Source organism: Sphaerodactylus townsendi, linkage group LG09, assembly GCF_021028975.2.
Source record: "Sphaerodactylus townsendi isolate TG3544 linkage group LG09, MPM_Stown_v2.3, whole genome shotgun sequence".
Lineage (NCBI taxonomy): Eukaryota > Metazoa > Chordata > Lepidosauria > Squamata > Sphaerodactylidae > Sphaerodactylus > Sphaerodactylus townsendi.
The window spans coordinates 94,145,772-94,205,883 of NC_059433.1; the positions used below are offsets into that span (position 1 = coordinate 94,145,772).

Consider the following 60,112-nt stretch of genomic DNA (forward strand, 5'->3'; position numbering starts at 1 on the left):
TTTGATACACCTTCAAAGCTTATGTCTGGGATTCCCAACATGGTGCCCATGGATGCTAGGGTGCCCACTGACAACTTTCCTGGTGCCCATTAAATGTTTTTAAAAAGTGGCTGGGGCCATGTCAAGTTTCTGCCCAGTTGGATTTTGATTGGCCTTTGGAGATCTATTTGGTTGTGCAAATTAAAATAACATTTCTAAGCAGCAATTGTCACCAGTGTTGGTTTTATTCTATTTGTCTTCTTTCCTAGGGGTGTTTTTTAGAAGTTACACCTCTTGCCTCCTGCACTTGGACTGCAGATGTGTGTAATTGCCTCCGACAGTGGCCATTTTGTGCTTGCACCCACCATTCTGTGTCTGAATTCCAAACATGCTCACGACAGGATACAAAAGTTTGGGGACCACTGACTTCTATGATTGGTGCAGAAAGAAGCAATAGAGAACGCATTTGGATCTCTTGTGATTTCTAAAAGGTGGGTTCCTAACATTTAGCAAACAAGTTGCCATGTTGCTGATATCAAATTATCCTGTCCACAAGCAGCCATGGGACAATGGATAGAGGATACATCTGTATGGGTATTTCCCCCACTTTTGTTCGAGCACTCTGTTGCTTGAGTTGAAAGCAAGGAGCCCTCCAAAAGCAAAGAACAAGACAGTGTGTGCTGTCCATGCTAATGCTGCTTCTGCTGAATACTGAGACCGTGCCACCTTCCCTCTCAAGCAGTTTCCTTCACCTACAAAGTAAATAGACCAAGAGCCAGAATCTCATTGCTGAAAACTGGCTTGTGTAGATGTGCTTAGGTTGAGCTCTGTTCATCAAATGTCTAAGGCAAATCTGTAGAATTCAGGAGTGCAAACACTGGCTATTTCACACAGTACTCATAGGAGTAACACTCAACAGGAGACACCGGTGGAAGAGTGCCACATTGACACTTAGTACTATTACACTTGAAAACAGGTTACTAGTCCGTCTGGCCTCCAATAACTTTTCCCTTCCTTTGTTTATTTGACTTGATTTATTGCATGAGTTTAAATTAGTTTTAGGTAATAAGTGTTTCTCAACTAACTCTGCAAGATTAAAAAAAGAAGTCTAAGAAGCTACCAGTGAGACAATCGGAGCCCACAACAAAAGAAGTGGAGAACCATGGTTAAGCATGGACCACTGTTAAGCATGGTCAACAAAAGCCAGCTTGTATTAATAATAGTGCAATTCTAAAGAGAGTTTCTCCAGTCTAAGCCCATTGAAATGAATGGGCTTAGATTGCACTGTTATTCATACAAGCTGGGTTTTGTTGATTTTTCCATACTATGCCACTGTTAGCTGTATATTTTTGTACCCTAAATCAATTTTTCTTTAATCCATAACATTATTCTGTAGATAAAGCTTAGGGGCCGGTAATAGGATATTTCACTATTATGTAAACACAACAATTATTTTAGCAACAAGGTTGATGGGTTTTACATAGAGTTTTGGTTGTATTTTTGCACCGACTTGTTATTATAAACTGCTTTGAGGGCTGTGTGATCAGAAATCAGAAACAGAAATTCCATGTGTTATTTTTCACTTTTATTTACTTAGCATAATATGAACAGGGCAATACTTCAGAGTAGGACAGCAAACAGATGGGTATGGGGTGTGTGTGTAAGGATTCCCTCTTCCTGCAACTCAGAAATGAGTCTGACTGAACCCATTGATCTGGGCACTCCTTTTCTGTCAAGGCTGTAAACCCACGCACATACTCTTGAGAAGAAGCCTCACTAAAGATTAGGAGTCTTACTTTTGAGTAAACACGTTTCCCTGTTCCAGTTGCTGCTTGCACGCAGTTGCTCCTCTGAAGCTTCTGAGGTGGGGATGATGGAGGCAACTTTACCTGTTGAACTTCGCTGCCCTCGCGGGCTGACCTTTTCTAACCATGGACACCCCCACCCCGCTCCCCTTCCTTGGAGTATCGCCAGCCCTTGCCAGGCTCGGAGAGGCTTGGCAAACACGCCCCAGCCAGCCAAGCGTCGATTCCTTAGCTCACGAGCTTTGGCGGCCAGGCGACTCCAGTCCGGGTTTTGAGGCTGGGGACTACCAAGGCTCGCCGAAAGGCTAGCAAAAGCCACTCGCTTGCCCCCGCCGCGCCTTCCGTCCTTCCCCAGCGGCTAGAGACAGCCCGCCGAGTCGGTCACACGCCGAGCGAGCCGCCTCGATGGCTGCAGCGCGGCCGGCCTTCCTGCCCGGCGCGGCAACTCCAAGCACCGCCGCCTCCCCGTGAGCGCCTCCGCCGTAGCAGCCGCCGCCGCCGCCCCCTGGCCCTGCCCAAGCGAGCCGAGCCCGCTCCCAGCTGCTTGCGGTGCGGCAGGCTCGGCTGAGCTGGGCGCGGCCATGCAAGCGCGCCGCCTGGCCAAGCGCTCCAGCCTGGGCAGCCGGCGTTTGAGCGCGGCGGGGCCCGCTCAGCCTTTGCCGGATCCGGGCGCCCGCGGCTTGCAGAAGCCCGAGGGCTCTTGGAGGCCGCCCCGGCGGGAGGGCTCGGCGGCCGCCCTCGAGGAAGAGGAGGAGGAGGAGGACGTGGTGGTCGACGTGGAGGAAGAGGACGACGCCGACGAGGCAGAGCCGGGCGTGGGGACCCCTCCGTTGGAACTGACCGGCCTGGGCAAGGGCCACGCGGCCGCCCGGGGAAGCCTCAAGGTGGGTCGCGGGGAAATGAAAAAGCTCCCCCCCCCCCCGATCGCCCACCATTGGGAGTCCAGCCTCTTGGCCCGGGGGCTTCTCCGCATGCCCAGGATGGTGCCACTCCCTCCTCTGGGGTCATTCGCTGGGCATGAGATCGACTCAGGCAGCTCTGCCGCATGGCGAGCCCCGTCCTTAGCTGGAAACATGCGAAGGGTATCTGAGCATGTCCAGAGTGCATTTCCACCGCGAGGCAGGAGGAACTAACTTCAGCCTCATTTATATCCGCTCATCCTGAGTCTGGCCAGCAGAGCTGGACATAGAAGTCACCCTGCTCAAATCTTTCGGTCCGGAGGGAAATTTATCTATGGGTGATGTGTTGCAGATTTTCTCTCTCATGGTATAACAAAGACATTCTGTTCCCCTTTCTGGATGGTAAGGGGAAAGAGGCAGATTGCATCTAATTTTAATTTAAAATTGAGGAATGTATATGTAGAAGGATTTAAGTGAGGGAATGCTGTAAAATAATCCACCGGTCTAAGGGCTGTCCTGGGTTCTTCCCCATCTCACGGAGTTATCTCATAGTGTAAATAAAGATGGCTGTTGTTTACAATTTAACAAAAAAAATCAGTGATTCTTTATGTGGTCTTTTTGTGCTTGCTCTGTGAACTTTTTTTGTTGGATTGTTGCTTGTGAGCCATACACTGCGAGTAGCGTAAAACAAAATGCCCTCTAAGTGGAATGATCACTGAAAATACCAAACTAGATGATAACAAAAGCGTGTCCTGGAGTTGAGATAAATCTAGAATGCAAAGAATAGGAAGGCAGGTTATAGCTGCATTTGTGTCACAGGGATGATAATAAAGCTTGATGAGACCAGGGGAAATGCCAAAAGGGAAGAAACATGACATCATGTCCCAGAAATGCTCCAGCAAGTGGAGCTGTGGGAATGAGTATCTAGATTACAATAAAAAATAGAGTAAATCAAGTTACAGTTAAACTGCCCTTTATTTTTAAATATCCTGCCATTCCTCTAAGGAGTCTAGGGTTCCTTCATTTTATCCACAAGACACCTGTATGAGGTAGGTCAACTTGAGCAAGTGTGATTGGCCTATGGTCACCCAGTGAGGTTTGGGACTTTGAATCTTGGTCTTCCTTGCCTTTGTTTGATAGTAGCTATAGGCCAGTAGCTCCTGCTTATCGGTGGAGGGGCAAATGAACATCCAGGCTATAATTAAAATTCAGACACCCCCCCCCCCTTTGCAGTTTGACACCACCTACATCCAAACCAGAATATTTACTTACTTCATATATACCATGCCTTTCTCGTGACCCAGAATGACTTTCATTGTCCTCTTCTCCTCCATTTATGCACACAATTACTCTGTGAAGTAGGTTAGGCTGAGGCCAAGGTCACCCAGGAACCTTCCATGGCAGAATAGGATTTGAACCTGGATCTCAGAGATCCTAGACTTATGCTTTAAAACATACTGGAGTGTGTAGTGCACATGGCCATTATCTGTTCTTTTTTTCATGGTTACAGCACAAAAATTACTAGATTTTAAGCCTTAAAGTTAAGGCTCTCAAAGTATAGTATAGGCATATTTATATCACAGTGAGCTTCACTACCGTGTGGAGTAACAGGCAGCAAGACCATGAGTCCTTTTCAGACATCTGCTGTTTAAGAGGGTATTTTTGGATTGAACTTGTTATATACTTTGTCACTTTTCATGTTTGTGTATAGCTGGTGGGCAAATGGGGGAATAGAGGAATAAAAGAAAGAATGCCCACTGATGGAAGAGATCCTGTTTCTTTGCCAGAAAAAAAATATATTCGGGGAGTTAAACTGATTCCTTGCCTCTGCCCAAACTCCTACAGCATGTTGGAACAAAGGTTATGCCTGCAGGTTTCAGCCTATATGCGAAAATCCCTGGCTATAAAGGGAAGCACACAGGTGCCAGCCATGGGCATGCCACTGCCTTTATGTTGGCTGACTGCAAAATGTCCAGGGACTGGTCAGGGTTCACAGTTGGCTGATCATTCTCAACCAGCATTGGCTCCCAGTTAACTACTTGGGAGGCCTCTTGGGCGTCACAGGAAGTGCACATAATGACACACTTCCTCTTAGCCAAAGCCCTTCCTTAAGAACTAGGTCTTGGGCAAGATGAGTTTAGCCAGCCTCAGAACTACTGGGGGAAATGGATTTGTCTAGGCCTCAGAGTTCTATTGCATTCTTCCCTGGCGACCCAATCAGATGAAGCTGCAGTTGAATCAGACTATCAGTCCTGTGACCAGCTGAGGCTGTTTAGGGTCTCAGGTAGAGCCCATTCACATCACCTACTGCCTGGTCTTTTTCACTGGAGATGAGATTGAATGTGGGACCTTCTGAATGCCAAACAAACTGAGCCACAGCCCCTCCATACTCCAAAAGAAAATGCCAGAAATTTGATCCTGGGAAATATAAGATGCCATGCCACTTATTTGCTCTTTTGTTAGTAATTGGACTTCACAAAAGATAACAAATAATGCCCTTGATAGGTAATTGCAGAGTCTCTGCATCATACCCCACCCCACATGTCAACAGAGTGGCAAATGGGACAAAAGAGAATAGTGAAGAAATAACAGAGTTGGCCCTATGTAGATGCATTGCTTTCTTCAGATGGCAGCCTTCCTGTAAGATGTGACTTCCATGCCAAGCTAGATAGGTTATTGCTGTAGATCTTTAAAGTAGCTCTCAGTTTGCTAAGAATTTTCACAGGAGGATATGGGCATCTTGTGAGTTTTGTTCAAAGACAGAGAATATAGCCCGCTAAAGATGGAAAGTGAGTTCCATTAGGGGGAGTAAACAAAAACAAATCATGATGCTAACATCTTTCCTTTTGTACTACTGTGAGTTTCAGTAAGAAAGGCTGGGTGTAAGTAAATAGATAAGTACTGCCTATGCACAGTATAAGTAGAGGAAAGCTTAGCACACTGTTAAAAGGCTATGTAATGCTTTCTTGGCAGTGCTATTGAAGGTGTGAAAGGACAGGCTGAAGCCCTGTAAATTATTGACTTCTCCATGAAACCTGTTCCCAGCAATCCAGCCATGTTTGACGGTTACTATGATATGTTTTTATAACGGGGATAGAGACTGTCAGATGCTTGGCACACAATAGCTGCTTTGTAATGTGAAGGGTTCTAACCTGTTGCTGTTGTCACCAATAAACCTGACTTGGCTGAGACAAGAAACACCAAAGAAGTATGCTGTGCATGACAAGGACATTGTTGTTTGAAAGTATGCAGCATAAGGGAAGGTAGCCGTGGGGATGCTGAAGAGTGATATTGTGTTATAAACTGCTTTCTACAAAGTTCCCTAAATGTATGATTTCTTGATGTTAAGAACATGTCTTTCATAAAAGGTATGTTCTGAATGACTCACTAAGAAAGACAAGACTCACTAGAAAAGACAAAAATACTGGGAAAAGTTGAAAGCAGCAGGAAAAGAGGAAGACCTAGTAGAAGATGGATTGACTCCATCAAAGAAGCCACAACCCTCAGTTTGCAAGACCTGAACGATGCTGTTAACAGTAGGAATTTTTGGAGGTTATTAAATCATAGGTTCACTAGAAGTTGGAAGCAACGTGGCGGGACTTAACACACACACAGACATAGTACTTAGACCAGGTTGCAGTAAGTAGAAAGCTGTACCCAAACTTGACGTGCATGGTATCATACTGAAACTAGCAATAAGCCCGTTGTTTAACAAAGACAGTGGGCTTGCAATTGAAAACCCTATTTTCCTTACTACGAACAAGGGTTTATAGTTTCAAACAGGTCTCAAATCAGGGGATGTAATTGTTTTTCAAATGCACTGATGAAATTTAGTCCACATGAATAATATTTCTTTTTTACAACATATAATTTTGAAGCCATACAGGGTAATTTTAATTAGATAGCTTATCTTTCCAGCTTTTTAAAAAGGTCTGAGTTCTGTTTTATGGATAGTTTTATGCTTTTTATGTCCTTGGGCTTGTTTGTTGTTTTCAATATTGGAAACATAATTGTAAGCCACCTCAAACAGGAGTCTGGTGAGCTGGCATGGAAATCTATAAATAAATAAGGTAGATATCCTTTTGGATTTGTTGCTTTTGGGGGGTGCTGAAGAAGGTTCCTGCTGCTGTACAACCTATGACAGGCCTCATTTCTCAGAGTGGGAGTATCATGCTGAGCTAATACTGCTGTTTAAAGAAGGTGGTCCAAATAGTAGAAGCTATATTGGTCTGAGAAAATAAGAAGTACAGTATAAACATGCAAGGTTATTTGGTTTAAGAATATGTAGTGGAACTAAGACCTTGAAATGCTTATTTGTTACTTTTTCTGTTTGAACTGGCTTATAGTTTTCATTGTAACTTGAATGTATGCCCACTCTTTTGGCACTGGAAAGTGATACCTTGCTACATTATACCACATTTCACTTTGGGAAAATGGAATGATGAAAAACTAGGGAAAGAAACTCATAGAATAAGTTACCTATTTCTGTTATTTAGGAATTCACTTCCAAACTAATTTGGCCCATCTTAAGAATGCTCATATTAAGGCTTTAGTCGCAACCAAGGCCATAATACACATGGTTGGATGGGAGTGGGGGGTTACTGCAAAGATGGCTAGTTTGTTCCTGCCTCTGTTTTATGTTTTAATGAAAAAAATAGGCAGGCAGTTTGTGACTAGATTCCCTTTTATAATTACTTTTCTGGATGATCTTGAGAATGCCAAATTATGTAGCTAACGACTCTTTAGAGAGCCAGCGTGGTGTAGTGGTTAAAAGCAGGTGCACTCTAATCCAGAGAACTGGGTTTGATTCCCAATTCTGCCATTTGAGCTGTTGAGGCTTATCTGGGGAACCAGATTAGCTTGTGCACTCCAACACATGCCAGCTGGGTGACCTTGGGCTAGCCACAGTTCTTTGGAGCTCTCTCAGCCCCACCCACCTCACAAGGTGTTTGTTGTGAGGGGGGAAGGGAAAGGAGATTGTAAACCCTTTTGAGTCTCCTTACAGGAGAGAAGGAACTGGGTTTGTAGTCTCCGGAAGCATGGGCAAGGGGCTTTGGCAGAGGCGGAGCAAGGGGGAACTGCGCCTGGGGCATGCGTGCGCCCTGTCGCCCCTGGAACACCCCACTGGGCACGCCTTTGCCACGCCCCCACAGGGACGCACACCCAGTGTGTCGCACCCCACCCCTTTGGCGCTACGCTACTGGGCTTCGGGCTTTGGCTGAAAATTTTATTTGCCACAGAAGCTAATGGGTTCCTCTGACTGTTATGTACCCTGTGGAGGAAATTAATGGAGATTAGACTCCAACTGCTGGGTTTAAGTAGTGATTTGCAAATTTGGGGATGTGTACTCTACAGTGAATATACATCCTGTATAGCTTGGACTTCATCAGCACCACGAAGGAAGCCTGTAAGGTATGCTTCCCTTTATACTTAAGGTTGTCTTGCTCAAAGATGCCCTTGCCATATTTAGATTTTTTTAAACTGTTCCTTGGTACAGGGGTTTGAGGGGAGCAATTACGCTTGCAAGATTAAACTCTGTCCCTTCTCAAGTAATGCAAGATTGAATGCAGAGGACTTCATACTCAAACAGACATTGTGTGTGATTGTGTTTCTGAACAGATAGAAATTTTGTAGCATTACTTACTGAAATATGGTACCAGCGATTTGTGAGTTACTGCTCTATTTGCAATAAAGAGGAGGTGTCAATACCAGAAATTCTTGGCAGGTATGCATTTAGGCATTACATTGACTGTAGCCAGGTTTTTTGCTCATGTGGTTAACGCCAAAGGAATTCAAGCACAGTAAATGGTTGATTATTTAAATTATTTATTTTTAGTTGTGTCTAATGTGACATTGCTCAAGGCCTGTAGGCTAAATGATCAGTATCATTGAAGAGAAAAAACACTAGGAAAAATAGACAGATATGGTTTAATATGTCTAACTGAAAGTATCATATACTGAGAGCCAGTATGGTGTAGTGGTTAAGAACAGGTAGCTCTAATCTGGAGAACCAGGTTTGATGACCACTCCTCCACATGAGCATTGGACTCTTGTCTGGTGAACAGCATTTGTTTCTCCTGCACATGAAGCCTGCTGGGTGACCTTGAGCTCATCATGGTTCTTTGGAACTCTCTCAGCTCCACCTACCTCACAAGGTGTTATGGGGAAAAGAAGGGAAAGGAGTTTGTAAGTTCCCTTGAGTCTCCTTGCTGGAGAGAAAGGCAAGGTAGACACCCAAACTCCTCTTCCTCTGTTAACCTGTCATAGTTACTATTGTCTAGTCCAGGGGTCGGCAACCTTTACCACCCAAAGAGCCATTTGGACCCGTTTTCCACACCCCCGAAGATCTGCCGAGCTGGAGAGGTGGCTCCGCACAGAGCCGCCTCCGGTTCGGCCCCTCCACTCACCTTTCCTTCCAGCACTGCTCTGGAGGGACACACCCACGTTACCCTTCGACCTCCAGGCCACGCGGAGCCGCAGTATAAGGCTGAAAGAGCCTCATGTGGCTCCGGAGCCGCAGGTTGCAGACCCCTGGTCTAGTCTGATTGGCAGTGGCTCTCCAGGGTTTCAGGCTGAGATATTTCAGATCATCCATAATGATGATGATGTTGTGTATTTATTTATCCCACTTCCCCCCCCCCCCCATTGGGGATTGGTGATAGTAGAGATTGAAGCTGGAACCTGCAAGCAAAGCAGATGGTTTGCCATGGATCCATGGTCCCTGCCCTTGACTTGTTATTGTAGTCAGCAGTCTGGTATGTCTCTCACATTAAACAACTCCGCCCACAGAAATTTAAAATTTGTTACTCAGATAAGTTTATACCATAATAGATGTGTTGTGTCTTTTATGGTACCACAGAAACAACAGATGAACATAGCTATTGCTTTACTAATCATTAGTTGTACAGAAAAATGAGCTCTCTGTGAGCCAAGTGGTGCCACTTCCTTGATGAAAATGTAAATAATGGTTGTATAATTGCTTGATGACAATGTAGTGAAGATTCTCCACTTTTCTACGGATGTAAGAACATTTCAATTGCTTATCTTTCAAATCGTAAAGATTTGGATACACTAAAACTTTGAAACTAGTTCTGAAGGGGCAGCCAAGGGTGGCCCTTCCAATGCATTGTGTCAAGTGGTGCTCTGAGAAAAGGCCTTGCGTGAGTGATTGGGCTTAGGTGGTATGACTGGCATACAACGAGCAGCTATTGGCTAGTCAAGTAAGGAGATTAAAACAGTAGTCCAAAATGTAAGTAATACATTAATATTCAGGGCAGCCCTTTTGCAAGCATCATCATCATTAACTATATACTAATAACAAGGTTGGCAGAATTTGAGGATACTTAAGTCCAGTGATTGGAACTGTAATTGGGCCAGACAGGACTTTTTACAAACCTGAAAAAGAGCCCCAGTCCCAAAACCCTGTTGTGTTAAAAGTCTTTGAAAACCTGTTGTGTTAAAAATCCCAAAATGATAAAAGGAACACCTGTGGCTTTAAGATGCAAAGTCCCTCAGTGGCCATTGCTGGGCAAACAACTTCCCAGGCTGAGCTTCTGTGAGTAAAAAGGCCAAGAAGGGGCTCTTTTCAGGGCTGTTTCAGCCTTTGAGGGCTGACTCATTGTGGCCAGGACTGAATAGAGTGTGGCCAGCTCCTAGTTAGGAAATTCCTGGAGATTTGGGGGAAAGGAGAAGCCTCAGCCAGATATAATGCCATAGAGTCCACCCTCCAAAGCAGCCGTTTCTCTGAGGAGGGACAGGTCTCTGAAGTCTGGAGGGCAGTCGTAATTCCAGAAGATCTCCAAGCTTCATGTGGAAGTTGGTACTTTAGGCCTGACAGAAGCCACTGAGTGGCTTGATACCATTTGAGTTGCATGACTCAGTTAGATCTAGCTGCTTGCTACTTTTCAACAGCAGCCACCTCCTGAAAGTCAATGTGGTGGTGCAGCAGTTAGAGATTCAAAGAACATCTGGGTGACATAGGTTCAAATTCTCATCTTGCTGTTGAAGTTCACTGGGTGATTTTGATCCAGTCTCATACTACCAGCCTAACTTACTTCAAAGGGTTGTTGTGAGGATAAAAAGGAGATGAAAATAATGTAAATTACTTTGGTCCCTATTGTGGAGAAAGACTGAGTATAATAGAAGCAAATAAATAATATAGCTGATTATGAGAGTCAGTAAGAGGTAGTTTGGTGAATGGTAGAGGAGACTAGAAAGAGAAGAGAGGAGAGGGATGATGGCTCCTGAAAGTCCTTGTTGGTTCCCCATGGTCAACATTTGATCTCATTGTGCTCCTCCATGAATCAAGGCTTCTGAGTGAATAGACTGTAATGTATAATTCTTTCCTAATTAAATTTTGCGGCTGGTACAAAAGTGAAATAATGTTCAAGGCTGAGAAGTACTCAAACTATAAGTGTTCTGCAGAGTTGTTGCATAGTCCAGTCTCACCTATGAGTGATCTTCTTGTCTCTCAGTGGTGTAGCTAATGGGGAAGCAAGGAGATCCACTCCTGCCTTTGGACACATTTGTGAAAAGTGGCACCTTTTTAAAAAAATCCCCCCCCCCTTCCATCCCTAGCCCTGTTCCCCACTTGACCCTTCTCGCCTCCCACACTACCTGCAGCGGCCTCACAGGGCACTTTGGAGCGCTCATCTGCAAGAGGCTCACCACAGTGGCTGGCCTGCTACTAAAAGCTCTACAGCACCAACCAGAAATTAAAAAGGCAGGAGTCATGTGCCTTGGCAATGCACCTCTTCTTTAGCAAAAGACAGCATAGGTGTGCGGAGGACAGGAAGGTGTCTGTTTCAGGCAATGGGCCAGAAATGCCTGTTGCCTGTTCGAAGAGGGTGGTAGGGAACCTGTCTGCACGCATCATTCACCAACCCCTCCTGTCCCGGGGAATGTGGTCTGGCCCATCTGAATAAGTGTGAGGCACAGGCCACTTTACTTCCCCACCTGCCTCCATTGTGCTGCCCCCTGATTGCTGGCATCTCCATCTGCAAAAGACCTACTGCAACTGTCACCCAGACATTGGGCTATTCCTGCTGGATTGCTGCACGTTTTTCATGTTGGGGTTCTCTTCGGCTTAAAAGGTAGACAGTCTTTTTTTTAGAAAAAGGAAGTGGAATCCTCTTAATTGAACTTCTTTTGTGAAAGAAGGGAGGATTCGTTTTCTCTAAGAACAGCAGAAGACAGACCGGGGACATCTTCTGCTTCTGAGCTAGGAGGACATCTTTCTGGGTAATTCCCACCATTCACCTGGGAGGCAGGAACTAGAACTTTTCTGCTTCCTGTATCCTGTGGGAGTTACCCAGCAATCCCCAGTTCAGATACACCTCATAACTGTGAATGAAACATCCAAACTCATTGAGATTAACATATTAAACACATACTAACATATTAAACACATACTAACAGGAATAAAGCAGAGTAACAGGAATAGGAACACTGAAAGAATGTATCAGAAAGAGGCGATCCAGTGTTCAGAGGAGAAGGCCTTTTCACAGGTAAGAGCTAATGGTCATTTTGTTATCCCCATGGCATGGGACATGTTTCTCTGACTGTTGCAGGCACATAAAGGTTGCAATCATATGGTAAGATCTTACTTACCCTAGAGCAGTGATTCCCAAAGTGGGCGCCCCCTGGTGGGTGCTGCAGCGATCCAGGGGGGCGGTGATGGCCACTGGTAGAAACATTAATACATATATCTTTCTGTTTAATTGCTATTACAATTTTTAAAAATTTAATTTCCAGGGGGTGCTAAGTAATATTTTTTCTGGAAAGGGGGCGGTAGGCCAAATAAGTTTGGGAACCATTGCCCTAGAGGATAGAGAGCTGTTGATAACTTCCCTTAAAGGGACACAGCCAGTGGTAGGATTCAAATAATTTAACAACTGGTTCTGGTGGTGGGATTCAAATAATTTAACAGTTGTTTACAAGCATCATTTTAACATCCGGTTCTGCCGAAGTGGTGCGAACCTGCTGAATCCCACCACTGGACACAGCCTACAATTTGTATCTGTTAGAGAGAAATCATTTATCCATATGGAACGGGGCGGGGGTTGCCTGTACTTTTATGAAGGAGAAGGACAATTGTGTGAGATTTGCTACTGAAGAAGAGAATTTCACCTGAAAACGTCTTGCCACAACAGCCTACAAACCTTCCTTTGTTGACTGGAGCAAGATACCAGGAAGCAGGCAGGGTCTTGTGGTTCAAGAGACTAAGAACTGATATCTTGCATCTTTAAGAATGGCATGGAAAGGAGCACTCGGCTGAGTAGAGATTCTCCTGCTGTGGCAGTGCTGGAAGGGGTGGGAAAGCTGTCCCGGGAACTCCCAAAGCTGTTTGCAATCTAGCATCCCTTTGGTTTGAACATGTGGAGTGGTTATATTAAAGCAGGGCTGTGTGTGAAGGTGCTTCTAATACAGGACTGTTGATTTCATTAGAAAGCAACTGTGAACCCTAGGCGCTGTTTTAGCTGGAAACGCCCCTGGGCGCCTTTATGTGCTCACTACCCCTAACTTTAGAACCTGCCTATGTCCCTGTTGCTCCTAAGCATATTGCAGTGTACACAGGAAGGGTTAATACTAAGGACCAGCTGTCTGGTGAAGACCTTACAGCCTGAACATTCCTGTATGATCCTTCCTTTTAATAATCATTTTTAAAATATTTATTAAAAGATTCACAACCTTTCTACCCCAGACCTTTTCCCCTCTATTGAGATATCCAACTGGCTTTATGCTGTTTATTCTTAGATGTCTCATCACAATGGCCATATCTCAGCAGTTTAAAGCCTTATCCTAGCCTAAGAAGTCTTGTTCCAGCTGGTGGAAGAGGTGCTTCAGCTGGAGGACAAATCCTTAGGGCAGAGGAAGATTTCAGATTGTTTTTTGTCAAGTGATTGTATCTAAGATGGTGCTGTTCATTTTTCCTTCCTTAGCCCTCCTTTCTTTGATCATATCCATTAACTATCTGCAAATTAGGTTATAAAGACTCTTGATTCCTCTGTATTTTTTTCTGTCCAATATAACACCAAGCCAAGCTGCTTGCTTTTTCCTGAACCCTGTAGCAAAAACCCATACCTTTTTTGTTACCTTCATTCGCAAAAGGAAAAGGACTGTCATACATTCTTTTACAGTTCAAACCATGTCACCTTACTCTCATTAAATACTTACACTGGCCTGTTATACCTTTCCATGCTCTTTGTCCTTACTTTTAAAGCATTCCATGGACTTGTGTCACTTTACGCTCCTTACAACATTTGCCAGCAAACTGCTGCCCTCAGCTGATCTAAAGTTGGATCAACTCTTCAACCATGACATCCATTTCCTATTCCTCCTTCCAAAGCATCTATATGATGCTTCTGATTTCTTGGTTCACATATTTTCTCAAATCCTACCTAATCTATGAGGACCTTTCCTCATCTGCAGGCTAAGCTCTGGTTCCTAACACTTATCTATTTAAATCATTTATTAGCTTATACCATGTGGAACTCAAGGTCAATTACAATGTACATAAAACAAGTTATAAACATACACAAAAGACCACAACGTAAAATCACAAGTTAGGACAGCCAATAAATAAAATACTAAATTAGTCAAATACAGCCCTAAATAAAACTTTCTTCAGCTGCTTTCTAAAGTTCAGGAGTGTGGGGGTCAGACATAACTCCCTGGTGAGTTTGCTTCATAATTATGGAACTGCCCTGTAAAAGGCTCTCTCTTGTTTACCTGCCAGATTAACTTTTTTGATTGGTGGACAATCAGAAGAGCCTAACCTTGTGATATTACTTAAAGCTTCCCCATGTGGATCTGTCACTATCAAGGGGAATAGCTGCTTGAGTTTTCTGTATGGTTTAAAAATATGAGCCAGGGCCAATATACCATGCATCTGTATTGTGTTTGCTATGCAATTGTACCTTAATAAGAAGGCCACACTCAAATAATGTAATTAGAATAGTAACAGATTTGTTGGTTCATTTGGATACCAGGAGAGTTCTTGGTGTCTATTGTTACTTTATTCATATATCATAGCCTTTTAAAATAAATTATATAGTCTGTGAGTGTATAAGTATGTAACAAATGGTCAGGAGATCTCTTAATAAAGTTGGTATTGGAGTTGCTTGTATCTTTGAACTTTGCAGTATGTAGTGTACCCATAAAGATAACTGGTATCGTGTTGACTCCTGCCCTGCCCCACAAGTTACTAAAGGTGTGTGCTATAAGAAGGGGATGGACCTGATATAAGCACCAACTGTGAAGTCTGCTTAACTAACTCCCCCCAGATTTCCTGTGTTATTAGGCTTTGTGCTGGAAAACTGAATTGACTGTACTGAAAAGTGCTTTGTAGGAACGTTGTTAAACCTGCAGTCCTCCCAAAGGGCGTTCCTGCGGCGTGGAAGGCCCAAAAAAGAAAAAAAAACCCACTGTAGATAGGTCATTGAATATATTTTAGTCGTCTAATAGCGTTCAGGGACCTTTTCCTCGCTGCAGTGTATGAAAAGCTTTAATAGTTACAGAGACATTCTGTACAAGTTCATATGACTGGTTCCTTGGCTCTGAACTTGGGGCCAGTCCAATGCTGGATCAAGCTTTCCAATATTCTGTGTGTATCATGTATTTATGTATTCGCTGCTGACTATGCCAATAAAGGCTTATGTATGTATATTCTGTGTGCAAGTTTGTAGATTCATGTGAACATTTAATTCTGTGTTTGCTGGAAGCTTCATAAAATTGGTAGAGCTGTGGCGTAGGAGGTTAAGAGCTCGTGTATCTAATCTGGAGGAACCGGGTTTGATTCCCAGCTCTGCCATCAGAACTGTGGAGGCTGGGGAATTCAGATTAGCCTGTACACTCCCACACATGCCAGCTGGGAGACCTTGGGCTAGTCACAGCTTCTCGGAGCTCTCTCAGCCCCACCTACCTCACAGGGTGTTTGTTGTGAGGGGGGAGGGGCAAGGAGATTGTAAGCCCCTTTGAGTCTCCTGCAGGAGAGAAAGGGGGGGGGGATATAAATCCAAACTCTTCTTCTTCTAGAAGCTGACACCCCAGACATGTCAAGTAGCTACCCACCACACATTCATGAGGTGTATAAGTTGACCCAGACCTGATGCTGATTCTTCAATGGATGAAAATGGATTGACCATAAGACGTGACCCTTAGAAAGAGATCTTTTTGTTTGTCTTTCATCTTTAGAATCTACAAATAGGTAGAACTCATGTTTTCCTAGATTAGGAACTACACTTATCAGTTTCTTACCAGCATGGCCAATTGGCCATGCTGACAGAGGCTGATGGGAATTGTAGTTCCTGAACATCTGGAGAGCCGCAGGTTCCCTACCCCTGTCTAGGGTGACCATTAAAAACTGTGAAATGTATACATTATTGTTTATATTGTAAGCTTTTTTTTTGACAGCTCAGTGAGCAACTAGTTTTCTTAATAGTATGTGATCTGGCTGTGCATCAAAAAGTATAAAATGACTACGGTAATGCTTTCAACTCAGAGACCATTTGCCAGAAGACTTTCCAAGGAAACTTTGTAATGCAAAACACATTTAAATATTTTGCCTCTAATATTTTTGTGCATGTAATAACATGCTTGTATTGTAACCCTTGAATGTAGTTTATAATTGCATAATTAATATTTTTTTGTGAATTGATAATTGCAGTGTGCAATTTGTTCTTCAGTAATGAGTGCGTTGGGTTTTTTGCCGCTTTAACTTCTCTGTACCTGTAAAATCTAGAAGTATATTTGTGTGTCAGACACCTGTGAATTTCAGGGGTTTGTAGATGTCGCACAACAGAATTTCAAGGGCTAACAGGTTGCATGAGTTTGTCTGGGCTTGCAGGTAACAGATAGGAGCAAACTATCTTTCCAGCTAGTAGGAAATCTTGTATAGGTCTTTTTCATTTGAACATGTGATTGGAGGAAGTCAAAGATAAACAGCCAACAAAATGGACAATTAGATTCAATGCTAATAAATATGAAGTGATACTCATTGTGACAAGGAAGTTTCACCTCCTTTTATAGACTGACAGGATTGGAATTAACTTCAACTAAAGAGAAAGGGGTATGGACAGAATACTGAAAATGTCACTTCACTGGGCATCAGCATCAAAAAGATTGTGTAGTGATGCAGTTGATTAGGAAACAGACTGAAAATGAAATCCCCAGTGCCATGATGGGGTGTTTGTGAATCTGTGGGAATATTTGGAATACAGTTCTCTTTCCCACTTTTTAAAAAGACCATGACACTTGAAAAAGTTGCAAAAAGAGGAATTGAAAATCATCAATTTCTCTTGCAAGCAAAAGTTTAAACTTCTAGAGCTTTTTTGTTTACCAGAAGATGACTGTCAGAGAACTACAGGCTTGTAAAATTATGAACAGTGATGAAAAAAATAATAATTAATAGAATTATTTTTTGACTGGCCATTGTTGGAAATAAGATGCTGTGTGAGACACTCTGATACAAAGGGGCCTTTTTACTTAATGAAAACATTAAATCTATTGCTTTCAACATTTAACTACATGATAGAATAATAAATCTTACCTTTAGGAATATAATGTGAATGAATCAAATATTGATATATTTGATTAATTATATGTTGCCTTTGCTGGGTAAGTAATGCCAGCTTCTACAGGATAGCTGTGTTTACATGCTTGCAACCAAATATCAAAGAAACCATGTTCATACATTATGACACTTCTCCGTGGAGAAATAGCCCTAGCTTGTGATGCCTTCAATCAAATTCCAGTTTGCCGCGACTTCTAAAAGTGGGCAATGGGTCAAGCTTCTTTCTCTACAGAGTAGAATTTTGTATTATGGTTTGATCCTGGTTTGTGGGAAGGAAAACAACTCAACTTGGCCAAGTGCATTCACTCTGAAGTTTGACTGGAGTCACCACAGACCAAAAATATTATCATTTTGCTTCATGCAGAAAGGAAGTAGGAGAAAGATATGAGCATAAGAACAAATCTAATTTGTGCCCGTTAGAGACAAATGGAGGCATGTTCTTACACTTGAATGCTATCGGAGTCTTGTGGCTGAAACCCAATGGCATATAATTTCATGGGCCTGTATCTATTTTTTCAGATGCATGAAGTGCATACATTACTACAAGTAGAAGAAAGGAGGGGGGTGGAATATTTTTATCAACTGAGATCAGAAAGACTGCTTAGCAGTTCAGGAGATGGATTTCTTATGTTACTGTGCTGGGCTCAATTGAAGGCAAGTCCCAGTCAAAAGAGTATCCATTTGGAGTACCGGTAGGTTGTTTTTCCTAGTTTTGCTGTGATCTTTCCCAAACTCCTTCTGTTATGACCTTTTTGGAAAGGCTGCAGTCAAATGACTTTTGATGCTGCAGGTGGGAAGCTGTGCAGTTTTACATGTCCTGCCCACATCGCTACTGTTTCCCCCACCTACCCACCCCACACACAATGGATGGCTTTCTCAGGCTTTTTAAAATTTTGGGAATTGTGAGATCACTATAGTGTCCTAATAATGGCCATCTACCAGTCTCCAGCTTTCATTTTTAAAAGCAAGTCTTTTTTGATGTGGAGTTGTAAGGGACGGGTGCAGACAGCAATGAGAGGTACACAGAGAATCATCTGCATATGGCATCAAGCCATAGCCTCCACAAACCAGCATCACACCCGTATGTACTACAACAAACTGCAGTACAAAAAGAAGCACTGGGTGGACTCTTTGGTATCTCATGTTTCATTGATAAAAAAGTTCAAGCCTCAGGGTTGCACAGCAGAGATTTATTGGAACCACACACACACACACAAAGATATCTGATGAAGAGAGGCAGTTCCTGGGGCGAGGCAGGGTGCTCTCTGCAGAGCACTCTCTTGCTGTAGGGAGGATACTCCCAAGAGGGCAACCTTGACAATTAGCAAATATTTCTAGGGCAAAGAAAACCTGAAGAGCTTTCTCATGCCCGTGAAGCAAAAGGGTGACTCACTGCTACTAAATAGAATGGTTTGCCTGCAGGACACGTCTGCCCCTCTTTTAACATGACTTGTACAAAATCTAATAATCGCTTTTAATTTTGCAGGCAGGCAGCATCAAGCGTGAAATGACTTTCACAGCATTCCAGCAGGAGGACGTAAAAAGTGGCCTGAATCAAAAACTGTCAGACCAACATTTTTTTCTGCTGGGTATGAAGGAGGAGGATTCCAAAACAGCAGAGACCAAAAAGCCTGGCAGAATCCATGAGCATGAGAAAGAAAGCACGCGTTCAGTCTGCCTTCTTGAACAAAAACGCAAAGTTGTATCTTCAAACATCGATGTGCCTCCTGCAAGGTAGGAAGTTCTGGACGTTATAGGTGGCTGACCACAAAGTCTCCATCTTCAAAAGTGTGTTTGACGGTATTGTCGGCGTTACTCATCGGTGTTGAATTGGAACTGTTACCATGCATTTTCGCCCATTGTCAGATGGTTTTCTCGCTCGATGCTGCTTATTCGCTGCATCTTCAGAGAGAAGACGCTGCAGCCGGGCGATACAGATGCAGGCGAAACGTCAGGAGAGAATGCTGCTAAAACACGGCCATACAGCCCGGAAACCACACAGCACCCAAATGTGTTTGATTTTTTTTTCCCCAGCATGAGCCCAAAGTCTGGTGTTTCCTCCAAACTGGAGTCCTAAGCCACCCTGAGCCATGAGGTGGGACATAAATAGGTAAATAACAACATGAGAAGGGAGAATGAGAGGAACGGTGCAGTGGTTAGTGCTGATGGAGATATGGAGGCCTACCTGAACCATGAGGTCTTTAGATGGTCATCAGTGGTGGTTCTTGGCTTCAGACTTTCTGGTCACTTACACATGGGTTCCCTAGATATTCTCATGAATTGTTTTCTTTTCATGGTTCTTCACAACGTCTTGGCACTTTTGCGCACCTCGTCAAGTTTCTTCATCTTTCTTGCAGTCTTTACCAAACCTACTCCATTGCGATGTTTTGGGAAAGGTCACAGCAAGGTCAGGGTGGGACCCACGTCTACGGAAAAGTGCAGTCGCCCAGTTCTCGCTCAGTCTCCCAGTCTCCCTCCATGGCAGCCATTGCTCCCCCACCACTGGGAAGTTCTAAAAAGAATTAGCAATTAAATATTATTATAATGATGAGATTATTTCTGTCAGGTTCTCTGAATTCCCAGCTTTAATTTTAACATAAAGTCTCTAGTCTCTTTCTGTGCAGAGATATGATGCCTTCACTGTTATATCCCCACTTCTTTAAAATAAAAGCTGGGAATTTAGAAGCCTGGACATATTGTTATAATAATATCTCAGTTGCCAATTTTTAAAAGACAACAACACCTGAAATCACCCTGTGTGTGGGTTGGGGGGGGGGTGATGACTGCTATGAGGGATTGTTGTAGGGAAAAGGCAGGGAAACCTGCCACAGGGAAGCCCATTTCCACAGTACTGTATTGCTAAGCTTAGCAGCAATCGGAAAAGCCCTCGGACCTCCTTCCCATGTGGAAAATACTGCTATAAAACAAACATTTGTCAAATGGAAATAAATACTAAGAAATTATTAGAAAAAATAGGAACCTTGAATAGGATCTCCTGACAAGGAATATATAGCTAACTAGTCTTTTTGTCTAAGTCAGGGGTCTGCAACCTGCGGCTCTCAAATGTTCATGGACTACAAATCCCATCTGCCTCTGCCAATTAGCCATGCTGGCAGGGGCTGATGGGATTTGTAGTCCATGAATATCTGGAGATCCGCAGGTTGCAGACCCCTTGTCTAAGTGGTGGGTAGAGCAACCCCGTAGAACAGGGGTGGGCAATTATTTTTTCCATGTGGCCACATAAGAAACAGAAAATATTGTGGAGGGCCGGGCCAAAAGGCAGGGGGGCGAGGCGCTTTTGAAAGCCCCACAGAAGCCGGCAGCCAAGGCAACCGGCTTCTGCGGGGCTTTCAAAGGCGCCTCACTCCCCAGCAAGGCAGGGGGGCCAGTCAGGGTCATCCGGCGGGCCGGATGTGGCCCGTGGGCCGTATAATGCCCAGGTCTGCCGTAGAATGTACTGTGTCCCTTGCTAAGTTGTAGTAAAGATTATATTTCTGGAGATAGACAGACTACATTGTTGATTGTACTCTGCTCAACCCACACTGCTCAATACAATGTGGCACCCATCTGGGGAGTCTTTAATCCACAGATGGGGGCCACACAGAAAGAAAACATATTTCTGCAAACTTGGGGAACTCCCATGATTTGCAAAAAAATGTGAAATCCTTAAAATTAAATTTGGATGGTGTAAATTCCCACTCCATCAAAAAACAAAAGTGTTGTCTAAGTGTATGAAGATAATGTAAAAACTTACCTCCTCACCAGCTCAGAAGTAGCAGTAGTGGCAATGGGGTGGGGAGACACAGCAGATCCTGCTACCAGAGGCGTAGCGCCAACGAGGCGGAGTGAGGGCGCGATGCACCGGGTGTGCAACCCTGCAGGAGCGTGGCAAGGATGTGAGGGCGTGGCAGGGGCACAGAGTGCATGTGTGCCCCAGGCACAGTTCCCCCCTTGCTCTGCCCCTACCCACTACAGAGACTGGATCGGGGAGATTCACTGGACCCTGGAGTAGTAGCAGTGGGGAGAGGGAATGGTAAGAGATGAAAAATACATTGGGGAAGTTTAAACCCCCCATACAAGAGGCTTGTCTGTGCCTGCCCTGAGGCTGCAAAGCTGCAGGCAGGCAGGAAGGCTGTTGACACTGCTGGGCAAAAGTGAGTCTCACCACCGCTATTGGGAGAATGGGCGGGGGAAGCTGCTGGGTGGGTGATCAGAAGAATCACTGGTGTTGTTGGTTTATGTGGGGAGCTGGGGGATGCTGCTGGGTGAGCAGGTGGCTGATAAAATTATTGCTGCTGCCATTGATGTCCAAGGGGAAGGTGCTGGGCAGGAAGGAGAGCCACCACCATCTTTATGGTGGGGGAGGAAGCTGCTGGGTGGCTGGGAAATATTGTTAAGGCAGAAAGAGAATGATGGGGTGGGGAGCAGAATGAGAGAAAAGGAATGACAGTGGTATTAGGTGAGAGAGAGAGAGAAAGGCAGAAAGACAAGGAAGGGAGAAAGAGAAATAGAAAGGAGGGAAATAGTCAGAAGCAAGTGTGAGGGTACAGGATGGCCATTACCACAAGTTTCTAGTGATTCCCCGCTTGTTTTAGTAGATTCTGCATAGACAAAGGGAAGTACAAAATATAACATCTGTATTTCAGTGCAGCCGTGATGACTACAAACTTAGATGGCTTTAAAAGGCATGGACAAATTCTAGTTTTCCAGCATGACTGGGTGAAAACTGCTGTGTTCACAAGCAATGTGTCCCTGAGCTCTAGTTGCTGAACTGTGGTAACAGCATTTGTGTGTGTGTATGAAAAAAAATCTGTTGTCTTCATAACTTCCTTGTGGACTTCCTAGAGGTATCTTGTTGACCGCTTTTCTGATCAACAGTGGTTTTTATGACTCTGACTAATGAGAACCATGGTGACCTACTGTGCTGGGCATATCATTTTCTCCTAATTCTGCAAACATATTCTCAACGGTAGGGAATTTGCTTAACTCTTGGTGATCATTCTCTTGCTCTCAACTGGATCCAGGGAGTGCAGCCAAGATAACACTGATAATGAATTGGTTTGGCACAATAACGTTGAAGTATTGTGTTGCTTCATAACAGGCTGTATAGCCCATCATCTGAAAATCTAGGAAGTGTTTGTATTTATTCTGTATTGCAATCTTTAAGGTTTTGTTTTGGCGTTTACTGTTTTGCTTCCATTTCCATTCTGTCCCTTTCTGCAGCATGGATTTCAAACACTCTGTTTCTGGGTTACTCTGGGTTACTTTCCCAGCTAAAAGGCTATTTAAGAGGGCCAGCCCATAATTCATCCGCAGAGCTCATATTTTGTATGAGTGATGCTTTAACACAATTCTTGGTATCTCTGTTCCGACAAATAGTTCTGCTTGGAGTCATTACCAGTGAATACCAGTCAAGAGTGGGTTTAAATAACCAGTAATTTCAAGGCAAAACTAGTGATTGGAGTGATCCATAATCTCCAACAGTTTCTTTGAAGATCATTAGCAGATTCCTGTGGCTGCTTTGAAGAATGGAGAAGGGGCCTAGGACTGCTGGGAAATCCTTTCCTGCCATGCTTTTAGCGTGATTTAAATGGTTCGGGAGGTGGGGAGGGGAGGTACCCGTTCTGTTACCCCCATGCTACCTCCTCATGGTTCATGTGAGATTATTTAAATCTTGAAAGGAAGAGGTTGAACATCCTCTTTTCAGGAACATGTCCTTGATACTCAAAGCTGCAAAGTAGGGTTAGTTAATTAGCATTAGAATTCTACATGAGATTCTAATCACGGATTTCACCTATCAAGTCTACTTTGACCCCTAATCTAGAATAAAATGTCTTCATGTTTTCTTATGAATTAAAACAATCATGATCTTTGGAGCAATTCTACAGACAATGTTTTTTAATTTAACCTGATAAAATTGGAGATAATTCTGTGTTGTAGGAAAAGTAAACACTAATTACATTAATGCTTTCCCCACATATCACAGCATGGTTGATCCCCAACCTGCTTATTTTTTTGTTAAAAAAAAGGATTTAAAAAAATTTAAGTTGTAGGTTTTTCCTTGATTTCGATTTGCCGGTTTTCAAATTTCTCGCAATCCTAAACCATTCTGGATAGAATTCTAAGGACTGGTGCGAAACCAAGCGAATAGAAAATTGGTGCTGACAGTTTTCGAGAACTGGGTTGCTGCATGAATATTTGAAGTCAGTGTTGTAGAGAGAATATTACGGAAACCTTTTCAGACTTTATGAAGCGTCACAGTTTGCATAATTTGTTGTGTTTTGTTTTCTATATTTTCATACTTCTACCCTTCCCTTCCTTTTCTTATCCCAGTGTTTGCCTTGGAGTATGGGCAGAAGACTGAAAATATATTTACTGTAAATGTGTCTGCAATTTTTTGTAAGAACCTTAGAACATAATAAGATCCCTTCCGGATCAGATCAGTGGTCCATCTAGTCCAGCATACTATCTTACACAGTGGCCAACCAGTTCCTCTGTAGAAATTTTTCTGCTTAGTGTTGTTTGGTGGTAGCTGCTTTTCAAAGTGTAGACAGGAATTGGGAATAGCAACTTTCCATAGGATTTATTTATTTATTTGATTGATTTCCATTATGCCATGCCTTTTCTGCCCCTGGGGACCCAAAGCAGCTTACATCCCCTTCTCCATTTTATCCCCACAACCTGTAAGGTAGGTTTGACTGAGAGAATGTGTCTGGCTCAAGGTCAAGGCAGTATGGATTCAAACCTGGGTTTCTCAGGTCCTTGGTTGACACATGATGAGTTATACAATACTGCCTGACAAAATAGATACGTTTATTAAAGAATCAGTGGTACATTCATGTTTTGTCTAGTTTTTTTTTTTTACAGTAGTCCTTCACAAAACTTATTTTCTCTTTTCGGAATTTGCATTTTATAATGCAGCAATTGCTTTGTGAGTGAATAAAAATAAAGCTATTTTATAAATCACAGTTCTAACAGAGAATGAGACAGCAAATGCTGTGACATACAAAACAATACTCCACAGATACAGATTAAAGGATTGTATCCTTTAGCATTACTGGCAGTTTTTCGAAATGTTGCATCTGTCTCTTTATTAAGGAGTAACCCTGTGAAAATGGTCTGTACGGATATAGATATATTACACCTGCATAGTCTTTTTTGCTTTGAACTGCTTTGTTTGATTTGCCAATTAAAAGACCAAAGTGTTTATGTGCCTGTTCTTCTTTGTTTCAGTGGATTTGAAGTATTCGTACATTATCTGAGTTGTACCCGTAGCATACTTACATTTCTCCTCAACCAGCATAGCAGTACCACCATGCAATGCATTATTATTGATTTGCTAAATTTGTATGCGATCTTTTCAATATGAATTTCGAAAGGCTACAGGTATACTAGAGTTCTACTAAATGCTAAGAGCCAGTTTGGTGAAGTGGTTAAGGGGTTAGATTAGGATATGGGAAACCCAGGTTCCAATCCATGGAAGTTTGTTGGATGACCTTGGGCCAATCACAGGCTCAGTCCTGACCCTGGCTAGTATTTGGATGGAAAATCTCCAAGGAATACTAGGGATGCAACCCAGAGGCAGGAAATGGTAAACCAGCTCTGGATTTCTCTTGCTTTGCAAGCCCTACAAGGTTGCCTTGTGACTTGACAGCAAAAAAAAGAGAGAGAGACAGTAAACACCAATTTGACTTTGTAGCCACTAGATGGCACTATGAAGTGTTTACAACCTTATGGGGTTAGGGTAATTGGCCTTGTTTATATCATTAACTGAATAGAATTTTCAATCTCTCAAGTATCAGAACTCTTATTAAAAAGCACAGGTGGTTACAGATGAATATTTCGTTGAGTTAGAAGGAGATCCTGCTAACAGATGTTGACAAATAAGGAATTGGTCACAGGAAAATTACATGAAATTTAGCACTTTCAGAACATTAGTTGACTCAAAAGTGCATAAGAACAGTCTTAAAATCGTTTGGACACCTGAGGTACAGGAAATTTGAGAAACCAAAGTGTCTGTTGTCGAAATGTGCATCTGTCTTTGTTCATGACATAATTCTGAGCAATAAGAATTCCCACGTAAGAGAGAGTCAGTTCTGTTTCCCCAATGTGTTGTAGATAGCAATTGTCCCGAGGGTGAAATCTTGCTTCTTACATCTTGGCAATAGGTATTATTACGGTGGCTTGCAACACTCCTATTGGTGTTTTAAGACATCTGTAATCCAGAAGAGGCAATGGCATATAGTGTACATCACAGAAGAAGTGTGTTTGCATTCTTGCCCTTATTTCTGCTACCATGAGTAACGCTTGGGGTAGTTTCCTGTCCTGGCCAAAGGTAGTTTCATGCCCAGACCAAGATTTCAGACCTATCCTGTAGGTGTGGAGCAGAATATGGGCATTCCCTGCAGAAAAAAGCAGGAAACAGAGGCTGAGGACAGAACCGTAGATGCCAACCTAGTCAGCTTTGGGAAGGAAACTTTATTTTAACCTTTTAAAAAAACTATCCCACTTGATCTGTTCCCCAGCCCACTTCTTTGTTGTAAGACTATGCAAACAATTTGTTTTAGGTAGCGAAGTCAAGGTTCTAACTAAATTGTTGCATTGTATACTTACAATTCCTTGTTGTTAAAACCTGTGATGATTATGTTAGGACTAGCTATTATCCAGTAGATCATCCCATAGTTATTATATGGCATAGATACTTCTGTTAATTTTATTTATATAATATTGTTTATCTCATTTTGTAAACTGCTTTAGACGTACTTAACAGAAAGGCAACATTAAAGTGTTTTAAATAAATTACTTTGCTCAGCCTTTGGTCTTCTTCACAGCACTAAAATAAATAAATGCTTCAAAATACAGGCATTGAGAAAATGTCTGGAGGAAGTAATTTACCTTGCCTGATTACAAACCACAGTCTGAGCACATTTTAGTGGCCTTGTAGTATTGTTGCATAGCAACATCAATGGATTGTTTGAGAAGCTTTCAGTGGCTAATGTTTGTAAAAGCAAGGAGTTCATATCAGGGACACTGTCCAGCTTGAACTTGCCTTTGTGGGGTTTTGTTTCTTTCAGGAAAAGCTTATCCAGTGGAGACAGTGGTACAGTTTGATCAAAAGCTGGACTGGGCCTTGAGAGGCCTGTGATTGGCCAGCGTTGTTGTGAGAATAACATGGGGAAGAGGAAAGTCTGTGAGATAAGCCATGAATAACTTGAAACAGGGCAAAATGAAAACCAGCAAGCCTTTATTGGCCTAGACAACAGTACAACAATGATTAAAAAAAACGATTAAAAAGCATATACAATACAGGAAATAAATGTTAAGTCGAAGGAAATCTACTGGCATTTAGTAATTTCCAGGAGAAAGTCTGCCACTATCATTCAGAGAGAAGGATCAGGATTGTCCAACAAATTTAAATTTATGTGTAGTTTCTTAATTAAAATAGTATAGAAGGTAATTTTTTTTCTGAAGCTAATCCTATTACTGAATGAGATATGTTTTTGTGGTATTTACTGAACTGTGTAGATTTGTTTGTTTGTTTTTAAAACTGTATTTGAAATTCTTAATAAAACTATCTTAAAAAAAAAGGATTGTCCAACAAGTAGTGTAATCTAATTAAATCGGGGAGATCGGGTAAATGTAAGGGAGTAAGATTCATGTACTGCAAAATAAAAATTAAATTGAAAACTCAGATGCCATAGTCCCTGTGTCTGTATTTCCTGCTGTGAGCTCTGATGGTCATGGATTTTCCCTCAGACCCTGGAGAAGTTTTCCTGATGCATCTTAAGTCCTTAGTTACTTGATTAACTGAAATTTATGTGCATTGCATTTAAATCAGAAAGACCTCAATTTGTCATGAGACTTCCTTTAGAAATCATCGAATAAACAGTGATATACTGGGGTGTTGTGTGGTTTTTGGGCTGTAATATACTGCCTGGTAGAAAGATACCATCAGTAAATGTGATCAACTTCATCTACCACATCAAAATGCACATGCCTATAGTTGCTCTGATGCATGCATAAGGGCTGCCTCGTTAATTTCTAAGGATGACATAGCAGATGTACGCAAGCCAAGAGTTCTGATTCCTCCTTGAAAGGAGTTGCTTGAAGGGAAATATGTATATCATCATCTTGTGGTCATGAAATTCAACACATACTAATAACTGGTGGTGGACGTGTCATTAAGCCAACTTATGAAGCTTCCCATAGGGTTTTCAGGCCGAGAAACAGACAGAGATGGTTTACCATTACCATTGCCTGCGTCTGTGTAGCAACCTTGGACTTCCTTGGTGGTCTCCCATCCATGTACTAATCAGGGCTGATCCTGCTTGGCTTCCAATATATGATTAATGGGGCTAGCCTGGGCCATCGGATCAGGGCAAAGAGAACTGGGGAAAGGTCCCATGGGAAATCAAAGCCTCCACAGCAAGTTTATATATATATACACACAAGAGGGCAAATTCAGTTTATGGTCATTTAACTACTTAATATTGCAAATAACTGAGACTGCTTTGTAATAATAACAATTCGTCACAATAGATTTTTAAAAGATATCTTTGTATCAGTTGGATTGAATTAGAAATGATTGAAAAATAAACAGGAATCTTGTGGCACCTTAAAGACAAATTCATGTCTATTCTAGCACAAACTTTTCTGAATAAAAGTCTATTTTTCAAGGCATACAGTTGTGAACATCATGGTTAAGGGCCACCCTTTGACCCTAATGTTTACAAATTTGTCTTATTGTGTGTGCATATATAAATTTAATGTATGAATACTTAGGAAGACTCTAATACCTGTGCATCTACTTGTATCTGACAAAGTGGTCCCTTTCCATGAAACTTATTTGAAAATTAAGATGTGGCAGCAAAAATGAGGCAGAGTCTTGTAGCAATTTTTAAAAGACAAGCACTGCTACTAATCTAGAAATAATCCAGAGTACACAGCATCTAACACTACTGGTGTAAGAGGGTAAAATTCATGAAGTGGACAGGTTCCTTAGTCTGTTTGCTGTGGTTTCTTCAACAGCCTTTTCCTTTTTGATGTGGTGGAATTAATCCAGATGGTTTAGTTTTAATGATGATTATAGAGCACATATGTAGTGAATAGTGAGATCTGCTTAATAGTTTGCTTGATGAAGCACCTTCTGTGGCTCCATTTCTGTCTGTCTGTCTCTAATTTTCATTAATACCCCACCCCGCCCCCCCACCCCATTTTGCAGGGCTCAGGGCGGCAACAACAGCAAAATTTACACAATAAAACACAATAAAAACTATGGCTCCACTCCCAGTGACATGTATGGCTTCCACTCACTTTGTGTGATTGTGTATCATTTTATCAATGTATCTGTTAATCTGGCAAGCATTGCTATACCTTTTTCAGGATAAAGATGACAGGAGATCTGTCATTTCATAACCATTTCCTAGACCATCTTTGTTCTAAAACGCTCTGTGAGCATTCTAGAACAAAGATGGTCCAGGACATGGCGGATGAATTCATGGATCTCCTGTCATCTTTATCCTGTAAAAGGTATACCATGGTAAATAACCCTACAGTCATGCATGGGAGCAGCAACCCCTTTTGTAGGGCTGTCCTGCAGATGATGGAAGGCTAGTGGTTTTGCCAGAAAAGAGCAGGAAGGGTTGCAAGGTGGTGGATGTGCTTTGTTTTTGCTCAGGTACGTGTGTATTCGGAAGACATCTTTTGTAAGTGTCTTACTTATAAAGTATTTGGCCATATTTTCTGTACATTCAAGTCACTCGCTTGCTTGGTTTTGTAACTATGTTTCACTCTTTTGCCTAGATAAATTTGGTAACATTCATTGTCAAATGCTAATTGTTGATATGGAAATAAGGGTTGAGCACCTGTGTAGAATGAAACAGATGTGACTGTTGCAATGTGCTGACAATCTCTGCAATTACTGAAGCAAAACTAATTCATGACAATGCTGCACTTAATGTCATTAGATACTTCTCTGTGTTAAATGTGCACAAATACCTTTTGGATTTCTTGTGATGGTGTTCATGGATGCAAGAATTGAGGGAAGTTGTGTACAAGGAAAATGGCTATAAAGAACTGAATGGGAAAGAAAATGGCGGGCGCAGCTGTAGAAAAAGGCAAGTCTTGCTGATAGACATCCGAGGCAATATAAATGCTCGTTTGTTAATGTTCTGTGTTTACTGTGCAGAGAATAATGGTTTTGATGAAGGCAACACATAAAGAGTCCTAAATGCTACGACAGAATCTGGACTTTTAAAAAATGCGGAAACATGATGCTTTAACTTCCTCCAAAGTGCACATGACCGCACTTGGATCTTTTAGTGGAAACAAGTATAGTGTCTGTTATACTCACGAAGTATGTACTTCATGCTCCATTCCAGAATTGTACAATTATCCATTCTTCAATCCCGTTTCAGTACTGGAAAGCAACTGCAGTCAACTTCAGTCACATTAAAAACTAGAGTCTGTTTTCGAGACCCAGATGACCAATTCAGTTGATATCTGAAGTATTAAATCTGAAAAAAATACAACTGAGAAAAAACACGTCTCTTCTAAAGATGTATTAAGGCCCTATTAATTAAATTTAAAATATTTTGTGACCTGTAGACCAAACATCCTCTTTCACTGGAACTGTCTTTGTAATGATTCCGAAGGGCACAAATATCTTACAACTGCAAATTTAGTAGCAATTTGAGATAATTCTTCATCCTCATACGTTAGCACAGGCTCTTTGTACCCATCTATCACCTGAAGATAAATAGTTTCAGACCTTCGGGAATGAAGTCACAATAGACTTGCCAGAGCCACATCCGGAGCTAGTGGATAACTGGACTGGTGAGCCCGCAGCAGGGTGTGGTGGCTGCCTCGACTGGCAGGCCCTCAGTGGACTCACCAGGTCTGATCAGGAGCAGGGAGTGGGTGGGTGACTGGACTGGTGGGCTTACCAGGCCAGACTGGGAGCAAGGGTTGCCTCAGCTGGTTCACAGACCTGATAAACCATTGATGGCGAACCTTTTCGAGACCGAGTGCCCAAATTTAAACCCAAAACCCACTTATTTATCGTAAAGTGCCAACATGGCAATTTAACCTGAATAACTCCTTGAGCAGGGGCCAGCTTGCTGTAGCCTCCAGCAAGTCCTACATGCATCACTCTGTGCCTCTCTAGCATCTCTGCTGCCTCTGCCCCTGCCCCGCCCCGGGCAGCAGCCACTTGGAGCACAGGCACCAGGCCTGCCAGCCAAGTCCTTCCTGCTCGCTGAGGTGCACATACATCAAGTCTAGCGGCCCAGGCCAGTCTAGATGTGTGGGGGGGGCAATTTCCCCCCCACATGACGAACTCTGTGTGCGCCTGCCCACAGAAAGGGCTCTGAGTGCCACCTCTGGCACCCGTACCATAGGTTCGCCACCATAGGTCCACCACCATCTCAAGGGGGCTGATACTGCCCCAGGGCCACAAGTTTGACACACCTGTTCAAACCACTGTGTAGAACCACTATACCACACTAACTCTACTGAAAAAACAGAGGCAAATATCCATGTATCAAAATAGCTTCATGTTGTAAGGTAGCTTCTGCTTCCTTTCTAGGTAATAGTGAGCTGTTGTCAGTCATTGTATGCTCATAACAGTACACTGTGCACTTTATCCAGATGATATTTTCTTCTCATAGCAGAATGGAACTTCTCTGTCTCCCCCTTCCTGCCACTTCCTGTTGCCATCCACTGCTGTTTTGGGGCTTGTAGTACCCTCAGGAACCAATTAAATGGAGAATTAGGGTGGTCTTTAGCTAGTGAGGAAAATAACTAAAATTGCTTTCCATACAGTTGGTGGAAAATGGCATTAGGATCCAGTCTTTGATGTGTGTGTGTGTGTGTCTGCTTGGTTTTGCCTCACACAATTTTGTAACGAATCTTTTAGAACTTCCTATGTACATTTTGTTTATTCTGAAATGTAGGTTTTCTTGATTCAAGTATGCAAATTCAGTGCTTTGGTGGCACTCATAAACTTCCTACCTAGCACATGTGACACAGTATGTTGTAAAACTGTGGAAAGATTGGAAAACAGCCAAGATCTATTACCATGAGATGATAAGATTAGATTCTGGAAAAAGAAAATTAAAAACTAAGACACTTGCCAGCATATCTGTGGTGAACTGCTGCAATAGAGGAACTGAAACAATAGAGAGGGAAAATCATTAAAAAGAAAAAGAAACAGAGGGACTGCTAAGTCAATTATTCATGGTATGGTTAACAAGATTCTGTCATCTTCTGTGTAGCTAATTGCATAAAACATGGCCTGGACTCTCCTTTATATCATTTATTTTGGAGATTTGGATCCTACCAAGCATGTTTCTCTGGAGCTCTTACCATGCCTAATTAACAGCATTAGCTGTGTCCCCTTGAAGCCCTATTATAAATGGTCACTGAATTGTACAGAGTTCAGGCAATTGTACATCTGCAATACTTATATCTAAAGTAAAACAGATTTGGTCCTCTAATTCACAGTGAATAATAGGCTATAAAATTGAGTGTGAGACCTGCCACTCCACACATAACATTCGATACAATAACATTTGCGTGAAGCAACCTATTTTGGGAGGCAGTTACAATGATAGAGCCAGCGTTGTGCAGTGGTTAGAGCAGTGGTTCCCAAACTTATTTGGCCTACCGCCCCCTTTCCAGAAAAAATATTACTTAGTGCCCCCTGGAAATTATTTTTTTAAAAATTTTAATAGCAATTAAACAGAAAGATGTATGTATTAATGTTTCTACCTGTGGCCATCACTGCCTCCCTGGATCGCTGCAGCACCCACCAGGGGACGGTGGTGCCCACTTTGGGAATCACTGGGTTAGAGTGTTGGACTAGGATCTTGTAGACTCAGGTTTGGGTTCCCACTCTGCTGGGTGACCTTGGGTAGCCTAACCTATCTGCTAGGGTTGTTGAGATGATTAAATAGAGAGGAGAGAATAGTGTTCCCATTGGGGAGAAAGACTGGGGTATAAACGAAGTAACAAAAAGATAAATAAATGTTCACCAATCAATGCTAATAAATATAGCTAATGGTAATGTAAGGATGATACCACTGTTTACTGCAGTTGGAAGGGAAGAGCACATCAAGGCCATAATCCAAAAGTTCCTATCACACCATAGGGGTTTTTTGGGGGGAGGGGGGAGGAGTACACTTAGTTGAGGAATCAGTGTAAAGTGGTGCCATTGTGTTAAGCTCTTCTACAGGCTGTGGCAGGGTGGGTGAAGAATCCACTGACATCCTCATCTGATTCTAACATGTGCTCTAGTTCTGAGTCATCTGACAGCAAAGGGAGAAATCGGTTTTGAAAATTGTCTAGCTTGGTCAGGGTGAAAGGAAGGGAGGGATAGAGCTGTCTGAGCCAACTGCCATAAGCTTGGGCTGATCATTTGCAGGTAACTTATAGCTTGAGCTTGTTATGGGAAACGAGGGTTGAGGCTATGATCGCCAAAAGTGGGATGGCCTCGTGGCTTATCTCCTGTGTTGAAGTTTGACTGTGAAAGTGTTGGTTGTATAATTTTATTCAGATTTGTGTATTTTACTTTGTAAGTTATTCAGAATTCCAGTGTGGAGGAAACATGGGATAAACATTTTGAAATAAGCAAACATTTTGCTTTTCAGATATTATTGCAGAGCTGTGACTGTTTTTGTTGAAAAAACAAACAGTGGAGTTCTGTTAGTCTGAAGTAGTTTTTCAGTGTTATACGCTCTTAAATCTTTTTTCTTTCTTCTCTTGCCAGAAGCACAACTGTTGTCTTAGTTTATTTCTATTTTTTGTTTACATTTAGAAGAAGAAGAAGAGTTTGGATTTATATCCCCCCCTTTCTCTCCTGCAGGAGACTCAAAGGGGCTTACAATCTCCTTGCCCTTCCCCCCTCACAACAAACACCCTGTGAGTTAGGTGGGGCTGAGAGAGCTCCGAGAAGCTGTGACTATTTCTATTTACATTCATTACATGGCCTTTACCACAGTCTCAGGAAAGGTTACAACGTTGACAGTTGCGCTGTCATATGGCTGTGAAGTGAGGCTCTGATACCCAATGTCTCTTGACTAGGAGTGGGCACCATTTTGGGGGGCAATTTTCAGATTTGGGTTTACTGGACCTGAAAATGTTCAGTAAAGCCAAATATCCATACCAGTAAATTGAGTTTACTGTCATTAAGTTGTCAGCCACACATTGTCATTCTGCTACCAAGGAAGCTGCTATGTTGGAAGTAGATATGTCAGGAATTAGAGCTCTGCATTTGGATAGGCCTACTTAACCATCTCTTCACCGACATCAAAAAGTAAACAAAAAAGACCTTCTCATTAGCCGGTCAGAGGAAACCCCCAAAATTCCTGCTTAGCCTGAAAGTCAACAAGCTAATCTGGTGATGTTAATGGGAAGGAGAGGCAGCAGCCGACAGAAAAGCCTGCATGGAGGAGGTATGGCTACAATATAAGTGGTAAAATTACGCGTCCTTATTGGGTGCTTCAGATGTGGCTGTCCAATTAAGCCTCATGTCTTCCTTGTCTCCAGGCGAACCTATCTCTAGCATTAATGCCACTTTCTAGCCTAAAGGCTTGAAAAAAATCACTGTAAATTAAAAGCAAGTGTTAACCGACCAGTAGCATTGTCAGTAGAAGTAGCTACTTTGTGTCTGGTGTTAATTGATGTACAAAAATATCTCTGTTGAAGTGCCAGACATCTGTGCTTATTAAAGCAAGAAGGAAAAGCTGATGGCTTTGTGTATATGTGTATCTTTCCAAAATTTATTTATTTTGAAAAATAAATCATATTCTTGCTGTCTTTAAACTGACAAAGTTCAGTGACTGTATAAAGAGCACACACTCTGCTTTTCTCAGTGGGGACACATCAGAGACATAAAGCATTTTCTCCTCTATATTATCCTCGCAACAACCTTGGAAGGTAGGTTAGGTTGAGAGAGTCACTGGCCCATGCTGGCAGGGGCTGATGGGAATTGTTGTCCATTAACATCTGGAGCGCCATAGGTGGGCTACCCCTGCTCTAACCCTACTCTACCCCTGTGCTATACTGGCTCTCAGTTTGCTGTTTGAGGCTGGGAATACAGATTCCCAGATGTAGAAAGCAATTTCACATGCTGTATGAAGTGGGTCTGTGGAACTGTGGAATGGGTGAAGGGTACAACCTTTCCTGATTCAGAAATGGTCCCTTTCTGGATTGTGTTAAGCAATTGGATATATTTTAACTACCATGTAATGGCTAAGCAACCATCTTTCCCCCTAGGGCTTTCTTTCCCTAATATTGTCTCACTTCCTTTCAGTTCCTCTCTTTCCCTTGAGAAATCTGCAGTTATTTTGCAGATCTTTCTTAAAACCGAACACCCAGTGCAGTTGGAACTGTTGACCTACAGATCGGTGTGGGTGAAAGGAGTAGGAAGCAGAGGAAATTTGCTGGTATTGAAGAGCTATATTTGCTTTGTGTTGTGTTGTTCTCCCCCTGCTTCCCCCTTACACACACAAAGCCTAATGATCTCGGGAGAAAAGCTGTATTGAAGAAAAGTAGCTGCAGCTTGAGCAATGAGTTTTATGCGTGTAGAGCTTCAGAGCAACATGATGTCATTCTCATTTGCACTGCTAGGGGATGAGCTCATCGGGGGAGGAGCCTTGGCCATTTCCAGCTTGTCAGTCTGGCCCGGAGGTGATTAGCATTCTTCGTGCTCACCCACAGAACCAAATGAAGGGGGGGGGGGGATGCTGCACCATGAATTATTAAAAACCTACACAGAACGGCTTGAAAAATAAAAACGGAATCAGTTGTCAGTCAGAAGAACATGCTTCAGGTTCCATCGCCTTGTCTTAGACGGGAAAGAGAGGAACTCATTCTGCTCGCAAGGAAGAGAAGGCATACTTTCCGCTCCTACGTTTCATAGCACCGAGGCCGGCAGTTCGTTCTTCTTTCCCTCACTGCTGTCTCTTAACATAAAAGTCTCCCTGTTGATCTTTCTGAATGGATCTTCAGAACTTTGGGAAAGATGTCAGGGGAGGGGAGGAAAATCCAGGTGTTGAATGAAAGGACCGTGATGGTCCTGGGAAGCAGGATTTTTTCCCCAAAAGTATGTAGGACAGGGCAAATAACCTGTGCATGTGTGACTTAATCCTGAGCATTTGTAAGTGGATTGAGGCATATTTTCCTTCTCATTCCTTTTCTGTCTCCTTTATGTCCATATTTAGACTGTAAACTACATGCACCTGTTGTGTTACATTTTGTAAAGTGCCATGTGGTAGTATGTATCAGTAATAAAAAAGCCAAGTACAGTGGAACCTTGGTTTTCATTGGTAATCCAACCGAAAAGAATCGATGGAAACCGATGAAAACCGAGGCAAACTTTTCCATAGGAATCAATGTAAATCCAGTTAATCCGTTCGAGGCACTCCAAAAAACATACCAAAAACACATTTTTTGGTGAATAACCATAGTTCTTAATGCTGAAAACAGTAACAAACAATAACACTAGGATCTGCTTCAGAGCTAGTGGACCAATGTCGCACCAGAAAGCTGTCCAAAGAGGTCTGTTTCTGACGCCTCTTTAAGATTTGTCTGAAATGGGGTAAGACACTGTCATTAAACAAGTTGCAGACATGGCCTGCAACAGCTTTGTCCAGGTGATTTTTCTCCATAAACCCCTGCACCTTACTACAAATTGATGAAAACCGAGGCAAATCAGTGAAAATCGAGACAAATTTTTCACTGAAAAAATCGCTGAAAACCGAAGGCAATGAAAACCGAGGTTCTACTGTACTGTTTTGTACTGGGAGCAGAGTGGATTTCCCAGTTCTTGGTTAGAGCAAGAGTAGTTACTCAAATAAATATTCAGTTTTGGCATTGTGTATTTTGTCCATCCTGACCTGAATGGCCTGGGTTAGCCTGATTTCATCAGATCTCAGATATAAGCAGGGTCAGCTCTGGTTAGTAGCAGGATAGGAGATCACCAGGGAATACCAAGATTTTTGTGCAGAGGAAGGCCGTGGCAAACCACCTTTAGTCTCTTGCTTTGAAAACCTAACTGGGTTGCTGTAAGTTGCCTGTGACTTGATGGCACTTTACACACATTATTTTGTTGCATATATGTGATGATTGCGGTGTTGTAAAGTAGATACAGGGCCTAGTAGTTGTTGTCTCTCTGCCTAGTGTCACTCAAATGGTCTGACTTCAGTAGTACATAAGCAGCAAGCAGTTGAGGAGAATTCTAAATGTGTATTGAAGACTTTTCTCCACTTTCATTGTACTGAAGAACAACTCACTCCAATTCCTCTAACATGACCTCTGCTTTTCTTTTGATATTTTATTTTTCATTTTCAGAGACTTGGTACCATAGAGCCATCTTTTAAATAACTGTTGTTAGTACAGCTTCATAGATCACTTAACATCTGTGTTTTCACAATCTAAGCATTCCAATTGAAAGTGTGTGTGTGCAATACAATGAAGGGATTGTTTCTGAGGCGTGTATGTTTAGGGCTTTAAGCCAGAAATGGGTGTCATAACAGTTACATCCCAGTCTTAATTCTAAACACAGTTTAAAAGTGAATGAAAGCCTTGTCTGGAATGAGCTGTTTATCCTTATTTCGAATACAAATTTCTTCTTTTAATTTAGTGAGGATGAATCTCATGTTCATTTCAGTTGTTTGTTTCAGTTATGGGGATTTCAGTCTAGTAAGAATTACAGCTAATAGGCTTCTTGAGGAATTCCTTTTTGAGCAAGTAGCTAACATAACCTCCAGATTAATATATTATCTATATAAAAGGCAAAGCATGCAGGTGACAACTCACTTTTTAAAGAGCTGTGCAAGTGCATGAGCAGAGGGGTAGACCACACTGATGCATGTGCAAGGCATGTTGGCAACAACTCACAGTTTTCTAGAGCCCGTTGTATTTTGTTTCACAACGGGCTTTATTGCTAGTCCTAAGACAGTTGGCAAACAGAATGTGAATATTGCACTAACCTGCATCATGCTACATTTACAAATAAGTGGTAATCAAACATGGATAGTTGAAACAGCTTCATACTGCCTGCATGGCTGCTGGCAGGTTAGCCCTGAGGCATTACACCTGGCTGAGGCTCTTCCCCTCCAAGGCTTCACCCACAAGTTGCCAGGAATCTCCCCTTTGGAGCTGGTAACCCTGAATGTAAAGCAAAACCAAAAATATTTTCTAAGACATGACAATACCACAATGAAGAAAGTGGGTTGAAAAGGTAGAAGACAATGCAGTAAAAGGATGGTGGTACATACAAGAAACTGCAATCCACTCCCTTCTAAAAGTGGCCTTCTGAGCTGTTTCATTATACTGTAGTTCTTATTCCACTATTTTAAAAAATGCCATCCTGATCACAAATTCCCAAGCACAAAGTCTGCTGACACAATGTGAAGGGGAGAGGCAGGTAGAAATGATAGATAACTAGGCTCTTACGTGCCAGACAGTTCTCCTGCAAAACTTTTCCCAGCTGTTCTTCCCATAGCCTAGGTTACTCGGAAGAATGCTTATAAGTGGCTTAGGTAAATGAATGATGAGTTGCTGGAGGTGTACATGTACACACTAGTTTGTCCCTTCAAGTAGCTCCCTGCTGTCCCCTGGCAAGAAAAACAGCAATGAGAAATTCTGAATTTCCACCATGAATTCATAATCCCACCATAAATGCATGGATTCCTGAGGTCAAGGGGAAGATTAGCTTGTCATAATTTATAAAAACTGTTAGTAGTTGCTAAATATTATAATTTTTTTTAATTACTAGATGACAGCCTTTTTAAAAATAGCTTTCTCCCCTTCCCCCTTCCTGAAAAGTAACAAGCAGATGTTCTGGAGTGAAATTGTAACCCTGTCTATAACATTGGGATTAATAGACATCAACTTCTGGGAACACAAATAATTATTTTGATCCAAACTGTCAGCCACATTTTTAGTTTAAAAAAAAAAACCCAAAGGGAAACAAAATATGTTTGCAGCCTTCTGTTGCAGTTCCGTGTGTCTGGGTTGCTTTTGGAAAAGGATACCCTGGCTGGCAGAATGTTCTTTAGGTCCTTTTCGGAGTCTTCCTTCCTGATGTACCTTCAACTGGAAATGCAAGGAGTTACATCTTTAAACCGAATTCACAGGGAGCCAGTCCTTTGCCCCCACACTATGGCAACAGCTTTGAATGCTGGATTTAAAACGAGGGACCCTAAATCATAACCAACCACAAAAGGTCAGACTGCACATCTGGATTGCTCGCATGATGTGGGAATTAAGGCAGCAGCTTTGAGTTATGATTTCCATGTTCTTTCGAGCAGGAATTAACATTCTAAAACAAATTTTAGAAACTTCCACTTCAAGACAAGAGTTGAGGCATCTAGACGTTTCTTAGATACCTCCAGTGAACTTTCAGTTGTTTCCAGCCCATATTGTGCTGTTTGTGATCAGTTATCCTCTGCTTTTTCATCATCCTCTGAAAATAATTTTTGTGCAATGCAAATTTGCCTTTATATCAACTAGACCAGAAACACTCTGTGGATCAGATGTAAACAGAAGTCATTTGTGTGAACAGAAGACATTTGTGTGCAGTTAGGGAAGTAACTCACGATTTCTGTGAATTTCCCACGAGTAACGCCCCCACATACACTATGTTCATTTGACACACACACACACACACACACCCCGAGCTGCTTTCCAGGTGCTTCAGAAGTCCAGGGAATGTGGGAAACTCCACTTGTGGGTTTTTGGGGCCCAACTCCCCATTTTACTTGGCTTTAGTGAAGTGAACAGGTAATTGATTATCCAGTATACATGGAGAGGATCTTTTGAAAACAGTCATCATCAAACATAGTCTTTTTTAATTATCAGGGTTTAGAAACGATAGAAAATTCAGTGCATTGTAACTCCGCCTGAAGATGCATGAGCTGATTACTATTCATCAATTGACTTCATGTTGATGTGCCCCATGTCTGCCTTCAGGGTGCTTTGTCTAATTAGCTTCACTGGTAATTGAAGTTTAGTTTATTTTTTTAAGAATCGAGAATATTTCCATGCGGCTGTCACTTTTCAGTTAAGCAGAGCTGATATAGTTGCTGCCTCAGTGTGTATTTTTGAATAAGACGGCTGCCTAAGGTTCCCCCCCCCCCTTTAAACGAGGCCTCAACAGGACGACACAAGGGAGCCCTATCAACAGTTGCCTAACTTTTTTTTTCTTTTACTGCATATTTGATTAGAGGATGGGCAGCCTTTCTGTGTGCTTTTAATCGTCTTCCCTCCGGCCACTCAAAATACCTCCTTCTCCAGCTGCTTTCCCGTTTGCACAAAGAAAGGGGAAGAATCTTTTCCCCTCTGTGTGTGCAGGGGAGTGGGGGCAGGGGGCAGGAACACCTTTCAAAGTCTGATTTTTGTCTTTGTAGGATTGTTAACTTGGCCAGGTGAAATACATCATGTCTCTTTAAGGAAGGCTTAATACGTGAGAATGGGAAATTGATGAACAATGTCACCTGATCATTGCTGCAGATGAAACAGATATTTAAGGGACAGGAAGGGGGCTGAGTTTGAAAATTGGCAACCCAAACATTTGGACGCTGTCTGAAGATTAGTGTATTGTTTGCATATCTATAGAGGTATCTACAGAAACTGTTTCCGTGACTTTCCGTGTTAAAACACAAAAAGTCACTGTCCAGCATCGTGTTAAGGATGCTTAAGTGTGTGCGTACATGGGCCTAATTCTCTCTGCATCCACACAATTCTAATTGCTCTCAGCACTGCTGCAAACACAGAAGCCGTACGTGCTTTGGTGATGGAGCTTCCACACTTGGGAGTTTTCTGTACACTTTCCTCCAGCACCTTGTGATGATGCAGCCAAAAATAATGCTGAGAAGGGGGGGGGGGGATATATGTCGTCAGTGTGGGCAGGAACTGTGTATGACAGGAACACTTGCAGAACTCCTTCCAGATGGTGTGGAATGTATCCTCTCTGACGATCTCAGAGCAGGCTTCCAGAAAAAATGTACTGAAATAAGGGGTAGGATCCAGTCTAAATTTTCCAGAAGTGGAACGAACCCTTCCTGTCTGCCCAGCCCCACTGCAACCCACCAACATCCTTGAAATGCTGCTCCTGTGGGGAGGGGGACTCTGAACATGGGAGGGGGTCTGCAGCAGGAATTGGGAATCAAATTTGCTATTTTGCTGGATCCTGTGCTCTTTTGTTGAATTATTTTCCTCTGCTGCTACTTTGAGTGACAGCAGGCAACAGGATCTTGGGACAGGGGATTCCCCAACCCAACTGGGAATTTGGCACACCGAGCCAAATGCAAATGGGGATTGGCCCTACCACTTAGGACAGGGGTCTGCAACCTGCGGCTCTCCAGATGTTCATGGACTACAAATCCCATCAGTCCCTGCCAGCATGGCCAATTGGCTGATGGGAATTGTAGTCCATGAACATCTGGAGAGCTGCAGGTTGCAGACCCCTGACTTAGGAACTCTCTTTGCCTACACTCTATTTGCAAGACAAAACCTTATTTTTGGTATGGTGGTTGAAAGCAGGAATTCATAATTGTGAAGTCTGAAAATGTTAACGTTGTGTTAAAATAATTCATACTACTGAAAGGTTTTCATTAATGAAAACAGCTTTTGTCTTTTCTTTTATTAACTTGTCACTATGGTTGATACAACTTGAGAGCCCCAAAGACAATTAGTTCTATTTCCTATGGTAGTTGTTCAAGAGGAGCTTAGCTCATCTGAGTGGACTGTAGAACTTCAAGTCCAGGAACAGTCTGCCTGAGTTGTAAGAATAGTAACAGTGCGACTGTGCTTCAAATTTATTTTTCTAGTAACGTTATTTCCCCCCATTCTTTGCCCTTTATTTCAGAAAATCATCAGAAGAACTGGATATGGATAAAGTGACAGCAGCTATGGTATTAACGAGTTTATCTACCAGTCCTTTGGTTCGCAGCCCTCCTGTCCGACCTAATGGTAGGCATGCATTTTTAACCACTTGGGAGACCTGGGCCAAACCCGTAGAGAGCTTGTACTCAAATATCAAAAACTTGCTTTGACTTAATGCTGTACATTATTTTCTTTTTAAAAAAAAATTTAAATTTTATTTATATATTAATATATTTATTAAATTTCAAATTGTATAATACATACAAATGACCTTCTGGTAACATTTTTTAAAAATTAAATAGTAATATATTCATATCCCTTACCAGGGATTGTCTTGTTATAATAACACATATATTCAACTATTAAGACTTCAACCAGTCGTCACTATTATTCTTCAGTTATACCTATAGTAACAATTGCTAGCTTCTCAACTCATATAGTTTTTAACTTAACGTACTGTACTCAGTCAACATACCTTGTGAGAAAACAACATCCCCACCTGATCCTTTCCAACTCCATGATCACCTAGAGAAGACATCATGCCACCTGTTGTTATTGTGACACACATTGCTGTCTCATACAGAAACCAGAACACCCTCAACGGCTGCTTTTCATTTCCTTAAAAAATTTAGGCAGGGATATTTAATATATTCTGCATAAATAGTAAAAAAAAATATTTTTTTCAACTCCTAAAAAAAAGTCAGAGGAAAGAAGTACAATATCATGCCACGGCTGGATGATTAAGAATGTAATGGTAACCTTATTTAAATAAGTCAGACATTTGTAAATGGGATGACAGGAAAACAATTTCGCTTGTCTGTTTTTTACTTCATACTCAACCTCATTCTATCAGCCCATTTCTTGTTTCTAAATTTTGTTCCTGATTGAATCTCTCTTTTAAAAAAAAGTAAAGGGAAGCTGCAGATTCAGAAAATACAGAAGTGTCCAAGTGTGACTGAAAATTATGTTTTAATAAAGTGGGGTTTTTTTGTTTCCCTGCAAACAAACAGAATTTTTAAACTGTGTTCAGCTTAGAAGTTGATACTCCACCTGCTGCACATATTTGGCATGGGACTTGGAACTAAGGTATAGGAATAGGTTTGAAAAATTAATTAAAGAACTGTACTACAAAACAGAAAAACATGCAGAATTTCTTCTAATATTTTAGTTTTGGACATGACCTAAATATTTTGTAGTTACTGCCAGCTAAATTGATGTATATGCAGCCAGGAAACTAATAGTTCAGTTCATGACTTAAATTTAGAAAGGTTTACTCTGCTTAGGGTAGCACAGTGCCTCTAGCTGTGCTTTCATGGTTTTAACATTTCTTTTTTCTTGTCTAAATAGTTCCTGTGGCCTTTTCCTAGGTTTCATTCTTAGCAAAAATGCATTTTTCTTCCATTGTTAGTTGGTGTTCTAAATTGGCCCCAACTGTGCTTGTGCATAAGCGCTGCACCCTGCGAGCAACTTGTCAGTGAATATCCTTCCACTAGAAGTCAAGATATACAGGAGATACATTTTAAAATCTCTGTTACAGCTTACAGTTAAAGCCACCTGCATGAATCCATGTGAGGTTACTTCACAAATAATAACTTTCTACACAGATATTTCTTCTGTTTAGCAAAAATGTTTTTGTGCTACCATGTGCCTGTGTGGTATACATATAATGCACACTGATTGGGAAGCCATAGCCAGTTATGACTTCCCACAGTGTGTGCATGTACCAAAAATGACAGGCAGTGATGGAGGGGGAACTATGCGTGGGGCATGAACTGCCCGCATGCCCCCTTCCGCCCCGACACACCCATGCCCCTGACACATGACTGCAGTGCCCGGGGCGAGCCACCCCAGATGTCCCCATTGCAGATACACCTCTGGTGACATGTGCACATTTTGCATCTTGGGGCAGGGGATTGGGGCAGTGTGAAGTAAAATGAGATTGCTCATGAATAAGGGTACAATGAAGCATTTCCTACACAAATGCTTCATTGCACCCCTATCTGTGAGCAATCTCATTGATTTAGGACTAAGTGTTATGGCTTCCTTGCTAAAATAAATATGGTCATTTAGATCTGTTGGCTTTATCCAGAACTGTTTAATCTGTACATGATTTGTGTGTGTTCTTTTTAAACTCCCACTTTAGAATCCTTAAATGGCTCTTGGAAAGAAGGAGGATTTGTGCCTTCGAGTACTAGCAGCAGCGGCTACTGGAGCTGGAACGCTCCCAGTGACCAATCCAATCCATCCACCCCGTCTCCACCTCTGTCTGCCGACAGCTTCAAACCCTTTCGATTGCCCTTTCAAACTGATGATGGCATTGATGAAGCTGAAAGTAGCAGTCTCCTCTTTGATGAGCCCATTCCGAGAAAAAGGAAGGTGAGCATGTATCAAGTTCTGTCAAGGTCTTTTTAAACCTGATTCTGAAAAACCATACTGCTCCATTTTTTCTCTTGTATGCTCAGTATTATTGGTGAATATTGGACATGCTTTTGTTGCCTGAAAGTTCATTGCTTTTTCAGTGACAGAATTTACAATCTGGAGATATTCCCTTATATTCTATTGTGAAGTAATGTGTAGTTAGTTGGCTTGCTGTTGAGGTCACAAGACCTTAATTGTATAACAAGGGTCAGAGACTGGTGTACAAGATGTTTTTGTTGCTCTTCAGATTAAAAATGCTTTAAGCCATTTCTCCTTGGGTCGTCTTTATCATTGGACCCTGGACCCAGCTTCATTGTTATACCCAGAAGCTGTTACTAGGTACTCTTTGGTTTAATTACATATTTCCAAACTAGCTCTATTTACCCAACCAGATCTCTTGCCCAAAATAAACCTTCTAGTTCACAGATGACCAACTGGTAGCATTACCAGACCTTAGCTGAGGCATACTAGATAGCTGGCCAGAAAAAAGAACACTTCTTTCAAAATAATAAAGAATCTTTTAGTGCCTTAGATATGAACAAATTTACACAATGTTTCATTTTGATCAGCTGTTAATACGATGCTATTGAAAATATGAGCTGTTAGAGAGTGTGAGTGTACGTATGAGTGTTATGAGAAGGCCAGCATAGGGTCAGGGATCCCAGTTATTTGGGGGCATGGGAACTATGGCGTTGGGAGAATGGATGTTAAGGAAAAAGAACAGGTAGGGTCGAGCTCTGTCTTCATACTGTCCCATGATACAACGATAGTAAGGCTAGGAAATTAGACCCTTCTCTGACACTGATGTTGCGTAATACCAGATCCATAAAAAATAACACCATGATCTTGTAAGATTATTTTGCAGGGCATCAAGTGGAACTACCATGCATTACTGAGACCTGGGTAAAGGAGGGCAAAATGGTCACTCTGAAAGAACTACCCCCCCCCCACACACACACACACACATACACACATTTTCCACTCCTTCCTCAGTCCTGGACAAAGAGTCGGGGGGTGGGTGGGTGTAGCAGTGCAGATACGGAAATCTTTCTTCTGCAGGCACCCCCCCCACACACACACACACACATACACACACTCTGGAGGTTGAAGGTATTGATTGTGTAGGCCTGGCAGAGGGCACTGTGGAAAGTTTGGCTATCCAGCTGATATACCAACCACCTGACACTGCTGTCAATATAATGCCAGGACTACTGGAGGCAGTCTCAAGCTAAGCCTTATAATTTCCTATACTTATTGTTCTGGGAGACTTCAACATCCATTCAGACAATGCCACCTCAAGATAGGCTATGGACCTGGTGTCTTCCATAGTAGCTCTGGGATTCTTCCAGTTTGTATGAGAACCTATGCATCAAGCAAGTCACACCCTAGATTTGATCTTGGGGTGATGGTGGTAGATTTGGGACCGATCTCTGTTAATCAAGTGCCATGGTCAGACCATTAAACCCTGAAGGCTGCTTGAAGCCCCTCCCTGTATAGATAGAAAGCTGATTTATGCTTGCCTCAGAGACTTTTGGATCCGATTGGTTTCTGGAATGCTCCGCGGGTTCCAATGCCTGCCAGTGACTTATTCAGTGAGCTAGTAGAGGGCTGGCATGGCTAACTCTTAGAAGCCATCGACGAGATCGTTCCGCAACATCCTCTTCATCCCTGCTCCTATCTAGCTCCATGATACACCTTGGTGCTAAGGAGGAAAAAGCGGGAGCTTAGACGAGTAGAGTGAGCTTGGTGGAGAGCTCATGACGAAGTGGCAAAAACTTCTTGTAGATCACTTATGAAAGCCTATGAGGTGGTGATTAAAGCTTCAAAAAAAGAATATTATGCGGCCAGCATTGCATCGACTAGCTGTCAGAGGGGTGCATGTTGCACCAGGTGTGCGCCTGGGGGTGCAGAAAATCATACACACACCACGGTGTGCTCCCCCCCCCCCCAATATAGTTACCTTCCTGAAACAGACTGGGGAAAAGGCTGAAAATGGCCTAGTGGGAACTACTTCCCAGGAGACCTTGCGAGTCCCAGGGTCTCATGGGAAGTGTAATTCCCACCAGGCTGTTTTCAGCCTGAAGGGAGCAGGCCGCTTCTCCAGCCTGCACTAAGGTAAGGAGAGCGGGGGGCAGGGTGCCGCAGAGGGGGAGGGAAACACAGAGTGTGCACCAGGCACACTCTGCCCCAGCTATGCCTCTGCTAGCTGTCCCCTTACTCAGTTGTTTAGGATCGTTCAGTCTTTGACAGCCCTGGGACTCCATGGCAGTCATTGCTCCACTAGCTGCATTGATTCGAGATAGAGTACAGAATTAGGTTCAAGTTTTGGAACTAACCTTCAAAGCCCTAAACAGTTTGAGACCTTTGTATTTGTGGGAGTACCTCTCCCAGTGTGCCTCTCCCAAAGATCCTTATGCTCAGCAAGTACCTTACTGATAATCCCTGACCCAAATACTGTCCTGCCGTCTAGCTCTGGCCCCAGCATGGTGAAACGCTCTGTCAAGTGAGACCTGGGATCTGCGAGACTTAGGACAATTTTTCAGGGTCTGTAACACAGAGCTGTTCCACCGGGCTTATGGCTGAGGACAGCAACAGTATCCATCTAGCTGGCTTCCTTTTTGTCTCCCTTTCCCTCCCCTTCTCCTCCTTTCCCTTCCCCTAAGAAATCAAATGAATACTGCTGCAGTGGGCTGGGATGCATTTGTGGGAAGTGTAAAGTTTACAGCAGTAGGTGGAATTGATGGTGATCTCCCTCCCCCATTCTTGCATTGTCAGAAATTCTCTGCAGCTGTGAAGCCTTTTATATCAACATAACTTTTAAATTACCCTGAATTTCTAACTTAACTTAGATTTACTTTAGCATCATTATAAGCAGTCTGTGACCTAGTTAGCAGTCCGTAGGAGTCGAACAAATTAATGTTTATGCTCTTTTCTTGAATTACTCAGAATTCCATGAAGGTGATGTTCAAATGCCTTTGGAAAAATTGTGGAAAGGTACTTGGCACAGCTGTTGGTATTCAAAAACACATCCGGACCATCCACCTTGGGTAAGAAAACTGTCATTCTTTTTCACTACCTTCAACCATGTTTATTTGGAAGTAAATCCCAGTGAAGTGATCATGCTTTGTATCAGACTATTAATGAAGTATCTCAGTTCCAGATTTTTCCTTTTTTCCCCATCAATTTGGTAAAGGTTTTGATAAAATAGTTGTCTCATTACATTGGAGTACATTTTTCAGTTTCAGAAATTGTTTCCGTAACAAGGGATTTATGTGACTCAAGAGTAGGTCAAGTGAGGTAGCAACTCAGTCTTCAAGGCTCCATCATCATCACTAATGCCCATGACACAGTAGATCAAAAAGATTGTCACTTAACACAGATGTGATAGCAACATGGCATTTTACGAATATCTACCCTTAATTAGAGTGTTGAACTAGGATCTGAGAAATTAAAGTTCTGGCACGGAAGCCCGCTGTGTGATCTTGGGCCAGTCACTCTCAGCCTAAACTTCCTCATGGGGTTGTAGTTTTGAGGATAAAATGGAAGAAGAGAGAACAATGTTGTAAGCTTTGAGTTCCCATGAGCAGAGTATAAATCTTTAAATAAATAAAATAGTAAATGGGAATAAGACCCTAGCCTAGACCGTTTACCTATATCCTCGTATAAGAATTGCAACACTTCAGTCTTTTTCTAACAAATTTGGTCTTGTACAAGTAACTTCTTGGTCTTCACTTGATTTAGGCGAGTAGGAGAATCTGACTACAGTGATGGAGAGGAAGATTTTTACTACACAGAGATACGTCTAAACACTGACTCAGTGGCTGATGGATTAAGTAGTCTGTCTCCCGTCTCCCCATCTCTAGCGTCTCCTCCTTCTTTTCCAACCCAAGATGCAAGCAAAAGTGAATTGTCTTGTGCCAAAATGGACACTAAAGGGATGACACCTCTGAGTCGTTCAGCTCCCACAAATCTCTACCTCGTTCACACGGACCATGCTTATCAGGTAAAATGACTGCAAAAGATTTTGACCCACAAAAGGCAAATATAATCACATACTGGCATGAATACAGTGCATTAAGTATTTCAGTTCAACCTAAAGCTCTGAAAAATTCTTTGGAATGGATTATGTATCTATTGAGATCAAGCTGTTGACAGACAGGAGAGTAAAAGATAATGGCTTGGATACTAAGTCTGGTTTCTGCCAGTGCCCCTGTTTGCCTGTTGCAGAAGCAGTCTGCCACTGTGGATGTCATTCTTGTAGTGCTAAGCACTTTTCAGCTTGTCAAGAGATATTGGCTTTGCATGAACAGAAGCTCCTAGCACCTAAGGAGCATGCTGCACATCACAGGATGACCTTCACAATGAAAAAGATTGCTGTGCTAGTAGATGCAAAGCCCAGGATCCAAGCTGCTGAATCCAGTGGCAGGACATGACAGATGGAAAATAAAAAGACACAGAAAAACTGGATTACAAGATACAAGGAATGACATCGATTCCAAAGAAGTCAGGGTTATCTTCTTTTTTCCTAGTTACCATTCACTTTTCCTAGCCCTGTTATCCACTCTCCTGCTTACCGGTATGTCCTGTTCTTTCAACTGACCTGTAACCATCTTTTTTATTAGTGCAGAGAAGTATCTGTGTAGCTTTCAACCATTCCTGATATGTTGATTTTCCCCTCAAGGTTTATTTTCCAATAGGACCTGCAGCTTGTAAAACAAATACAGACATTCAGTAATCGGTGACCACAGCCTGCTTTTATAGATTAGTTTTATTTTACTGGATGAAGTTTACTGGGGAGTTTTCATGGTTATACAGAATGTAGGCAGGATTTTTCATCGTGGGCTCAGATATGTTGCTTAAGAAGGACAAGGTCTGCCCTGCTCAAAACAGGAGAACCTTTTCCTCTGTGCCACCACAGCCAATTGGTTTTCCATTCTGTTGGAGGAGACTGTGCAATCAGTCCATTTTGTGCAGCTGCATCGTGACAGATCTGCTGCTGCTTTCTGACAGAAGTTCATTTTTCGATGGGTCATGAACCTAGCTTGTTATCATGCTTCTCTTCCTCCCTTCCATGTGGAACACATTTGAAAAGTTAGTAGTCCTAGGCATCTGCCGCTTAATTCCAGTGTGTCTGAGTGTCCGAATGTGGGCACCTGACAAATTGGAGTAAGGTTCTTTCCACAATTTGGGGTTCTAAGCTACCACTTAATCCTGGTTGAGAATCCAAGTTTACGGAAAAGCGATGAACTCTAGTTTGGAGTCGGAAAAAACTACAAATACTCCGAAGACTTCTGAAACCAGGAAGCCATCAGCAATGCTTTGAGCCTATAGGGAAAGGAGAGAGGGAGCACATGAGCACTAAAAGAAGCAAGATTCATGCCTATCCTGAGCAATTGTCTGATCACGTGTTGAACTGACATCTCAGTAGAGCCTGCAAAAAAGAAAAGGAAAAAACCTCTTGAAACCACATAATCTTCCACATTGCCACAGCTTTCTAGGGAGCTAGAAACGATGACAAGAGATCCTCTTCTGGGTCTTTTGCGCCTTTATGGTTGAAGAGACCTTACTGAAAGGCTTGAAGAATATTGTAGACCTCTTCTCACAAAAACAAATCTTTGTACTGTTCTTTCTCCCTAGAAAAGTGAGGGGATTGTATTCCCATGTTAGTATTGCACAAGAAGGATATGCATCAGCTAGCCTGGAAGTCTAGACTACCATGGTGATAACAACCGTGGTGATATTTAAATTAATCTACGGCTTTTCAGTAATTGTATCTATTCTCTGAAAGAGCTCCATACTCTGTTCCTTGCTTGTTTTTCCTTTTCTGTTTTCCTTACCACCACTCTTTGCTTTGCAGTTTGTAGATAACTTCTAAGGTTATTAACACAGCTTGAGATCTGAAACTTCTCTTGCATGCTTCAGTGTGATTATAGCAATAGATAAAGCAGTGTGCTCACTCTTGCTCAACGTGCTTTTCATGTTCATAATCATTCTGGCTGATAAGTATTTTTTGAGTCTTAATTAAGGGCTGCTTGTTGAGCCATTAAATATACTTTATTAAACATCCAAGTTTTAATAAATCTTTATTTTCATAAATTATAAAGTCCTTAACTTTTTGTCTGCTTTCAGTTGGCATCATTAAGTTTCTTCCTTGGATCTTGCAGCGAAAGTTAGCAGGCCGTCTTTCTGACCTGTTCTGATTTGAGTACAAAATATTTCATTTGTAGAGTGAGAGTTTTTCCTTCTTAATTTATTTGATTTTTTTTTAAACAGGCGACACCTCCAGTGAACATTCCAGGATCCACCAAGTTCACACCCAATGGAAATAGCTTTAGCATCTCTTGGCAGTCACCCCCAGTTACCTTTACTGGTGTTCCAGTAAGTAGAAGACCTGGAAATAAACAATGGAAAGTTTTCCATATAGAGTGGTCTATGCCTGGTAGCATTGCTGAAGTTCTTTGCCCATTTGAACATCCTTGGCAACAAGTGCCACACCTTAACCACCTGATTTCAGTTGTTCAGTGTGGTTTTGGCTAAGTGTTACTGGCATAAATACGAGGCTAGGAGGAGTATTGCATAATGGGTTAAAACCTTAGATGGCTGTTGAAACAAAGCTATTCTGTTGGGGTCTTACCCTAGATACATTGAAAATGTTTTTCTTTGTCTGGCAAACTCTTGTTTAAGTAATGCTTTTTAAAAAAATCTGAAAGATATGATGATTATTAGGTCTTCTCCTAACTTCTTTTATGTCTCTTTTATTTGCCATTTTTTCTTGCAAGTAAATCCCGCTACCAGTCACTCCCCGTGAATAAATGGCATTTTGATTTTTGCTGAAATAAATGTTTTACTGTTAAAATGACCACCATGTGAATACAAGCCTCCTTTCTATCAAAGCCCTTAACCTGAGGCTGTGCATCTAGAGTGTTCCATGTCTCACAAATGCATGCTGGTTATACAAAAACTCTGCTTTCTGACAATGAGAATTAGGCACCGATAAGGTATTGCCTGCTCCTTTTGTCTTCCCCAAGAGAACCACAAAAGCCTCTTACTGTCAACCTTTGGCATGTCTTGGAGGTTTTTTGTAAATGTCTGTGGTCTCCTGCAGAGCTGATAAAAAATGAAAGCAGCTGAATCAATTACATTGCATTCTGCCAATGAATATTTATTAAATTCCATCAAGGAACAGCTAGTGGAGAAAGGCATCATGCTGGCAGCAATTTGAATGAGAGTGTCTTAACAGAGCCTGCTGTGCATCAAATACTCCCAAAATTTGATTTCATGACAATACAGTTGATCTGGAGTAATTATAAAGGTGGTTTGTTCTCTGTGGCACTGCAGAAAATTGGCACAAGCAGCACGAGGAATCCAAGGATCTCATTAGTCACTCTGTAAACCAGATATCTAAGGTGGCTGGATTAAGTTTGTAGGTATTCAGTGTTCCACATGCAGTAATGGAGATCTTTTGTACATAGTAGCTGCCCATTCCCAGTAGAATTAAAAGAAATCAGTTAATTGAATGGCATGCTAGAAAGGAATTGGTGATTTTTTTTTAAACTTTGAATTTTAAAATTATAATGAACTGCTGTGTGCATAATTTGATTTCATTTCAAGAACTGATAAGCCTATATGCCCATCTCAGTATTCATAACATTCTAAGATGCATTGTTTTATGTGCACAAGGGAGTCAGTGAATGATTGCTTAAAAATACTTATGAAATAATAATTGCAGGGTTTTTGTGAGTTTGGCATTCGACTAGATTCAGTGGTGTGTTCAGATGGTAAAATGCTTTAAGTCATGAATAATTTGTGTATCTTTGCCCTATAAACCACTGCAAACCATAGTTTGACAAGGTAAACATTGAGTGGTTCAGATGTAATTGCAAACTATAGTTTACTTCAAAGTGGGAAGTGAGAGGGAGAATAGTAATTCAGGAGGATATTACGGAGGAGAGAGCATGTAAAATCAACACACATTCATTCACATAGCACCAAACTATGATTTGGCTTCACATCTGACCCAGGTCTAAATCTATTTGTGCCCTTGCAGAATCATGCTATTTTGCTGCTGGGTTGCCTTTAGGTTTACTGTCCCTGATTTAAGAAGTACAAGGTGCATCTTCTGTGCCATCCCACCCCCACCCCCCGCAGTTACATGCATATGTATCAGCACAGACTATGCAAAGACTGTTTACTTTTTCAAACAAAAACTGAACTTTTTGAGAGAAGGCATCAGATTCTGCACTAAATTATGTGTAAAATTCTACAGGCTGAGAATTGCAGAACATTTATTGTAAGGTACTCTGGGAATCCCATGTTTGGAACAATTTCCCCATCATGGGTTTGTTTGTTTGCTTGCTTGCTTTTAACAAAAAGGAATGCACGGAGAACATTTCATTCAAAACCTTTACTTGAGAATAATTGTCTCAGAAAGCTTTACTATCAGTACAGTGTCAATGTGCACACTGAGGTTCCATTGGGAACAAGAAAGAAAAATTATCTTCTCTGTAAGGTGTCCTTACATGAAGTGTCCTCGCTAGTCTTGATATTTATAGGTTGTATCTCTTGTGCTGCAATAGATAAAATTGAGATAGGAATGGTTTGCAGGAATTGAATACATAAGAGAACCCAGTCAGTTTGCCTCTGAAAAAATCTGGTGCCAAAGAACATAATTGCAGGACCAGTTCTAAGAGGTGTGGACACAGAGAGATGACGAAGAGCCCCTTCACACACATACACTCACACAGCACCCAGACATGGTATGACACCAACAACTACTGGAATGAAATCAGCTACAACTTTATTGGTATGGCAGCTGACAGAGTCTTAGTATAGCATGGGGCGATGGATCCCAGTATCAGCTGACCCACCTGCTGGCCATGTACTCCACTGAACCCTGCCCCAGTCCACCTGCTGGCCAGAGGAGATCCTGTGGGATGGTAGGCTGATGGATTCCACATGGGCTTCAGCCACTGTGTGGTCTCCCCTGCCACTTGAAGTCAGGGCACCTTAACAGCATCTGAGCTGAGCATGTCCCCATGAGCCCCCCCAAATCCCTTAAGGAGAGCCCTGAAAAGAAAGTCTTCAACCATTTCAATTTTTTCATTGTCCACCCTAAATCTGTGTAATTCTCCAGTAGTAATTACTTTTGTCTTCTTGATGTTCGGCTGAACTCCTGCTTTGGCTTCTTCTTTAAATTTTCAGCAGTAATTGTATTAAGTCTTCACAATTTTCTGCCAGTAATATAGTATCAGAATATCTCAAATGGTTAATGTTCCTCCCTGCAATTTTCAGTCCACCTTCATCTAAATCTAATCCAGTTTTCCTTATGCTATGTTCTGCATACAGATTGAAGAGACAGGCATATGTATACAGATTGAAGACGTATTTATAGACGCAGACAAAAATCATTGAAGAGAGCACCTCTGTTTTCTACCAAAAATAACAACTGAGGGTCTTGGGTGGAATTTTCAATATGAGAGCTGCGTCTGTATACTTCAGATGGGTTCTTACCCCACCCCCAGTACAAGCAATCATTTTCTGGTATAAAGCACAAAGCAGTGAAACAGTTGAGGGTCATATTGCATTGTTTGGTCTACAGATCAATATGAGTAATTCAAGGCCAGAAGCAAACAAATCGTTCTTGCAGGACATCCTAGACTCAGTCTTGAAACACTATTATTATTTAGTTCCAAATATAACCTGTAATAGGCACACATACTTTCCATGGCTTTACTGAAATGGCTGTGATAAGTGTTGACTTTTGTGCTTTCATTTTATATCCCAGGATCATGGTTGTAGATGGAGTCCCTTTCAGTTGTGCTTAAAAGCTGAGATTCTTTGATCTCAATCACTTTTCATTGCACAATGAGATGCCAGGATTGTGAAGTCTTAAAAAAGAATAAGAGCTTGGCTTTATATTCCGCTGCCCCCCTTCCTTTGCTGTAAGGAGACTCAAGGCAGCTTACAAACTCCTTTCCCTTCCTCTCTCAACAACAGACACCTTGTGAGGGAGGTGGGGCTGAGAGAAAACTATGGCTAGCCCAAGGTCACCCAGGAGGCTTCATGTGTAGGAGCAGGGGAACATCCAATTCACTAGATTAGAGTCTGCCACTTGTGTGGGGAATCACACCCAGTTCTCATATTCTCAGAGAAACCATGCAACAGTTCAGGGCATACGCATGATGTGCTGAGGTTAGAGTGTCCAACAGGTATAGCTCAGTGTCAGTATGGGTCCTGGTTTCCTTGCAACTGGTATATCTCCCTCTTCAGTGGTGGGGGATCTTCTTCCACTAGTTGTATTTATGACCGGGGCTCTGGCTCTGCACCCCAGGCAAACAGCCACATGCCAAGAGTCCTTGAGCATCTTGCCCTTTAGCTCATGCCTCTGAAGAAAGCTAGGCTTTAAAATGCACAGCAGATCCCAATTACCCATTAAAGACAAGCAGTGAGATGTGGTAGGCTGGATTCGGCAGCACTCAGCATCCTGAGCTAGTGACGGGGGATGGGGGGGAGGAGGAAACAACAAACAACTCAATTGTCTACTCTGGCAAGAGCTTAGCTTTAAAATGCACAGCAAATCCCAGTTACCACAAGCTGCTCGAACTGGAGCCTGGCGTGCTTGTTGGAGCCCAGAAACTTAATCTTTTCCAGGACTTCCCAGACATCCCTCAGATGGCACTTGTGCTCCTCTGGTAGCCTGGTCAAGTTCCTCTTTGTCCAGGGAGCCTTTCTCCACCTTGGACTCCTCCAATTCCTCCCTATCTTCTGCACCCGGAGAAAAAAATTCACCTTGCTCAGGCAGAGTCAAGTGCTTCTTACACCTCACCATGGCAGCTTTCTCAGGTCACGGCACGAACTCAACTACCACCTTTTTTCAGAGTGGACAGTCTAGAGTGGGAAGTTTCACTTCATAATTCATAGTGCCTTCTCCACCAGTAAGGGCAGTGGACTCTAATCTAGAGAACTGGGTTTGATCCCCCACTCCTCGAGATGAAGTCTTCCGGGTGACCTTGGAATAGTTACAGTTCTCTTTGAACTCTCTCAGCTCCACCCACCTCACAAGGTGTCTGTTGTGAAGACACAATAGGATGGAATGTTATCGTAAGCCACTTTGAGATTCCTTAATGTAGAGAGACATGGGGAATAAAAACCTACTCTTCTCTCCTTCTTTGAGATCCAGTAATCAACATTGTGTTTTTCTCTCCGTGTTGCTAGGTTTCCCCAACTCATGCACGTCCTACAGCTAGCGGAGAGCAAAAGCAACAGATCCAGACCATTTTGTCATCACCACCTAGAGCATCAGTAGGCCTGAGGTAAGCAAGATGGTATCCCTGACTTGGTTGAATTTCTTTTTTCCTTTGTTCTGTAAAATCATTGCTTCTCCTCCATGTATAACATCTTCAGTTGTACTCTCAGCCATAATCAATTTTAAATAGAGGCTACTTAATGCTGGGAACCTTCCAACGCTTACTCGAATGGTAGCTTGAGAGCCCTGGTGGAATAAAATTGTACATTTATAATCACACAACTGATTCTTTTGAGGTCTTTTACCACTTTGGTGGAGAATAAAAGAATGTTAATTATTAAGAAGAATTTTAAACAAAACTGGAACCTGTTAATCCAAAATGCCAGAGAGAAATGTTTCCCACTTCATGTGGGAATCAAATCATTAGCCGAATTTGAATTCCCATCCTAACTTTATATGCTGACGATCCCCAAATTAAGATGGTTGTATATGCTTGCCCGAGGCACAACTGCTCTACCTGAGGCACAACTGAAGGAGTGTTTTGGTGGGATTGCTCCAGAACAACAGCTTGTGATTTCTTCTTGTAAATGATTGATTCATTATTGCATGTTTTCTTTTATTGTTGCCAGGGAGAAATTTCTTGCAAAATGGTTGTTAAAATGATCACCAACCAAACAAGCTAGGCCCCTTCTACCATCACCCCAAATTAAATTTTACCTCAAGTCCTAACATCTGTCATAGCACTTCTCTCTCTTTCTCTCTCTTTTGATTTCCTTTGTGTCAAGAAACCAGCCTAGGCTTTTACCATCTGGCTCACATGGGTTCTTGAGAGTAAGTGGACACACAGCAGGCCACATAAATTTTGTAAAAAGTTTTATTAAAAATAAAAAGTCAGCATGAAAAATCCTTCAGTATGAATAACAACATCTACATAAATAGCAGATTAGCTGAAACATAAGACAGGATAAAGCACTCACAAATATGCAAATATTAGCACAGTCCTTGAAATCCATTTAGCGTTGGCCTTAGTTTCTTCTAGCAAGTATAAGTCAAAGAAAAGTTAGCAAATAGAATAGCAACTTTAGCCCCATAGTAAGTTTTTAATAAGGATTCATCAATCATGGTCAGGTGAATCTAATTCAACCCATTAGAGCCAAATTTGAGTGGAACTTTCCAGAGCCAAGCTTACATGTCATACTTACATGTCAGCCAATTAGTGACTTGGGCCAGCCTGGCACAGATAATCACAACATCTCTTTAAGCTTTTGAGAGACTGAGATGGATGGCTATACTCCCTGCTCATTCTCACTACATCAAACAGGTGAAACAGAATCTAATCAGGACAGGGCCGTCCAATTAAAGGAGACACAATTTCACAGGCCTGTTTTAAAATGGTTCCCTTTCACAGCCTGAGCAACTTGACCAAAGTTCTGATGGTGATTGACACGTTGTATACCCTGTGCCGTGTTATTTCACCTTCAGTAATTGAGGTAACTAGCTCACAACATTTATTGATTTGTCCACTCGGTGTTTTGGTTACCAGAATGTATCGTAAGCCTGCTGTTAACTAGACCTTCTTTCCATGTATTTTTTTTAACTGGCAGGAAACCAAGAGGAGAAGGCAAGAAATGTCGCAAAGTATATGGGATGGAGAACAGAGATATGTGGTGCACCGCTTGCCGCTGGAAGAAGGCATGCCAGAGGTTCATTGACTGAAGCAAGGAAATGCGGAAGATGCGGAAGATGCGGAATGATGTAAAGCAGGGATTCTCTTGCTGCAGCCGGGCTGCATTACTTTTTCTGCCCATTTAAGTGCTGGCTTTTCCAGAATGCTTGTGCATCGGAATAAAGTAGTTGTACCGAGAAAGGACTTTTCAAAAGCCTGCATGCAGCAATATAGGGAGAATCCACATCAATACAACCTGCTAAAAAGTTCTGAATCAGGAGCAGCTATACGTGTTTTTTCTTTAAAAGGAAAAAAAATCTTTTGAATCTTGAAGATTTTGCTTCTGAGGAGCTTATCTTTTTCACGCAGCATCATCTGTACTATAAACTTAGGGATGTCAAAAAATTGAATATTTCTTTTCCTGATGTGATTTTTTTTAAAATGCACACACGAGGTTTCTACACTTTAATTTACAGATGCATAAGCTACAGTTTTCTCAAGAGCTGCTTTTCCCAGTAGTGGTAAATAATTCTAACGTGAGCAATCTTGACTCCAGAGTTCCGCGGCTTTTGATCGTGAGAGGTATTAGAATGTTCATTTGCGGAAAAGATAAGCAGCATTGCAAAAGTGGGTTATGAGATGACCTCTGACTTCAGCTCGACACCTGTATGCCACTCTTGATTCTGTCCTAACGGAGGATATATGTGGAAAAATCACCAGCAGATTTAAACTAAGAGTACAACAAGACATGAGTGGCATGGTCTGGGTTGAAATGAGCTTACACTGAAATACGCATAAGAACCCAATACAAGGTTCAGGATCTCATTCTAGAATCCGTTACAGAAAGATTTGAGTACATCTCGCACAGTTGAGGATGTTTTTAAGAATGAGTGCCGTCAGCCACCTAAGCTTCGTAAGAACTTATTCAGGGATGTGATCCAACCCAGCAGCTTCCTTCTCTGTTTTCTGTGATATTACACGATGTGAACAGTCTTAAAATACAAAACTTTTATTTCTGGAGGGGAGAAAAAGACTGCCTAGACAAGCAGCCCCCCGTTTCCAGCATTTCACAATTGCGGTGAAGAAGATGGTTGGATGTAAGATCCACTGGTGATAAAGTTATTTGAAGGTCAGACGTAAAAACTTTCTTCACAGTGGGCTGCATTTGAATAGGTTTCCATGCTTAAATGTAATCCAGTACAGTTGAAATGAAAGGGCACAGATTATTCTAGTTTTTAGTCTATTGGGGTTTTGGGCACAGGACACTGGAAAGATCTGCACACGTCTGGCTAAAGATACGCAGGAACGCAACTGTACATTCATTTCTGTGGGGCTTGTGGATGAGAATTTCTTGGTAGATTTTCTCTTTGATATAAACCCTGATAGCACAGGAGTTGTATCCAAAGTTTGGGAAAAGAGGAAAAGAAAGAAAGCTTTTGCGGATGCCTTGTCCTAATTACTGTATGCTGAACAAAATCACTGGCACCATTTATTTCTTGGCTAAGGAAGACTGTTAAGGGCCTGTGATGAAGTTTATTACACATCTTTTACTGGACTTTCTAACCTGCAAAGTGCTAAGAAGAGGGGGCAAAGCACAAAAATCTGTTTGGGATACATAATTTATAACCAGGGCATATCCTCTCATGAACTTAAATCCAAAGCTACTGAATGAGCTTTATCAGGTTCCTTAAAACGAAAACAAGCATAAACACATGTAGATAGCCCTAGGACTCTCCCGTAAAAAACTGTCCATCTGGTCAAAACTCTGCATTGCATTTGCAGGGTTCCCTTCAACCTAAGCATTCCCAACAAATAACCATCCAGCCACACCTCCAAAGAAGGCTTTTCTGCGATCCACTTGCTAGCCTTGCACTATCACATAACATTTGGTCATATTTAGAGAGTAGTGAGCAGGCCTTCCTGGAGACTTGACAGTGGAGGGACATAACTTTTTTATAAACTCTGTAGAAGCATTCTTTTTTCCTTAATATTTTGTATCTGCTCATGTCGAGCCTAACCCTGGAGTTCAGGGGGAAGTAAAATTCAGTAGAGGTGCAGGAAAAAGCGAGGCGTGAATCTTTTTTTAAAAGAAATTCTTTAGTTGAATCCTGCACTCAGCAAAAGTATCTGCAGAGCATGGTGTTTATATGACCAATCATTTAATTCTCCATCTGATGCAACAGACAGATTTTAGTGCCCTGCTTGAACACCTTAGTATGCTGTTTTTCTTTTATTATAGTACATCTCTAGTCATTTTTCCTCTTTGAGATTTCCCAGTAGCGATTGCCTGTACTGTAAGCCTAATTCTGATTTTTGCTTGGAAACAAGTACAAGAATGACTCCTTGGTATGCATTTAGGTGAGAAGTCTGTGCAACCATAGCCTGTTGCCATTGCGAGTAGACAATAATTAGATGAAAAGACTAGCGTCAGTTTTGTGTGTTCAAAGTGTCTTCCTTGCTGCAGGAAGAATAGAAGCCCTAAAAATGCAGTCAGCTGTCTCATTTATACCCCAGCTGTCCTCCCAGAAGTTCAAGATGGTGTGCATGGTTATCTGCTTTTGTTTGTAATCCACACACCAGCTCTGTGAGATCGCTGAGATTGAGAGAGACTCAGTGACCGATGGTCAGTATGAAGGGTTCATAGCTAATTGGTACTTTAAACCAAGTCTCCACAGCCTTCGTATAGCATTCTAACCTCTGTACCACACTGGGTCTCGCAGTAGGACGACGTTGTTGTCTGTCAACCATGGGGAATGTTTTATATCTTCTCAGTTTTGAGGAAGTGTTCCAGTTAGATCTAATCTTCTTCTGCCAGTCTCCAGTCTCCAATTTGGGTGGGAACCATCTAGGTTCCTGTGAGCAACTTGTATAAGCTGTGAAAGAATGACAATATCCACTATAGTAGGCAGTACAAATTGCAAACTGACCAGTCATATCACCCACAGAAACTATTTACATTACCCAAGTTTACAATATCTGAAGATAATTAGGACAGAGGTGTGAAACCACTGAGCTGTGGGTGGAAATATTTTGCAAACCAGGAAACTGCAGCTGACTGATGTATTTAGGCTGTTCTGATTCAGTATGGTTTGCATGTTGTTCTTCTTGCAATGTGGCATGTGCAAATTGCTGCTGGTGGACATGAGGTTTCTACTCTGCAGTATTTATGTAGTTGATACTCTCAAATGCTCCAAGCCAGAACCAGCCCTTTACAAACCTTGATATTTGCTCTGAACTCACAAAAGGTTAAATAAGGAATTTGAACATATATCTAGAAGAAAATAAAGCTGCACCAGTAGGTAGGTAGGAGAAAAAAGAACAACGTGCAAAGGGTCTATTCGACCTTTTAGATCTCAAAGTGTTTTGCGAAAAACTTTGTCAGGGACCGTTGTCCAAAACGGGAGCCATTGTTGAAGATGAGAGCCAGATAACTTTCTGCTTAAGATCCCTTCACAGTGCTTCTAGAAAAAAACACTTTGGGATCTAAAAGGTCAAATAGACTGCTCTCCCTTGCACTCCGTTCTTCCTTTTTCCAGTTTGAACCTATAACTTTAAAAAAATCCAGCATTTATTTCAATGTGGTTTTAATTTGGCCGTGTACTCAAGAGGGCTAGAAACTTACGCAAAACATGAAAGTCC

The 60,112-nt window shown here is 42.0% G+C and overlaps 1 protein-coding gene across 1 annotated transcript; it reads left to right on the forward strand.

Moving 5' to 3' along the window:
• Positions 1-2,157: 2,157 nt before the first annotated feature.
• ZNF704 (zinc finger protein 704) lies at positions 2,158-56,552 on the forward strand. The gene is made up of 9 exons (XM_048507633.1): positions 2,158-2,668; positions 18,742-18,989; positions 41,128-41,231; positions 43,288-43,520; positions 46,509-46,609; positions 47,304-47,565; positions 49,836-49,940; positions 54,777-54,874; positions 56,412-56,552. The coding sequence occupies exons 1-9, from the start codon at positions 2,366-2,368 to the stop codon at positions 56,521-56,523; spliced, it is 1,566 nt and encodes a 521-aa protein (XP_048363590.1). The 5' UTR covers positions 2,158-2,365; the 3' UTR covers positions 56,524-56,552.
• The last annotated feature ends 3,560 nt before the right edge of the window (positions 56,553-60,112 follow it).

Bases quoted from the DNA above. Each gene is read 5' to 3' on its own strand.
- ZNF704 (XM_048507633.1), top strand. From the start codon at position 2,366: ATGCAAGCGCGCCGCCTGGCCAAGCGCTCCAGCCTGGGCAGCCGGCGT. The intron at 41,232-43,287 runs GTAGGCATGCAT...CTCCCACTTTAG, and splicing joins CCCTCCTGTCCGACCTAATG to AATCCTTAAATGGCTCTTGG. The intron at 54,875-56,411 runs GTAAGCAAGATG...TTTAACTGGCAG, and splicing joins AGAGCATCAGTAGGCCTGAG to GAAACCAAGAGGAGAAGGCA.